The sequence below is a fragment of the Colossoma macropomum genome, unplaced genomic scaffold (assembly GCF_904425465.1).
Source record: "Colossoma macropomum unplaced genomic scaffold, Colossoma_macropomum, whole genome shotgun sequence".
Lineage (NCBI taxonomy): Eukaryota > Metazoa > Chordata > Actinopteri > Characiformes > Serrasalmidae > Colossoma > Colossoma macropomum.
Genome location: NW_023494792.1, coordinates 37,878,042 through 37,939,032, shown reverse-complemented (window position 1 = coordinate 37,939,032; position 60,991 = coordinate 37,878,042). Strand labels below are relative to the sequence as shown.

At 37.9% G+C, this 60,991-nt stretch overlaps 5 protein-coding genes across 10 annotated transcripts in view; 1 reads left to right on the top strand and 4 right to left on the bottom strand.

Moving 5' to 3' along the window:
• Positions 1-3,562: 3,562 nt before the first annotated feature.
• Positions 3,563-9,073, bottom strand: atp23 (ATP23 metallopeptidase and ATP synthase assembly factor homolog). The gene is made up of 6 exons (XM_036577091.1): positions 8,726-9,073; positions 7,100-7,145; positions 6,912-6,993; positions 6,512-6,649; positions 6,323-6,406; positions 3,563-4,522 (listed from the first exon to the last, which is right to left on the bottom strand). The coding sequence occupies exons 1-6, from the start codon at positions 8,874-8,876 to the stop codon at positions 4,319-4,321; spliced, it is 705 nt and encodes a 234-aa protein (XP_036432984.1). The 5' UTR covers positions 8,877-9,073; the 3' UTR covers positions 3,563-4,318.
• Positions 9,074-10,382: 1,309 nt separating this feature from the next.
• Positions 10,383-22,562, top strand: rpap3 (RNA polymerase II associated protein 3). Of its 3 annotated transcripts, none has more exons than XM_036577087.1 (17): positions 10,383-10,500; positions 12,466-12,638; positions 12,736-12,879; positions 12,987-13,094; positions 14,053-14,180; positions 15,246-15,367; positions 15,587-15,657; positions 15,766-15,903; positions 16,413-16,540; positions 17,836-17,957; positions 18,212-18,282; positions 18,605-18,694; positions 19,456-19,682; positions 19,923-20,127; positions 20,257-20,354; positions 20,555-20,655; positions 22,045-22,562. In XM_036577087.1, exons 2-17 carry the CDS (start codon positions 12,486-12,488, stop codon positions 22,128-22,130), a joined length of 1,992 nt encoding a protein of 663 aa, XP_036432980.1. In that variant the 5' UTR covers positions 10,383-10,500; positions 12,466-12,485; the 3' UTR covers positions 22,131-22,562. The 3 variants fall into 3 exon arrangements, with proteins under 3 accessions (XP_036432980.1, XP_036432979.1, XP_036432981.1); XM_036577086.1 differs by having other exon boundaries at positions 12,736-12,882; XM_036577088.1 differs by lacking the exon at positions 12,736-12,879.
• A 2,311-nt stretch (positions 22,563-24,873) lies between these two features.
• LOC118812251 (carcinoembryonic antigen-related cell adhesion molecule 5-like) lies at positions 24,874-35,738 on the bottom strand. Of its 2 annotated transcripts, none has more exons than XM_036577089.1 (11): positions 35,564-35,738; positions 35,303-35,368; positions 33,550-33,798; positions 33,055-33,309; positions 32,670-32,735; positions 30,580-30,828; positions 30,196-30,459; positions 27,616-27,864; positions 27,242-27,502; positions 25,361-25,485; positions 24,874-24,967 (listed from the first exon to the last, which is right to left on the bottom strand). In XM_036577089.1, the coding sequence occupies exons 1-10, from the start codon at positions 35,616-35,618 to the stop codon at positions 25,391-25,393; spliced, it is 1,809 nt and encodes a 602-aa protein (XP_036432982.1). In that variant the 5' UTR covers positions 35,619-35,738; the 3' UTR covers positions 24,874-24,967; positions 25,361-25,390. The 2 variants fall into 2 exon arrangements, with proteins under 2 accessions (XP_036432982.1, XP_036432983.1); XM_036577090.1 differs by having other exon boundaries at positions 27,248-27,502.
• Positions 35,739-42,679: 6,941 nt separating this feature from the next.
• Positions 42,680-49,383, bottom strand: mapk12b (mitogen-activated protein kinase 12b). Of its 3 annotated transcripts, XM_036577083.1 has the most exons (12): positions 49,165-49,383; positions 47,704-47,833; positions 47,551-47,609; positions 47,346-47,457; positions 47,187-47,216; positions 46,855-46,902; positions 45,246-45,360; positions 44,319-44,390; positions 43,996-44,075; positions 43,345-43,423; positions 43,041-43,214; positions 42,680-42,756 (listed from the first exon to the last, which is right to left on the bottom strand). In XM_036577083.1, exons 1-12 carry the CDS (start codon positions 49,281-49,283, stop codon positions 42,680-42,682), a joined length of 1,095 nt encoding a protein of 364 aa, XP_036432976.1. In that variant the 5' UTR covers positions 49,284-49,383. The 3 variants fall into 3 exon arrangements, with proteins under 3 accessions (XP_036432976.1, XP_036432977.1, XP_036432974.1); XM_036577084.1 differs by lacking the exon at positions 47,187-47,216; XM_036577081.1 differs by having other exon boundaries at positions 42,721-43,214.
• Positions 49,384-55,237: 5,854 nt separating this feature from the next.
• The window catches only part of mapk11 (mitogen-activated protein kinase 11), a 16,926-nt gene continuing 11,172 nt past the window's right edge, over positions 55,238-60,991 (bottom strand). The window contains exons 9-12 of the mRNA XM_036577085.1: positions 59,500-59,579; positions 59,167-59,245; positions 58,324-58,497; positions 55,238-56,257 (exon numbers count right to left, since the gene is read on the bottom strand). Of these exons, the coding sequence (XP_036432978.1) occupies positions 56,184-56,257; positions 58,324-58,497; positions 59,167-59,245; positions 59,500-59,579 (407 nt within the window). The 3' untranslated portion in view covers positions 55,238-56,183. The remainder of the gene's footprint in view (positions 56,258-58,323; positions 58,498-59,166; positions 59,246-59,499; positions 59,580-60,991) is intronic.

Below are 60,991 nucleotides of genomic sequence, written 5' to 3'. Positions count from 1 at the left end.
TACCAGCTTTACATGCTGCAACACCTCTAACAGCAAGTGACCCAGACACAAAGTTCAGGAGGGTGAAAAAGACATCAAGAAGAAAAACAAATGGAATTGGTGGTGAAGTGTTACAGGCCACCACAAATTGTGATCTGTTTTATTTATTTATTTTAAAGACAAATGAAATGAAAAATAAGTTTTCTTTGGGGATGATTTTCCCTTACAATGCCCTGCATGCATCTCTTTGCCATAAATGTATTTTTAATAAAACTTCCTAAAACATTATATCTCAAATGTAAAACATCTCAGGCATTAGGCAACTAATTCGCAACCATTTAAAGTAATAAGTTTCTCTGAAGTAGCTTTTAGAGCCTGGGTCACCATTCTTATCTGCAGAGGGTCGGTGTGGCTGCAGGAGCTCCTCAATATAACTAATCAACTGTTTGAATACTGAGACCTACTGATTAAACAAGTGGAATCAGGTGTGGCTTCTGGTTGATTTGAATGGAAACCTGCAGCCACACTGGCCCTTTGTGAATAAGTCTAGTGGCCCCTGCATTAGAGGTCTGGTTCCTATCGCCACTGCTGTGATCTCAGTAAATTTCTTTAGAACAGCACATTTCACATCAGACCACTCTTAATGACTTTGTTCACATCTTAATGCTTGAATTATGCATGAAGTTTGAAATAATCTATGGAATTGTCCTTTAACATTTGTGACTGTAGGAGTATTTTCACCTTGGGGACTCCAGGAATCAGGACAAAAGTTCTGTGTTTTACTGATCCATATTCACATGATTACAGGGTTCTTTGCACTGGGAAAGTGTTCTTCAGATTGATGGAGAGATATGCTGTAGATGGATAGATGGATATAGCACCAAAAAGGGTTCCTCTATTGTTACAAGCTTGACATCAAACCAATAGAAGAACCCTTTTTGGTGCTATATAGAAGCCTTTTTAAAAAGGTTCTATGTAAAGCCATCTACAGCACATTCTCCATTAAACTGAAGAACTATTTCACAATTCAAAGAACCATTTAACCATGCAAAGGGTTTTTTGTGTATTCATGGTTCTATATAGGACTACTAAAGAACCTTTGAAGAACCATCTTTTTAAAGAGTGTAGAGAACCTTTTTGAAAAGGGTTCTATACAGCACCAAAAATGGTTCTGCTATTGTTATGATCTCAAGCTTGTAACAATAGAAGAAACATATATGGAACCATATACAACACATTCTCCATCAATCTGAAGAACAATTTCACAATGTAAAGAACCTTTTAAGCATGAAAATGGTTCTTTGTGTGTTCATGGTTCTATATTGAACCACCGTCTTTGCTAAAAAAAAAAAATATCTTTAAGCATGTAGGATAGCCTCAAATGCCTCAAAGTTTTCTGTCCCTTATATTGACACAGGCTGTTTTTACATTACTGTTTTTAGCAGAGCGGCTATCAATTTCATAATAAATCAGATGAATTATATGAGCAGGGAGAAAAGTTGGTCAAGGTTACTATGACAGGGGGCTTCATTAACAAACATGCAACTGGCAAACGGAGAACATAGCTCTTCTCCCCCAGGATGAGTCCAGTGCTCACTATGCTAATCGTTTAATTAATACCACACATATCATTAGCAGAGTGAGTATTCACACCATGTCTGAAAATATTAATTACTGTGTTGTGAATGCTGACAATGTTTAATATAATTGAGATGCATGGAAGAACAATGAGCTATGATCTATCATCTTTACAGCATGGTAGGCTGAGCTTTGTTTGACCTTCATGTTGTTTGTTAGAGTGTAAATAGATAATTAATTAATAAATCACTAGGAAGCTGACTGTTCAAATTAGACCTTAAAATGTTTGTTTTACCTGTTGTTACATAGAGTACAATGGCTCATTTTGCAGGCCTACACTCACTGGCCACTTTATTGGAAACGGCTACCTTTTAGGTCCCTTTTGTTTGTGCAGTTTGCATGCACAGTTGTTAGCCATGGTACCAGCACCACACTCACTGCTACGTCAATGTCACTGCTGTGTTGAGAATGTTTTTATTACAAATTATATCAGCACAGCAAGTGGAAAGTAGAATTTTTTTTAATATTTAAATTAATTTTCAGAATTTTTAAGTATTTGATACAGTAGATCCCCCCTTTGCTTTAATGAACATGCACTCTATCTAGCTACTGTATCAAATACTTAAAAATTCTAAAACTAATTTAAATATTAAAAAAATTCTACTTTCCAAAAACCATGGATGAGCAGAACAGACATATGTGAGAGTCGTCTAAACTTGAGCTTCAGTGGAAGAGATAAGACTAAAACAAATCTGACCATTTTGAACAAAGGCCTTTACATGGTGGATGTCACAAATTTGCTAAAACTTGAATAGTGATAGAGAAATCATGCAGAATCTGCAGTATTTCTTCATTTTACTTCTTGTAACTTTTTTAAAATTCTAAAACTTTGTTATTTCCAAGTTTAAATGAAAAAATCCCAGATTTTCAATGTTGTCTCGGACTTTTGAACCCCACTGTAAAGTCAAAAGACATGACATTTTCCTGCAATTTTTAGTGCATAATTTTGGTTTAGTTTAACATATAAAACAGAAAATATAAAATGCACCATAACTTTTGCACAGGCCATATTTTACTGGTTACACACCTTGTTTAGGTTGATAGAACATTCATTTTACAAGTTAGAGCTAAAGAACGCAACAATGCAGGCCTAGCAGGCAAAGGGAAGATATCCATAGATGATGTTGATGCATCTTAGTAATTGTTACAGTCTTTAAACAATCACTTATAATCATCAAATGCCCTAAAACAATTGTAAATATCCAATAATCAGACATTAATTATACAACAACAATAATAATAATAATAATAATAATAAATTTAAAGTCCTTCATTAATAGAGTTTATCCCTAAGAAAAAAAAGTAAATGGTGAAAATCCCTAAACTATTATTTCTAGGTAAGTGCTGCCCCCTCGTGGCTTCCCACAGCGCTACAATTATCTTACTCATTCTAGTCAAGACTTTACAAATCCCTTTAACTTTTACAGACAGGCCAGTTAGTGTTGTAACTAGGATTGTATAGACCATAGTGCAAAAAATGGCCCTCCATTACAAAAATTATTTTGAATGAATAAAAAAAAGACAATATAATTTGCTTGGACACCAAGTCTTAAACAACCCGATGCTCTCAAGGAATGCCACTTAACTCACTAACATTAACCCAAATGTTTATGTTAGACTATGTATTTAAGATTTTAGAATTATACATAATGAACTGATCATGTTGCAGGTCATTAAGAACCTGTTTGAAAATGGTCACCATGGATGAGATGCATCTCGAGATAGACATAAACTAGGGAGGTATGTTGTTAAGTAATTGAATGTTTCTGTGAGTCATTGGTGTACAGATACAGGTGTATCAGTATCTATTTGAGGGGCCCAATAGCGGGGGACCTAGTCGCACCCCCAGCACCATGAGCATCCACGCGATTGTCAACTGTCCCCATCCCTCCAGAAGTAATGTCACTGAGTACAGTGCTGTAGTAGAAAATACACAGAGCACAAGTTTTCATAATAATCAGGTATGTTTTTTCTTTATTCTGGCACAAAACAACACTGTGAAATATTCAGTTATAGTTCAGTCACAGCAGTGGATGCAGTGGTCCACATGGCATTGATCACAGCAGCTGCAAAATCCCTGATAGTCACTCCCACTTCCACTTCCACTTCCCAAGCTTCTCCTTCAGTCTGTCTACTCTGTTCACATCTCTCACACTGGTGTCCGCCCTGGTTCGTCATAGCAAGTGAAGTCAATGAGTATACATGTACTTGCCCTTCGTGAAAACAAAAAGCACGGCAAGTATTTTACGGAATTTTATGAAAAAGGCTGATGTCTTATACTGTTTTCACTCATTAATCAGCCGTAACTTAATACCATATATTTATACCATATTGATGCTTGAAGAATCTAATTAAAATGACTGTGTGAAACACATTCTGGACCATTTCCTTAATAAAAAAACACAACGTTCCATCATACATTGTTATGAAGTTCTCCTTTTTCAGTATAATATAAGAAACAACCACAAAGAAAATACAAATGTGGATCATGAATATTATAACATGGGACGCCTCAGTGGTGTCTTATGAAGATACTGAGCTACCGACGTTCTGTCCCTTTGTTCACACTGGAGGATGACTGTGCCAGCGCTAGTGTCGAGAGATACAGCAACTGCTATGATGGAGCTTATTTTACTGTTTCAGCACCTTTAGGGAAAGCTGAATGCCTTTGTGTACTGTTTCTCGCAGGACGGTTTAACTGTTATAGGTTTGCATAGTATCGATCCCTGTTTTCAAAATCCCTGTAGGCAAACTTGGCGTCCTTCTTGCTGTGCGGGATGCGGCCAAATGGGGTGTGGTCATTGAAGCAGCTGTCAAACACTTCGTCCACGACTTTCTCCGCCTCCTCTCTGCTCACCTTCCGCACGGCGAGGATGGAGCGCAGAGCACGGCCCCGCACACACTCCTGCAGGAGGTAAGGGGAGATGCATGATATTTTGTTGCTCATGTACTACATGGTGGTCATCTATATGAAGAGGGAAAGTGGTCAGCTCGCTCCCTGCTGTTTGCATTCAAAATGTAGATTAACAATGAATTGGAAGTGATGCACAACGTGTCACCACCCCATTAGTCACATTTGATATTATTATTAAAAAATTAACTTATTATACAGTTCTTCTGAACATACAGTCAGGAGGAGTTACAGTAGTGTAAAAAGTGCAAGGCAACTTAAGATAGTGGGGCCTGCAGCAGAATGGCAGATATGTATAATGACAGTACAGTTGCTCCCTTGATGCATTCCACGCTTTGTAATATATTCATAATTTATAACTCATTAATGTTGTTTCTACACAATTTTTACATTTTATTCCAAGCTTATAACTCACTTGTTTAAACATGTATGGAAGCCCATAGAGAGAAAGAGTAGATAAAAAGTTTTCAGATGGAAGATTGTTATCGGTCTCATGTCTCTCTTCATGACCATGTTGCTTACTGCATTTGCGATATTTATGTATAGTTAGAGTCGAGCAACATGATGATGTTTATCATTATCGTGCTAAATTAGGTGACAATACAAAACAATGTACTTTGCTGAGTGTATCGTGGATATCGTCAGTGCTTGTGGAACACTGACCAACGGCAGGATTCATTATAAAGAGAGCATTATTAGTCCTGTTTACTTAGATTTTGTGTAGCATAAAATGAAATAATGAACTTGTACTTAAAGAACACGGACTTACTGCACTTTTATTATAAAGAAAGTACATTAGTCTTATTTACCTAGATTTACTGTAGCCAGTACGCTTTATTAAACCTCAGAAAATCTTAGTATCATATGTATCATTTAGTCCACATAAGGAACAAAAAATTTGTTATTTTCAGTTAATTGAATATACATATTTTTGCATGTATACAGGTCATGGGTAAACTCACACTTGCATAAGCAATGCATTAAAACATCCCATGTCACAGAGGCATCTGAAGGTTAAGCCAGAGGTTTGTTTTGATATGTCTTGTTTTGATATGTCTTGTGTCCCGTATTGTGAAAATCTGAATGTGTAGCTTTTTTTAATACAGTGTTTGTAGTAACATATGGTATATCATCGCTGTCCAAAAAAACAGGTGCAAAATGGTAAGTTTACAGAAGACATTCTTAACTTTTAATGTAAGTTAAAGAAAAGAGCTTTACTCCATGCTACTTTTGAACATTTCTATTAATTCAATCATTATTAAATGTTCATGCAATGTAACAGACAACTGCTCTGCTCAGATGAAATAGAAAAATGAAAAAAAAAATGGAAATACATAGTTTTTTTTTGGACAGTGATGATATAAAGTTAGATAAAAGTCTATAAATCAAAGCAGTAAAATCAGCTTGTTTTGAATTCACCTACAGCAGTTTAGTTCCGCCTATTCATGCTTAAGTGTTAAGGAGTGTTTCAGTCTAGAGTGGTTTTTGGATGAAGCACAATACGGGATTGCAAATCAGAACAGAAGCCATTTACATCAGTCTTAAAGGCAGAGTAACAAAAATAGCCTTTTAATTCTAAGGGATAAAAAGAATTTGGAAAATGGTCATGTAAAAAACTAATGATTACAGTTTTGGGTAAAACAACACAAATGTCGAGTGAACCTTGGGGAAATTAACAAAATAAAAGAAAAACTGAGGATAAGGCTCTCTTTAATGATTTTTGGCCATCCGAAGATATACTAAATCAACTTTATAAGCATTTCAACATAAGTAATTTACATGTAAACACTTTACCTGATGGTGCTGTTTGAGGCCAAAATTAAACCTGGACAGTTCGTTGGTGAAGGAGCAATCTCCACTCAGATTAGCTGCACGAATCTAAAGGAAAACATGATAAGTATTTGGATAAAGTGCCGCTGCAGCTTAAGAGAATGTCTTAGGCAAATGACAGTCAAAGACCATAACTGCAGCATCCCCTCTCACCTCTGAGCAGGCCAAGTGCTTGAAGTTATTGAACCAGTCGACATGTGCACGGCAGTGGTCAAAGGCATGAATGAGCTCATGTGTGACCACTCTGTTCATATGAGCCTGCTGGTGAATGTTGTTTTGACATAACACAATCTGCAAAAGATACCCACAGTTTTTTGCAGGAAACCTCTCTCATTTAACATTATGCAATAATATGCATTATATAATGACACAAATATGCAATATTTCTGGGAGAAATGTAAACATAAACTTATTCACAGTTCTTTATTTATCACTGAGGGCTACTTGCCCTCATGCATGCACATGATCATGACTGAACTAAAGAAAATGACCATAAGTCCACGTTTACAGACACTGAAACTGACATTCACATTAGGCATGACACAACTCCTACCTGAGATGTTGTAGCATCAAAGCCACCACTGACAGTTCCATCACAGTCTTCACAGGAGAAATGCCTGTCTTTGTAGACTGTACTAAGGAGATAAGAATCAAGATATTGTTAGTGACATACCACTCAAAATTCAGATGTCTAATGACAGACGACTGAAGCAGTCAATGAGGGCAATAAGTGTACATTACCAGCCTGAATTCTTCATAGCTCCAAGGAGAAGTTTTGCATATGGACCTAAAAGAGGAAGAAGCAGAAAGACCTGGTTACAGGTTTGCATTTTAGACACGTGATGTTTATTTACCTGGACATTTTTTCATTCAGTCACACCTTGCTGACTGGATTAGAGAATGCTGTAGTGAACCACATTCAGCAACAAGAAGCGTTACGCCATAAGCCCAGTGGTTCTTCACCGTCATGCTGGAAGCCACCTGTCCTGCACATTTAAGTGTTATGTAACAGCCCCTAACAGTTCACACTTGCAGTTGCAGCTGAAAGATCAATCCCATTTTATATTGAAATCAAAATTTGGATTTTCCAAATCATAAGAGCTGCAGTTTTATTTACAGCCTACATGTGGGGAAAATGATCCTAATAACATGGAGCTTGTGAACTGCCTGTAGATGAGTTAGACCCAATCAGAAACAGCCAAACACCCACAACTACCTCACATTATGCCATATTCAATCCTCAAGCCAAAAAATGGATGTGCTGGTCTTCTTGGCCAAACTAAGAGGCCTGGGCCTTACACTTTAATCCACTATCACAATACTGGTCAGTAAATCACAATTATAGGTCTTCTCCAAATTGTTCAGCCCTACTTGCAGGTTTTGGTTTTGTCTAGATGCACACTAAGGTGATGTATTTCTGAGCTTATTAAAAGTGTACAAGCACAACCAAGTGTGAGTTTAATGTGGCCTTACGTACTGTGCTTTTGGACACTTGGTAAGGGTGACACACTTCGACACATTGCACTTGTTAGTTAGCTGATAGGTTGAATCATGAGTCAGAACAGGGAAAAGAGTACAATGTGTAGAACAGGGTGGTACTCCAGGATCTGAGTTCTAGATATTGCAAGTAAAACATCTGTAATGTTATACACTTCCTGGCCTGTCAGAACTTTTAATCAAAAGCCACACTGTAAGGCAGGGAACAGTGACCTGTCCATACGAAACAGCTATTTGTCACCTAATGCTGTTTATGAGTTGGGAGGTTACCACACCGTTTATACAGGAAATACTGCATTTGCTGCATTTTTCAAAAGTGCAGCCACTACTGTTGCTGCCAAAGCGCAACAGCATATCTAAGAACTGATCTCCAGATCATCTGTTTCGCTTTACTGAAAAATAAGTGTGGAAAAAACAATATGTGGATATAGTACCATTCTGTGTCTTAAAAGCATCATCAGTCCTTCTCTGAAAGCTTATGCACAACTGTCTCTAGAGAGAAATTCAATCATTCTTAAAGAACAGATGCAGCATCATTATGACCTCTCTGGAGCTGCAATGTGGGATCGAAGGTCTTTCTGTTCCAGTTTTAACCTTAATGGTTCTAGCTGTACTGTAGGGGTCCAGATCAAAACAGGCCATCAGACTCTTTGTTTATATTAAACGTCAGCGCACTTGATCGTGTGCAGCGTAACTCAAACGCGCTCACGTTACTAAACGAGCACGCATGTTTGTTTGATTCAGTCACGGCGTTAGATCGGGCTGTGTTAGACAGCGCTGAGCTGATCTGACCAACAGGGCTGGTCTCAGGGTCTCAGGGCGCGGTCAGGGACAGTGACTGTGAGCACAGCTCTGAGATAAATAACGTACTTGTCTCGATTGCGAACTGCAGCATGACCTGACATTTGTGGTTGAAAGTGAACAGACTCTCTCCGATGGAGCCTTTCTTGTATTTGCTCTTCTTTCTCTCCGGGAACAGGTTGTAGCCGTAATCCTCGTCTTGTTCTTTAGTCTGATCCATTAATCCATCTGATGTGTCCACACGACGACATGAACTGCTCAGCTCTCAGATATGAGCCTGGACACACATACAGAAGGGGTCATTTTCGGTTCTGTTGGTCATGTGGTTAAAGGTAAAAGGTGATGATCCACGGAGAGGGAGGGGGAGGGGAGGCCACAGAGCCTTAACACGAGAGGTTCAAGTGGTCGCCATTTTTAAAAAAGCCGTGGAGAATGCGGGGGTGAGACCAGAGAACTCGTGCTGAGGAGACCAGCCTGCTGGGCTTCGCCTGATCTGTAGCTCATGGCCTCACTGAATATACAGGCCGAGCCGACCAGCATGTGGATCCACGTGGCTATGTTATCTAGAATAGTCGAGGAACGCGGAACGTAGGGCTGTGAGTCGATCCCTAAAAGAATCGATTCCCCGATTCCATTCGAGAGTCGAGAATCTACTCTAAAGTGTTGGACTCGATTCCACACAGCCACAGGGATGTTTTTCTCTAAAAAAAAACAAAAAAAACAAAACAAAGAAAACTAACCTGTACATTTTTTTTCTACAGCAAACGGGTTTTAGGCAGCAGTTATGAACGTACATGAGGCGCCATGTTTAACTTCTGTAACTCAAGTTCAAAAGCACTCAAGATATAACAACGGTTTTAAAATATTTAATACTGTTCTGTGTTTAGAAAATGAATGTATTATTTTATATTAAACATGTTTAAGCATTTATAAACTATGATTTTGCTCGAATGCTCCATCTTAACCCATTCATTTTGGACTCGCTCGAGCGCGCCCTCTAACGTTGGAGAAACCCGGAAGACATTACAGAGCGGTGATTCTCCTCTACGTGTTAGTCTGCAGCCGCGCGCGCACAGAGTGACATTCTGTAAAATGAACTGTGGTGTGTTGTAGAAAGACGACAGACACGAGAGAAAAACAAGTTAAAATGTACATTTTTTAGCGAAAAATTGGCTCACAATCAGACAGCAGTGTCAGCGCCAAAACCAGCTGTAGGACAGAGGAGGGATCAAGTAAATTTAGGTAGCTTTAGCTCCTCAAATGGCCTCGCTAAGGTTAAATATAATTGAAGATTTATATTCCAAAATGCTCTATATCTATTTGTAGCAATTCTACATTTTTTTAAACAAAAAACAACTGTTGTTAATAGAAAAAAAAACATTTATTTGTCTAATAAAGGTGATATTTATCATAATAGAGTATTTACATCACCCTACAACGTGAAGAAAAAATAAAAGAAAAAAACTGTAAGTGGTCTGAAAGGCATTTATGAACGAAACCCTTCAATTAGTATTGTGCTCTTTTTTTGTCCTTCTCTACGTTTTGGCTTTTGGAATCTAAATCATTCTGTGGAATCGACTCTTAGACGAGGCTCAAGGCTGCGCTCCGATTCGAACTGGTTCTAACTCGGTCCGCCGCTGCCCGTGCGCTGTTAGTTCACCAGAACTCGGTTCGCGCGCTCGGTTGTGCTTCTCGTTCCGCGTCCTCGTTTTTGCATCATCTCGGTGCTTTTCACGAACATCTTTGTTCAGGTTGAAGCGCAAAGGCTGCTGGTACTTGGCTGTCATGGCGCCGAACCCAAACAGATTCCGTCAACACGAGTCCTGAGTTGTGCTGATTAAAGTGTAAGTTAAACATCTGTTTTATTATGTAGCGGCGAGTTTGACAGCAGCGTTACTGCTCTGTTCGTATGTTAGTGTGTTCTTAGTGTTTTACTATTTCGTTTCGTTTTCTCCATCACATGTGAAGAATCGGCTCGTTCACTCCTGAACCGCCGAAACTGCCTAGAGAGCCGCATCGGTTACAAACTATTGATTTAATTATTTGTTTAAGTGAGTAATAATATGTGACTTTGTCGTTATTAGGCCATTTATTTGCTCGGTTTAAGGCTTTCTTTGTTTCTTCATGGTCTCCGCCGCCTGCAGAGAAGCTTCTAGATAACTCAGAGACTCACCCCCCACAGTGTAGAGCAGAAAGAAGAATAAGAGCAGAGCTGAGGCTTTTTGTTTCACATTTATTTATCTTCTGTCGGATACACACACCGACCGGACACTTCGTTAAGTACAACACTGTTTTTACACATTTATCATCTCCCCTTACCGAACAGGAGCACTTTGTAGTTCTACAGTTACAGACTGTTGTCCGTCTGTTCCTCTGTATACTTTGTTAGGCCCTTTTCATCCCGTTCTTCAGTGGTCAGGACCCCACAGGACCACCACAGAGCAGGTATTATCTGAGCACTGTATCATTCTCAGCACTGCAGTGACACTGACATGCTGATGGTGTGTTAGTGTGTGTTGTGCTGGTCTGAGTGGATCAGACACAGCAGTGCTGCTGGAGTTTTTAAACACCACAGAGTCACTGCTGGACTGAGAATAGTCCACCAACCAAAAATATCCAGCCAACAGTATCTTGGCAGCATCCTGTGACCACTGATGAAGGACTGGAGTATGAACAACACAAAACAAAATGTGCAGCAACAAGTAGGCTACTGTTTCTGACTTCACATCTATAAGGTGGACCAGCAAGGTAGGCATGTCTAATAGAGTGGGCAGTGAGTGGACACAGTGTTTAGAAACTTGTAACAGCACAACACACACTGACACACGAACTCCATATCAGTGTCACTGCAGTGCTGAGAATGATCCACCACCCAAATAGTACCTGCTCTGTGGTGGTCCTGATCTCTGAAGAACATAATAAAGTATGTAGAGAAACAGATGGACTACAGTCTGTAATTGTAGAACTATGAAGTGCATCTGTATGATAGCTGGAGCTGATAAAATGGGCAATGAGTGTAGATCCAAGAAGGTACCTAATGATGTGGCTGGTTGGTTTATGTTTATTCATAAATGTTAGTTGTGTACACAAGTAAGTCTTTATAGCCACTCATATTTAAATATTATACTTAACATGCATGTGTATATTAAATAGGGCTGCAGTTAATGAATATTTAAAAACTGATTAATCAGTCCAGTCCAGTCAGTACTATTTTGAAGGTGGCTTGTAACAGAACTTTACAATTTTATTCAAATAATTTCTGCTTTAAAGATAAAACAAATAGTAGCACCGAAACAACGCTGACAACCGTTTAAGTGTAATTTAGCCATGCAGTTTAGACAGTTTAAAATGTAGCTCATCAGAAAACAGTTATTCTAGTTGCTAAACCAAAACAGAGCTAGCTGAAGAGAGTTGGTAATGTAAATTCAGGCAGTGAGCGTTCTCTCAGCATCTGCCAAACCGAGATTCATCTGTCACACTGTCAGATGGTGAATTCATCACTGCGGTGAACGTGTTTCCACTGTTGAGAGCTTCAACACAGTCCCATTCTGTGAGCTTGTGTGGCCTTCTGATTCACAGCTGAGCTGTTGTTACTCTTAGATGTTTCCTCTTCACAGTAACAGTGCCATGTTGAGTTATGGAGATTGCATGACTGTATGCACCTGTTAGCATAGGATGAGACCAATACAACCAAATCCGCTAATTAGAAGGAGTGCCCACATATATTTGGCCATGTAGTTTGTCTTCACATATGTTTTGCTACTAAAGCTTTTTGTGTCATTTGTTCTTTCTGAATTGTCCCGTTTCAGATTAAGAGAAAAACGTGAGCATGTCAGGGGGCAATAAAGCCATTGAACTGCAAATGCAGATGCGTCAGAATGCGGAGGATCTCCAGAACTTCATGAAGGAGCTTGATAGTTGGGAGACAGACATAAAACAGAAAGATGAACAGCTTCGTGCAGGAAACCTGACAGAACCTCTGGTGTGTTACTCATCTTCTTGTGTTCTGCTGTCTAAGGTCTTCTAACACGGTCAAAGTGGTTGGAAGCTTTTTCTGAAGGTTCTTTTATATACCATAGCGAAGTCTCCCACCTGTAAGAAACAAGAATTACAAGAAGAAACGAAGAGTCAAAAGCAAAGTCCCTAACAAGAGTGGCCAAGAGGAGCAGAAGCCAGCACAGAGAATCAAGTCTTATGATTATCAGTCCTGGGACAAATTTGATGTGGTAGTGCTCTTTTCTTTGCAGCTCATTACGCTTCAATCTGAGAACATGGAATTTGGGTTGTTGTTATTGTTGATTTTATGACTGTTTTCTTTGTTCTGATACAGGAGAAGGCCCTTGAGTCAGTGGACAAAGAAGAAAGTCCAGAATCGAATGGCTCTGACTTAGAGGAGGTGCAGGTGGACAGAGACTTAGCCATGAGAGAGAAGGAAAAAGTAAGAATCCTTTGTGATGAATTATTACGTTTTTTGTAAAACCACAGTCAAAGATTTTAAATGATCAGAACAACAGCACCGAATTGTCTAAATTATTAAAGAAAGATGCATGTTAGAGGTCTACATGGGTGTGGCACCTTCAACCACATAACGCACCTACAAAATCTAGTGCCATTCTTGCCCATATGCACCTGCTTAAACCATATATGATACCTGCCCACACTCACCCTGCTTGCTCTATAGTCTTTTTCGCTTCACTGGTGTAGATTGGCTACACCAAGGCTCTCAACCTTTTCCACCTCAAGGTCTAATTGTTTATCACTAGAAAGCATGAAGGCCTACAGGAAACCTTGGAAACTTTGGGAAATTGTCAACACAGCAACAATTTCTTCTTGTTATATTTCTTCATTTAAGTAATATCAAGTATCATGTAATAATTATTAACCTATTTTCTGTGTGACACACTTTTATTTGTTTATTTGTTACCCACCTATCCGCTTCCACAAGCAGCCAATCCAAGCAACCTCTTGGCTGTTTGCTGGTTATGACTGCAAGGTCACAAAAGTAAATCCCCCCTGCAAATTATTTTGCAGATCACGTGAGATCCATCTGGGTAAACCTGACTTGTTCAGACCTCTAGTGCAGTTTCTTTCCTAAAATTCACAAATAGCACTCACAAGAACCTGTATTCTTTCTTATTGCGAAAGCAAAAAAAAGTTATATTACAGACTTGAACATTCTCTCCTGAGAGATCAAGAAGTTACATAGTACAGTGTTCAATGCTTTACTGCTGTTGTTTATACACTATATGGCCAAAGATGAGGACACTTGTACGTCGCACCCGTATGGGTGTGTCTGAAACACCTGAACTCGATAATTAGGAGAGGTATTTGGCTATATAGTGTATGTTGATTACTGTAATCTATATTTAGAGTGGCTGTTTCCTCTGATATTTCAGGGTAACCAGTTCTTTAAAGATGGAAAGTATGACGATGCCATTGAATGCTATACCAGAGGAATGAGTGCTGACCCGTACAACCCCATTCTGCCCACAAACCGAGCAGCCTGCTTCTTTAGACTTAAGAAGTAAGACCCTCTTCAAATTCTCCATAACGATTCACAAAATTCAGTATTCAGGTCGATACGATGCAGTTGTGTCTCGATTCAGTACACTTTTTTGATACTGCACAAATAAGGAATAGCTAAAATGTGTCTTACATTAATATGTTAATGTTGCCATTTTAAGTTTATTAGAGTATTCAACCTTATAAAATTACTGTATTTACTAGTATGCCTTTGACGTACTAAACAAATTACAAGGTAATAAAAATACACTATTATTATTAATAAAATCTCTGTTCAATAGGACAAACCTGAGCTGATAATTTAAAAAGTTTAGGTAAACATACTAAAATAATAACAGTATGTAGACTACAGAGGGTGCCTTTTCGGCACATCGACAGATCATTGTGCTGCGGGGTCTTTCCCCCTTCTCTTGTTCGACAGTATTCTTTTTATCGAGCGGAATGTTGTGTTTTCAGGTATTAAACAAGTTCTTGGTTATTTTACCCTTTCTTGATACGTGACATGAACGTTGATTATAAATTGCTTGTCCAACATCTTTCATAGAAATCATGCAATATTTCCACACAACTGAGATTTTTCACTGTTTGTCTTATGCTCCTCAAGCTATTTGAACGAGTCTGCACTGATCAAAGAAGGAAGAAGTAAAACTGTGGTTTTTATCACTGTTCCTTGATTTCGTGATCATTCAATTAATGTACTAAATTTAAAATTTTGACTCTACATTGCAGTCCTATTTAATCCTTTATTTATTTATTTATTTTTTTTGTTTTGGGCAAAATCTTCAGCCTACTTGCCCTTTTGCTTGAAAGTATCACTTTTGACAATTTTTGGCCAAAATGTTTTGGTGGGCGAAATTTTGATGCATCCCTAAAAGCTTTGCTTTATAGTGTGCTGATCTATCACAACACAGTGATACAAAACAACATGATATGCTGTGATATAGTACAATACAATGCATTTCATCCCTGCTATATTCTTTGTGTAATATTGGTTGATTTGTCTTGATTTGCTGATGCTTCCTGCATATATTTCTCTCAGTAAGCTACACTGATGTGCATATTGTAGGTATGCTGTTGCGGAGTCTGACTGCAACCTGGCTATAGCACTGGACAGCAAATACATTAAAGCTTATGCTCGAAGAGGAGCTGCTCGTTTTGCCCTTAAAAACCATCAAGGTGCTCTAGAAGGTAAAGTCCTTTAGCTATGACCATCAGTTTGAACTGAACTAAAGTGTCCTTTTCTTGTCGTAAGTGTGGCACACTGAATCATACTGAATCATACACTGAATCATACATTGATTCAAGAGGCTTTTTGTGCTGCATTAAATTGTAAGTTGAAAAACAGTCTCCTTCCTGATTCATTCAATTTTAATCTTCTATTTTACCTCTTTGCACTTTTTCTTCAAGATTATGAAATGGTTTTGAAGTTGGACCCTGAAAACCTGGATGCTCAAAATGAGATAAAGAAGCTGAACCAGGTTGGTAAATTCCTTCCTCATGTTGCTTCTTCTTGTATTTTTGCCATTAATGGTTTGGATAAAGATTACTGACTGAGCTGTTACTCTGTTCTGTGCTCTTCCTGTCAGGCTTTAGCATCCCAAAGGCAGACTGAAGATAAGGTGGAGAAGAATCTGGCAGAAGTCAGGCCTGCTGAGGAAGCAAAATCAAAGCAGATTGAGGAGGAACAGCAGAGAAGGCAGGAGGCTGTAGTGCAGAAAGACAGGGTGAGTTCATCCTTGGTTTCACCTGCACATGCAGAAAGCTTCAGTCACTAATCTCTACAAATGGTAGGCCTGGTTTTGATACTGCATTGATAAACTGTATTTGCAAAAACATACCCATATCAAACTCTCTGTTAGCAAACACGGAGCTGTGGCCTGTCTCACAAAGCAGGGTTACTTGCTTAGCCAGCTAACTTAAAGCTTAGTTTGATCTAACTCTAGATTTTCTCTCTTAATATGGTGGATCACTTTGTATTGGGCTACATTACCATAGCAGCTTCAGCTGTTCACCTGACCTGTTTCAGGGCAAGTTAGGGATTTTTGCTCTTGGAAAAGTCAGGGCTAGGCTTCTGACCTATCAGCAACAGCCTTCTAAAAAAATCCTGTTTTTATCTTATTTTTAAAATTACTCCAATACACAGCATTGCTGCTTTTCATAAATTGAGCTGTGCCTCATACGTCACCCTGGTGTTGGTCAAATGTGGATTTGTGCTGTTGTTTGTCTTTTGTAGGGAAACGCTTACTTCAAAGAGGGAAAGTATGAGGCAGCTGTGGAGTGCTACACTAAAGGAATGGAGGCAGACACCACAAATGCTTTGCTTGCTGCTAACAGAGCGATGGCTTATCTCAAACTTGAGAGGTTCGTTGTCATCTCCTTTAGCCATCTGGACAGTGCACAGCATTGCTGGGAATTGTGTACCAAGGTTTTTCAAACTTTGTAATCGTAGGGAAAGTATGTGTTTGTACACTAACACAGCTTTACATTTGAATTACACATTTTAGAAATATGGTTCTTCAGGGGGTTCTTTAGTAAAGGCAGTGGTTCTGTGATACAGGAGCATAAAGTCCAGAACCAGCCGGTTCTGAGACAGTTTCTTCCCCTGGGCCATCAGGCTGCTGAACAGCCAGTAGTGCTGGTGTATCGGTCTATAGGCCTGTCACTGCGCCGTTGAGTCATCATCTCAATGGACAATCTACACCTCATCCACATCTCATTAGACTCACTCTGATCCTCTGCACCTTCAATCTAGCAAATCTGTACTTACGCACATAGACTGACATCTTGTACATCTTCTATCCATATCTTGTATAATCTGGAAGATTTCTATATCAATATTCTATCCCCTGAGTTTTACATAGCACCCAAAAGGGTTATTCTATTGTTACAAGCTTGACATCTTAATAATAGAAGAACCTTTTTGGTGCGATATAGAACCATTTTCAAAAGTGTTCACCTTATTTATTTTTATGTTTACTCTGAATTCACATGATTTTTATGAAAGCTTTTTTATTTGACATACAGTAGCTGTAAGAAAGAGTAGTGCGCTCTCATCCATAATATAGCAAGAACTCCACCTATTTTTAAATTTGCTACATAATTAAATGGTTAAGATGTAAATTGTCATTCAAAATGTTTTAACGTGAAATGCTCCATTATAGAGAAACTTATTATTATTCACAGTGGTGCTGATAGAAATGCTTAATGCCTCTTAAAGCTCCCTCACAGTTATCACATTAAATAGTTACGAATATATTGCCCAATTGTTTTATAACAATGATGTAACATAATAATCTTATGGTGAGAAGGCACATGCAAGGTGTTCTAAGACAAACTAGTCCCCAAAGAAAACACAAAACTTTTGAGATTTACCACTACTTTGCCATTAGGTTGGCTGACTTTTGGTTAATAAATAAAATGGCTATATTAGTGTTGACATTATGACCCCTGGTTCCTATCACCACCACTGTAAAGAAAACTGACTCAATACATTTTTGCCAGTGAGCCATCTCACAACAGTCCCCTCTAAATGACTTTGTTTACATCTCGACAATTGAATTGTGTAAAATTCAGAAGAGTTATCTTTTGAAAGTGCTGTGCTCCACTCTCATAGTCAGGGTGTTTTCTGACTCATCTGTGGTGTGAATGTTCGGCAGGTATGCTGAAGCAGAAGAGGACTGCACTAAGGCCATTGCTCTGGACGGCACCTACACGAAAGCTTTCGCCAGACGGGGCACAGCCAGAGCTGCTCTGGGCAGGCTTTCTGAAGCCAAGGAAGGTCTGGTTTCCATCTGTCTGTCTGTTATACTGTAGATCAGCCAAACATTGTTAAGATAAATGGGTAATTACAGCAAGCATTTGAGCAATTTATACATCTCAAACATTAATGCTGTGAAAACAAATGTTACACCTTTTCTGCAAAATGCTTATATTTGTACTGCTTGTGGTACAAATCGGGTCAACATCAGTCAAATCCAGTACTGTTATGGTAGTTGATGTACTGCATGTCACATTGTTGTTGTTCATGTTTAGATTTTGAGCAGGTTCTGAAACTTGAACCAGGAAACAAACAGGCGATGAACGAGCTGAAAAAGCTCAACATGGTAACCTTTCATCATTTTGTCATCCTTTTTGTCTTTAACTCTATTGTAGCAATGCATAATGCTGACAAAAACAGTGGTTGTGTTTATTTTGAAGCAGTATTTTGAAATGACTTGCAGTTATTTATTGTAGATGAAGGGGACTTTTTGCATAATTAAATAGTTAAGATGTAAACACAGTAAATGTGAATGTAAAATGGTGTATTGCAGAGTTAAATGCCTCTAAAAGCTTCCTCACATTAGATTATTACACACAATGAGATCATGATTTTTCAAAAATAAATAAATACAATTAGTTCTGTGATCTTGGTGTGTCTGTAATTAGGAGATGACAGCTAGTGGGCTACAGGAGGCAGATGGCACTCAAAGAAGAGCAATTCAACCAATCAGCAAGCCAGAACATCTCAGATCTACTGTGAGTCAATCCTAATTAATCACAAACTTTTTTCCCCCCACTAATTCAGCTTTTTTCATCATTCAGTAGCTTTTGTAGATTTTCTAGAACTCTGTTATTACCTTGTGAGACTTTGGTCATGTTAAGAATTTTGTTTTCTGTAGTCTTTGATCAGAGTGTAGTGACTTTTGTCCTCTTCTAAATGCCTTTGGTTCCGTCAGGGAAAAATTCTACAAACCAATAATATCTTGTATAGCATATAGCATGCCACCTAACCCCCCCCACCACCCTCCATTACCTTGACCTGTCATTGAGCACACATACTGTGAACGTGTTCAAACTCCTAAAGAAGCAGGATGGATCTGCACACTGTGTTTGCACGCATGCACAGAAACCGTCACTCTCACCAAACAAATGTGAAGTTTCGGGCCGGGCTCGAGCCGCACACGAGTCACGTTTGCCTGGCTAGAGTGAACAAAATTATATGACTAAGTGCATTGTGCTTTTAGCCAACTGCTTTGTTCAACCTCAACATGTTCTTACCTTTCCTCTCACTGTGGAAGTGAAGGCAGTACTGTTTCACTCCTGCGTTTCTCACAAACACTGAAAAGCATGTTTGATTGGATTTGCTTGATGCTTGGTCCACATTACTACCAATCCAGAAGCATAGTGGGTGGGACATAGAGACTACAGACTAGTCACAAGTTCAGAAGTTCTAATCTATTGATCACAGTTTTGTCCTGCAAGTCTGAACCTGTTCTGTCTCTGCTGTGGTACTGCAGAAGCCACTGAGGAGAATGGAGATAGAGGAAGTTGGTGGAGAGCTCACAGCTTTAATGGAACCACAGAGATCCAATAGAAGCTCTGCAAGCCCTGGGCCAGTGCCCACGTCAGCTTCTTTTTCAGAGAGAGCAGCACAGGGTGAGGCTTCACCACTCTCATCTTCCCCCTCTGCCAAGATCCAGAAGATAGAGGAGCTATCAGACTGTCCTTCAGAACCACCAGCCAAGTAAGGGCCTGGTCCATTGAATCACTTTAAGTATGCCAAAAAGCCTTGCCATTTCCAGATCTGATTTTAAAGGTTGTACATTGTTCCAGCAATATATTTAAATGTGCTGACATGTACCATTTTCAAGTTTTAAATGCATATGAAAGGGAAAGCTGTAAAGTAGGGTTGCTTGATCAATCGTTGCCATTTCCGCATTAGACACATTGTTATTCAACTTGGTTATTATTTGCTGCATTTCAGAGGTCCTGACGGGGATTCCTTGGGAGAACAGAAAGTATTGCAGAAAGAGGAAAAAGTAACCAGTAGAATGGAGCAAACTTTATCTACATTCTCTTCTTCAATCCAACCTGAAGTAATTCCTCCACCGCCCACGAACAGCTTTCAGCTGGAAGCAGACCTGAGGAAGATTGGGGATCACCTTGAGGTCAGCTACAAGTATTTAAAGGTGGGTGCTACACTTTACAATTATGAAGTCTTCTTGCTGGTTGTTGATCACATGATTTAGAAAAATGCTACAAATCTTCTCTGCAAATTTGGTAAAATATGATAGTGGTCTTTGCATGTTTTATTTCAGCAAATTCAGCCGGAGGCCTACGAAAAGATTTTCCAAAACTCTTTGGAGCCTGACATTCTTAACAAGATTTTGAAAGTACTTCAAAGCTTTTACATCAAGTAAGTGTGGTGCATGTCTGAAGTTTGATCCAAACTCACATGGAGAAATATTGTAGTCTTGCATATATATGTCTCTGTTATCTATGTGAGTTTGCTTGAGCTGTGTATGTAAATTCTTCTAATATTCAAAGTCTTCTGTGATCATTGCTTTTCAAATGTCTAAATATTTCTTAATATTTTCCTTGATCACCTGTCTGCAGAAACGAGGAGCCGTCAGTCATACTGGCTGTCCTGAAAAGCTTGTCGAATGTGAGAAGGTTTGACATGGCTGTCATGTTTATGTCATCCGCTGAAAAGAAAGGTATGCTCTCTCTGTATGTTTATTATTTCTTAATTTTGCACTGCAAAAGTGGTATCTTGGCAAGTGAAATGATCTTTAGTCAGTATATGTAATATTTTTCATGTTGATATTGTTGTAAGCTTATCATATAGCTGATTTGTTTCTAGATGTTTTTGTTGTTTTAATAAATTGTACTGTTACATTATCTCTCTCTCTCTCTCTCTCTCTCTATATATATATATATATATATATATATATATATATATATATATATATATATATATATATATATATATATAAGAAATAATATAAATAAATATAAGATTTAATTATGTTAAAAGAACAAGCCAATATAGTGAGATAATTTTACTTAATAAGATTACTTATAACAAAAAATGAAACATTTCTACAAGTTACAACATAAGTTTTTAATTTATATTTTATTTTCTTTATAGTAGCTTACAGTTTTCTTTGTTTAATCATTATGTCCTGTAATATTCTGACAGTCCCTCACACCAAAGGTTAGCCTTTTGCCTTTTTCTCTGAAGTTATTTCACCAGAGGAGTCTGAAAACTAGATGCTGTGATGTGAGAATGTGCTAAAATATGGTTTTCCATTGAGGCTGCTTTCTGTACAGGCATGCCTGCAGCACTGAGAGTGTTTAACCAGTATAGCTGTGTTTCTAGAACAATCTATGTTATGAACAATAATCTTGGGTACAGTAAATATGGTATTAATGTATGGTATCACATCATCCAACGTTTAAAAGTTTGTGTGGGAATACTGCTGGTTTGCTATGATTTGCACAAAATAAATAAATAAATCAACAATTTTTAATTTTTTTTTTTCTGGAGCTACATCAGTATTTACCCTCACTGGAGGCTGTTACTGCAGGGACTCGATTACCTGTCACTGGGCACAGGCCTACATCTGATCAGTTGTTTGCAGACTGGGACCATCTGATTAAACAAGTAGAATCATCACTCATGCTTTGTTGAAATGAAAACCTGGCTGCGTCGGCCCTTTGTGGGACATCCCAGGCTTTTTCTGACTTAACATTTGTGGCCCTTTTTGAACAATTTCATCTCTGCCAATGAAACGTTGAATTGAAAAAGGCAAATCTAATCTAAATCTAATGTTATTCTCAAGCACTAGGCCTCCACAGTAGTCTCTAGGCTGGCCTCTAAACAGTTATTCTTTATTTTGCTCCTCAGGGTAATTACTTCACTCTTATTCACACGAATTGTCTGATCATCAGTGACTTGGTACATGCATGGCATGATTCTGTGTTCTATGATGATGTTAAGGTTTTTACCTACACAGTGTAGTGTTTTACCTACATCACTGGATTAACATTTTGTATATTATTTCAGTGAGAAAGAGGAAACTGAATCTTGTTTTTTTTTCCAGTATTACAGGAGCTATTTGAATGTATTTCACACGCGGGACTGGAGGATGACTCAGTACGAGTTCTAAAGAAGAAATATGGAGTATAACCTCTGTCTTCAGGAGTACTGGACTCACCTCTGTATTAGTGGTCAGTTTCTCAAAAAAGCAGAGACTCTGTTCCCAGACACACCAGCTAATTCAATAGTATCTGCTGTTCAGGACCTGACGCCCCGACATCTCCAAACTAGTGCTGGGTTGGTGACTTTGAGCAGGTGTTTAACAGCAAATCAAAAGCAGGTTGTTCCTGGCTTTATTTTGATTAATGAAAAATGTTGAAATGTAGTCTTTGAATGGGTTGGAGAGTGGTTAAATGTGTACAGTATCTCATAAGAGTGTGTTGCTGCCATAATTTCACAAGTCTCACAAATAAGAACACAGAATAAGTAAATTAGTGATTCTTTAAACAATAAATTGGACACTGACTATTTTATTTTTATTTTTTTTTATGAAGGAACTGTCATTAAAAAATTTCAGCTACAGTATGCGTCTGAGTTAGTCATGAATAATCGCAGTGCTCTCTAGTCAGATTACTGACTTTTAGCATCTTACTGTGATAGTAGTGGGTAGGAGAGTAATTGTGTGTTAAATAATGCATCATTTGAGCACCTCTTAACACATTTTTTCTTTTGCCTTTGGAAGTGTCTTAGGTTTTCCACTGAAACTTTGTACTTTTTAATGTGATCCTTTACAATACAAAAAATGTTCCATGAATATAATAATATTCTTAACTGCAAGTAAATATGAACATTTTAGTTATTTATAGACAGAATCCTTGTTATGTTGCCTGATTCTAACAGATTATGCATGACTGTAATCTTTTCTGGACCAGGAAAATCTGGATATATAGGGATAGAACAGATAGGAATCTCAGAGAGCAAATATATGGTTCAGTTTGGGAGTTGGTGCAGTTGATCAAACTAGATCACTTCACAAAAATTTGGAAATCCCTGCTGTATAAGATCAAAGGCATGCTGACAGCAGAAACATTTTGTATTGTTCCAGAATAACGAATAAAGTGTTTGGGATGATTCATTGCTAGTCTGACAGGCCAAATAGTTAGACTTTCTGTCAACAGATCATGCAAGAATGGCATAAAACCTCTTTCTGAGAAATGTTACTTATTCCCACTGAGGTCTCTAAAGGCTTTATCTATGTAGACTACAACTTCCACAATGCAATGCACCTATCTACTACTTAGACACGACCACATGTAACACCTCAACACACTAAAAGGGAGTGTTTATCTCTGAGTGAAGGAGTTGGACAACAAGACACTGAAAAAGCCGCATGAGAGTCCTTTGTGATGGCAAAATGAAGCTTTCTGAAGCAGTGCAGGGCTACTAGTGCAGTGCTACTGATTCAGTTTCCAAAGCACTTGTGTTGATAACGTGTGATTTTGGAAAATGAACCAAGCATCGCTACAGTGCTTCAAAATGAAGTGTGTTGGTTTTTTGACACTTGCTCCTGAGCGTCAGTATCAAGGCTAACATCACTAACAGTCCTAGATAATTAATGTACCTTTAAAGAAAAGAACGCTGACCGTTTTTTGCTGGAGTGCATAAATTACAAGAAAGTTTTTGTTTACCATGACATGTTGAACAGTCCAGGCAATTCAAACGCTAAAACTATGAATATGACCTACAAGCAGAGTTAACTGGTTGTCTGCCAAGACATGAACTGAAAGAATGTGGTATACCGCTGTTGTTTTCTGAACATGAAAGATAGGAGGATGAAGTCTCCCCATCTGCATTTAATTATTGGCATATCTTGCTGTAGTAGGCTAATTTGCTGAACAAACAGGCAAGTAAATGTGTGCGTGGTCCTTCATTTGTCTTTCAGTTTACTTTTGGCAACAATTTTACTGTCAGATTTTATTCATGTCAAAAAATAACGGACAGATTTAATTATGTAAAAAGAAAAACGAAGGCATCACTTTGTCATTTTAATGCAGTAACACTGTTATTTCTTTTCTCTAGCAGTGTTCCACCCCAATAAAAGCTCATTGCAAAAGTTGCCCACCCCATTGCAAAAGTTCTAGTTCTGCCCCTTGCCTTAAAATCATGATTGTTCAGTCAAATGTTCCTCTGGTGACATCGACATGGATTTCAACGTGCAACTGGGCAAACTGTCCCTTTGAGTGTTCTAATGTCTCACCATCCTGGCAACTTTTGCACCACCTTAACAGCTGCAGGTATTGTCTGTTTATGTGTAGTATTGTCTTGAATTTGCTGTATGACTTGGAAACGCTTTCAAAAGATTGAGATTCATTGGTGTCAAAATCATGAGACACATTCCAAGCACAAACCAAGGAGTTACTATTATACACAAGTAAGGTTCTCATTGCCTTCTTTTAGACGTGATCTACCTCTTATGTCAGTAGAACAGACCCCTGGTTTTGCTGTTTTGTAGTCGTCGACCCAAATAAGGAACTCTGGGTCTCTAAAATGTTCCAAAGCCGAAATGTTTTTTCTACAGGAACGTTTTTTTTTTTCAGCAGACATTTCTGAATAATCTCAATTATGAACTGAATTACAGATATTGCTACCTACAAGCTAACACTGCTGTGCATTGACTTGACATCATAACACTGTTCAGTGAAAAACATGAAACTTTTTAATCAATGTAGTTTAAAGTTGAACTGTTTTTAAATGAACACATCAGATTAGGACTAAGACGTTACCGTATTACGACAGCAGGAATACACAATTCTCAATGTGGCAAAGTTACACAGTATTGTACAATGTTAAGTAGATGGAATGCAGTAATGTATCAAATGATAGTTTAATAAAATAAAGGAAAATGTACATTTTATTTGTATTTTCAAGTCATTCTTCTTACAGGCAATATAATGAAATATTCCATCCTTTGCATCCAAATAATTGATCTGTAAGATTAAATAAAAGAGTTAAAATAAACATCACATATAAAAGGCAAACCATATAAAGTTTATAATGTGAAAATAGGAGAAGTGCCCATCACAGCAAGGACAATGCTCAGAAACTATTGTATGCAGACATTTCAATGGTATGTATGTACTACTGGTACAGTATTGGTATATAAACAAAATATGTATTATGTACTGAAATGCTTCAAATCTTGTTGAACAATTCTAGATGAGTTTTGCAGAAAGTATCATGTATTGTGAACACTTTATTTCTCAGATGGTCTTTTGCTTTCGAGTCATTTATCCTAGTTTGTTCATCAGAGTTGTTTTTTTTAGTCTAGTTATGTCCGTAATGACAGTAATGAGGCACATTCAAAGAGAAATGTAACTCACCATAGTTCAGTATTGATACTCTCTACTGGTTCATGGTGGAATTACTACTAGTAAAACTGACATGAATGCAAACAGTAGTTTTGGCAGCAGCTCTGCGCCTTCCGCTAAGGACCTGCTATGGCTTCCTGTAAGGAGAAAAAAAAAAATACGAACTACTTTTTAAAAGTCAATAATAAATCTTAACACACTGTGCCTGAATACAAACAAAATAGTTTGAAATGGTGCATTCCATCCAAAATCTGACTAGTAATTAAGTAAAATATTAAAAATGTTTGTATGATACTAAACTTGTGTTATATTAAACATCATGCAACGCTTGAATGAAAAATATAAGATAGGAATTTGATAAAACACAGATAGAAAAACGCTCATCAGCCCTATCTGAGGACTGTGTAGGTGTGGCCTAATGATGAGCAGCTTGATTGGCATCATAATCCAGCGTTTATGTGACGGTCACTGGACAAAAAAAGTCATGGACGAACAGACGGACAAACAAAGCAACATGTGAAGAAAGAAACAGACAAGCGAACAATGTTCCTGTGTGGATAAATGAATGAACGACATGGAGTTACAGACAGGTGTTCTAACTCGCTAGATTTTGGTTGCGCTGGGTTAGCTTTAGCTCACTCTCTGACTCTGAAACTGTTTTGTGTGGGCAGGGCAAGAGATGTCAGCCTTATGACTGATGAGGGCAGTGCTGACAGAAGCGTCGCCCAAGATTAGGACCACCCAGCTTACATCGAGAGGAGATAAATATGGTGAAATGTTCATTTATTGGTCATCAGAATTATTTCAAAGCGTTTACTTAGAACTTTTACTGTTCGCCTGCAAGAACAAAATTAACCTAATTAGAAGGAAACTTTAATGTACATTAATGTATTAAAATATGTATTACACCTAAACTTTGTCTCAAAACTATAATTTATGTAATAACTTTCTGTGAGGGAGCTTTTAGAGGCATTAAACACTTAAAATGTCTGGTTCCTATCACCGCCACTGTGAACAATTCTGACTCTGCAAGTTTCTCTAGAATGAAGCATTTCACACCAAACCACTCTGAATGACATTGTTTACATCTCGATTTAATTACACAGAATGTTTAATAGTTGGTGGAATTTCCCTTTGAGACTGTGCTCTTTGCAAGGCAATTTAGTGACACTGCCTGTATTCTACACAGCATACTGTGTGATGTAAACTGCACATTGTACCAGTGTATATACTGTATACTACATGCGACTCCTCATAGTAGTACACAGTGTAGTATTCAGGATGCAACAAATATCATCACGTACCATCATGTTTGAACAGATCCATTAAGTTACCTTCACAGCAGCCATGAAATGCAATTTCTGCCGGTTTTGGAGGTCCCTCAAAACTATGCTTTTTTAATTAATGTTAATGGAGTATAGTTCAATGGGTGGTGGATGATCTACAAGACTGGAAGTGAACTAGATTTCCATCCTCGCAGGTGAGCAAGCAAGCCAAAATTTATTAAACATTTTTTATTATGGCGGCACACAGTTTTTCTTCATCAAGAAAGCTGCAGCTGTGCCATCCGTTTTATCTCAGCACAGCTGTCTCTGTATAGAGGTGTGAGCTGTTTTCACAGCAGGAGGATCTCATTCCTCCCCTTTCACTCCTCATTGCTCGCTAGCAGCTCAACACAGAGTCACAAACTTCTGCACACAGAGAGCCAACAGGGTCCTAGTTAATCTGATAAGAAAGTAAATACTATTTTGATAATATTAATCAAAAATAGGCAGAGTGTCCTCTAGGGGCCTGCAGAAAGTAGCTACTCTGATTTTTACCTAAGAATCCAAAAATAACACAGCTTGTTATCCACAATGCAATTCTTTCTACTGCAAAAACGTTGACGCTTACTTGTACTTGAAACAGCTAGTTTTCGCACTGCTGTAGCAAACAATCCAGACACGCTGTTTGTGGCCTTGCAGATCAGGGTTGCTGAGGTGGCCTCTGTAGATATTCTGATGACCAGCTCATCTCCAGAGCCAGCATCTGGCACTCCATCCAAAATCCAGCTGTAGTTACAGGAGGGCCTGCAGGTGGCAGTGCACAGGAACCGCTCAGTTTCATCTGAAGTGAGGTTGTGTGGGCCGCTGATGGAGACGTTTGCTGGCCCCTCTGGAAAGAGCAAAGAGACAGCAGTTACTTGTGGACTGATGGATGTTTATTTTACATCTTGCATGGAGAAGTGAGTGGATCCGTCTGCTATGACGACCACAATGACTTCATACCCAAAATCTGAAATGTCTTGGTGATACTGGAGGAACGTCCAGAAGCAGGGTTTTTAGCGGTGCAGGTCACTCTTTTGGAGCTCTCCCACTGCTTTAAAGTGAAGGCTAGCTCATTGCCCTCTCCACTCTGACCATCAATACCGATTGTATAATTGCATTCAGGTGAGCACTGAGCCGAGCACACAAAGCTACAGGGCACGCCCACTGTGACAGCATCTGGACCATAAATGGTGAGACTCACTGGTCCATCTGAAACAGATGATCAGAAGTTACAATTACATTACTGTATATATTAAAAATCCCCCCAACCCATAACACAACTCCTGAGAAATGATTTCTTAGGAGATTCTTGGAAGATCTGTCCTGATCTATATTTAATGTTGTAATAGCATAATTGTTCCACATGTACACCACACTGTTACTGGGGTGTTTGTACTATACTGCGTCAGTTATTCGTCAGGAATTTGTCAAACAGCCTCCCCTGTTTCTTTCCTTTGGATGATGATTCCATAGTGCAGCTTTGTTTTGCTCTGTAGGACCCTTCCTGCACTTACAGCCAGTGGTAAGACCATACTATGTGCATAGTAGTGTTGTAGTGAAGGCCAAGACCTGGACACATTGAGTCCGACTCAAGACCAAGACTTTGTAGTAGTCGAGTCTGAGTCAAGACCGAGACCAGATTCAGACTTTTTCACAACATAAAAATAACTGAGATTTGTTTGTTGTTAATTGTACCTTCATTATCATTCATTATACATGATATATATTTTTTAAATGAGATAGATAATATATTTGGTAAAATGCAGCATTAATAATTTATAGCCTAAAAATATTTATATTATAGTATTAGTCCAATGTTGCATTGTAACTTTTGGAAGCAGATGATGGTGACGTTATTCTCTGTCTCCTCTTCTCTAAAACTTACCTAAAGTAGGGCTGAAAGATTAATATCACCATTTAAAAGTGAAATTTTCAAATCGCAAGAGCTGCAATTTCTTAAAATTATAGCCTACATTGTGAATAATATTGTTTTAGGTTTTAAGAGGGGACACTTAACCTAATAACACTTGTAGTTGAATTGTATACCACCTGTAGAGTTCGACCAATCAGAGGCAACCAAACTTTTGACATCACAGCCACAACTTACTGGCTTCTGGCACACTACATTAAGGGGTCAAGCCTCAAGCCAGAAAAAGTGGATATTCTGGTCTTCTTGGTTAAAAAACAGGTCTGAACTTAAACTTGTAGAAAATAATTGCAATTTAAATCGCAGTCTCAATATTAGTCAGAAAAATTGTAATTAGATATTTCCCCAATTCGTTCAGCCACAACCTGAAGTTATCTGATTATAAACCAAATAGTATACATCCATTTTTATTATTAAATGAAAATATAGCAATAATAACTTTCTGATCTGCCTATAAAAGATGTTTGAATTTCAGAAGCAATGAACATCAACAAGCAAATTTAAGCCAGTTAAGCATCGTGGAACAGATCGTTTAAATTCTCAACCACCAGCGAACAGATTTTATTTAAACATGTAGAGAAAGGAGTGTTTTATTCTCTTTGAAGGTTTTGTTGATATCAAGTGATAATAGATAAAAAGTTCAGTTTCCAGTCACTTCAGTCGGGGCACTGCACTTGGCTGGTCTCGAGAATAATTTCAGAGTCCACCTGACCAAGACAAGACTGAGTCCAAATGATGTTGAGGCTAAGGCTAGACCAATACTGTTCATTTATGCTCTCAAGGCCAGACTCAAGGCTAGTGCATAGTGTAGAGTAAATTAGTGGATTTCCAGGTCTTGTAACCTCACCTAAAGAGTTTTAGATGGAACACAGCAAAACCCACAAAAAATAATATATAGATAAATAATGATACAGATTCTATAAGTGATAAGAATAGTATAGGCACATGAATAACATATAATACTTGCCTGTAACACTTTAGTGTATGACTGTGCTTCATCAAGAAGTATTTCATCATATTTTTCCTTAACTAATGTATCCAAATAGCACAGTGAAAAGATATAAGCGGAAATTTAAGGGAAATTTATACATTAAAACGTATTTTTGTGAACAATGCATGTTTTTATATTATTTGTTTTGAATCCCTGCTCTGTGGTGGTCCTCTGGAGGTCCTGACCATTGAGTAAAAGGGGGCTAACAAAGTATGCAGAGAAACAGATTAATTGTAATTGTAGAACTACAAAGTGCACCTATATGGTAAGGGGAGCTGATAAAATGCTTGATGAGTATAGAAGGAGGAGGCGGTTTTAATTAAGTGGCTTGTCGATGTATAGTCTAAAAATATTACACTTCACATTTAGTTTGTATTCAGAACCCAGAGCTTAGCTAATACTGAGTCAATATCATGAGTGTTGCATGTTACTATGCTGTAAACATTAGAATTGTTCCCTTATGAAGTGTTACGGTGATAAATACAAACACGTGGCAATGAAGCCCTGCCACAAATAACATTTGAATATGACATCTGGCTATTAAAACCTATGAATCCAAAAATAATACGATTTGTTATCCAAAATGCATCTCTCACTGCTGGAAAAAAAAGATAGCACTTACTGAGTCCACTTGAAGCACCTAGCATTCGTACTGCTGTAGCAAACAATCCAGACATGCTGTTTGTAGCCTTGCAGATTAAGATTGCTGAGGTGGCCTCTGTAGATGGTCTGATGACCACCTCATCTCCAGAGCCATCAACTGGCTCTCCATCAATAATCCAGGTGTAGTTACAGGAGGGCCTGCAGGTGGCAGTGCACAGAAACCGCTCAGTTTCATTTGAAGTGAGGTTGTGTGGGCCGCTGATGGAGACGTTTGCTGGCCCCTCTGGAAAGAGCAAAGAGACAGCAGTTACTTGTGGACCTAGAATTGATGCATATTTGTTTTCCATCTTGCATGGAGAAGTGAGTGGATCCGTCTGCTATGACGACCACAATGACGTCATACCCAGAATTTGAAGTGTCTTGCTGATACTGGAGGAACGTCCAGTGACAGAGTTTTTAGCAGTGCAGGTCACTGTTTTAGAGCTCTCCCACTGCTTTAAAGTGAAGGCTAGCTCATTGCCCTCTCCACTCTGACCATCAGCACCGATTGTATAATTGCATTCAGGTGAGCACTGAGCCAAGCACACAAAGCTACAGGGCACGCCCACTGTGACAGCATCTGGACCATAAATGGTGAGACTCACTGGTCCGTCTGAAACAGACAGAAGTCATAATTTATTTCTATAAAAGTGACAATAGCACTACTGTATATTTTAATTAGGTGTGTATCCTTGTCATAAAGCACATCTGAGAAATGCTTTCCAGGAAACATCTGAGTTCCCAAGAAAGATCTGTCCCCATTTATATTTGGAGTTCTAATCTCTTCTGAGAATGTGCCACATTGTTGCTTGGGTGTTTGTCATACACTGCAGCAGATACAGTCATATGTAAAAGTTTAGGCGCCCCGATCAAAATACGTTTCATTCACTTTCTAAGTGAAAATAACGCATCCTATATGGAGAACACGCTTATGCACAATTTAATGCACATTTAATTGCTGAATTTTTGAGGAAAAAAATTAAACATAAAATGTGGCCTGTGCAAAAGTTTTGGCATATTTTATATTTAGTTTTTTTGTCCAATATGTTAAACTCAGCAAATAAATAGAAGCTGTGCAATGAAATGAATGCCATACTCAGGTGTGTTCCTCAGAGGATGTGTTGACTTATATTCACTTAGAAAATCAACAAAGTATGTAATTTGACCAGGGGTGTTCAAACACAGGAATTGGTTCAACAGTTTCCCTCATGCGCTTTCCTACGGAGCCCCGCTGGTGACATCCTGTATAAATAAAAATAATGCGTGGCCATGACTTAGTAAGGCGTGGGAATGAGATGATTAAGTCGTGGCCACGACTTAGTAAGCCGTGATCTCGTTCCCACGCTTTACTAAGTTGTGGCCACGACTTAATCATCTCATTTCCACACCTTACTAAGTCATGGCCACGCATTAGGATTTTGTTCCCACGCATTAATAAGGTGTGGCGACGCATTATTTTTATTTATACAGGATGTCACCAGCGGGGCTCCGTACTTTCCTTTAAACGATGACTCTACTCTTGCTGTTGGTTTTACTGAAGAATCCTTGCTGCACTTACAGCTACAGATGTACTGCACATATGGAAAGTACTCCAAATCTGTTAATGAACATTTTAATTCACAAGCTATTGATAAAACAATGTAAATTCTACAGAGAAAAATAACATAAGCCTGAGGTATTCTATTCATAAAAGCACCTAAACACATTAATAAGTACATTGGGACCCAAAAGTCTGAGATCAAACTGTACATCTTGTATTTTTGCCATGTGCACCTGGAAATAAACAACAGAAAGTTTTAGAATCTTGAAAAATTCAAAACAAGTAAGTAACATGAAGATGAAATAGTTTAATTAAGACCTGTGTAAAAATTATTATTTTTTAGTATAATTCCTTCCATTGAAGCACATGTTCAGATGACTCTCAGGTGAATTTGATCTACTGATCAAATACTAAGAAATTCTGAAATTCATATTAACTTTCAAAGATTCTATTTTTTTGTTCAAGTTGTTATGCTGGTAATATCATTTGTAATGAAAAGGTTTGTATTAAAATAAAAAAGAAATGCAAAATAGAAGCCTTTTCACCAGTGGTCCCAGACTTTTGGACGCTATATTCAAAAAGCACAGTAATGTAGATGTGAAATGTATATAATGTTTTATCAACTATCCTGTTACACAAGCTAATGTGAATTAACAGAAAATGTTAAAATGCTAGAATTGGCCATGATATATATTTATCCTTGATTTACTTTGATTGGATAATATAGCTCATATTTCAATGAATACACATTGTTTTATGACAAATGTAAACGTGATAGAAAGCAATTGTGAAATGCCCCAATTTTAAAACCATGTAAAAGCCTAATATGCATAAAAGCCTTAACCTTACTGTTTACAATGACTAACATAAAGTTCACATCATTGTCCTCGTTGTATACATTTTCTTGTACTCACATGGTTGGTCAGCAGTAGTCTGGTAGGTAGTAAGAATTTCCTTTTCTGCCATATCTGTGCTTTGAGCTGTAGGTGAAATGGGCATAAAATAAATCGTGCAGGGTGCAGCGTTAAATGGCTGTCGTCAATATAATAAACAAAAGATACCTGTCCAGTGTGAACTACAGAAGGATAACATTTGATTCCCATGTCAGCTACTGTAAAAGCTTATAGAACTCTAAGAGTTTGTTTCAATGTAACTGTACAGTTGTGCTTTACTGGTGAACAGCAACAAAAGTGAAAAGAGATTTGTGTGACATCTATAGTGAACCATGTCTTGCAAATATTCCTGTGAAGTGTGGGAACCTTTGGTTTTGAGAACTCGTGTCTTGATGGTTTGACTTACATGGGACTCTTAGTTTTAGAATTGCAGTAGCAAACAATCCAGACACGCTGTTTGTAGCCTTGCATATGAGGGTTCCTGAGGTGGCCTCTGAGGGTGGCCTAATGACCACCTCATCTCCAGAGCCGGCAATCGAATCTCCATCAACAACCCAGGTGTACGTACAGAAAGGCCTGCAGTGGGCAATGCACAGGAACCGCTGAGTCTCACCTGGAGTGAGAGTGTGTGGGCCGCTGATGGAAACGTTTACTGGCCCCTCTGGAAAGAAAACAGTGCACAATATAGCAACAGTTAGCGTTACAAAACTCTGAACCCATTTACTGAATAACAATAGGCCACTTTCCCAGACTCAGGTTAAGCCTAAGCCTAGAATAAAAGAAATTTCCAATAATGATTTGCAATGAGCCTTGCAGTTTAGTCCAAAACTAAGCTTAATGTATATCCACGAGACAAGCCCAGTGGAACAGTCACTGTCTGATGACTCTAATGACATCATACCCAAAATGTACAGAGTTTTCCTGACTGTGGAGGAACTTCCAGTGGCAGCGTTTTTAGCGGTGCAGGTCACTGTTTTTGAACTCTCCCACTGCTTTAAAGTAAAGGCCAGCTCTTTGTGCTCTATGCTGTGGTCATCAATGCTGACTGTGTAACTGCATTCAGGTGAGCACTGAGCCAAGCACACAAAGCTACAGGGCACTCCCACCGTGACAGCATCTGGACCATGAATGGTATGACTCGCTGGTCCATCTGAAACAGAAGAACACTCATCAGTCATTACTGTATTAACAAATCTCTTCACTCTGAAAATGTTAACTTGGTTTTCAGGATCTTATCTGCATAATATATTACTTTCAAGATTTAAGAGTGTATTAATATGCAGAGAAGAGAAACAGACTGTACGTTGAAATTCTTATTCTGCTCCATCTCCTGCACAAATTAGTAAACAAACACATATAAAAACCAACCACAAAAACTAGAAAAATGAATATATATTAAGAACATTTACAATATATGTATCATACACTATACAGTCTGGGTGTGTTTGTAGCTCACAGACTATATAGTATATAGTATATACTGTATATTTTCTTCATTTATATGTGTATTTCCTACTTACATGCACAATCCTATCTAAAAACATCTGGGAAAAAATGTTATTTCTGCAAAATATGTGCTGCACATTAAAGCTGCACTATGTAAGTGTTGGGATTTGGATGCTGATGGAAATGTGCAATTGCGTGCAGAATAGCAGTTTATAATGCCACTTATAAGGCCCCTTCCCCAAGTGGATGAATTTGATGAAAGTGAGCATGTTGAAAGAATATTCAAACTCAGTCAAACTTGGTGAATGATGTGTCATTTGAGGATGCAAGTGAGTTATCTTCTATAGTCATCATAGCTTCATCAGTTTAATGTTGATTTTGTATTTGAGACCTAAACATCGAGATGGACCTTCTTTTTGATCCCGATGTACAATGTTGACCTAAGAACTCCCGCAAAATCCAACCCATCACCTATGACTTTTAATTTATTTCAGGCTTTATGGGTAATATGCACATACACAGCATATGTTAGCCTGTTCTTTTTGCTCCTTTGCTTAGTAATGCTACTTCTTTCAATTTTAACAAACATTAATCCTGCACTTTTACATAGTGTAGCATTAGGAGATGCTCTGTATAACATTAATTAATGTGTTCTCACTCCTAAACTTTGTTACGTCTCTAATTCTTATGCATTTGTAGTAGTATATTTAGTAGTGTAATCATGAAGGGAGTATAATCGAAAATTTGTGTATTTATTGGCAAAAAGTGGCTGGTAAAATCTAGGCACCCTCCAGACACTCGGGGCAGATTATTTAAGTGTTAATTTGTAGTGACTAATAATGATGAACAGCTCATTTGATTATGATATTATATTGTGAAATATTTGTGAAATATGTATTTGTAATATATACTAAATCAGAATGTCACACCCAGTTAATATTTAAACTGAAAATACTGGTTAACACAAAAAATTAAAGTACTTGTATAACATATTACTGTGTAGATTTTGTTCTCTTATCGGGAAACACGTTGCTTGGTGATAAATGCGCACCCATTGCAACCTTTCACTCAAATCCCATCTAATGATTTAATTTCCTAATCAAATATAGGTCTAACAAGCCATTTGGTGTATTAACACAACATGAACGCTCATTTATTAAAGCATTTCACCTTTTCTGATCACGCTGTGTATATTTGCTATTACTTACAGGGCTGTTGTTCGTTGGCCATGGTGAATGTTGAAACGTCTTTTCCAGCCACATTTGTGCCATGATCTTATAATGAAACCAACACACAAAAGAGCTTAAATTATAATATTATGGTATGCATAATACTTCTTAACTGTTTAATTGGAGTAGTTTCCTGTTGCTTAAATGACTATACATACCTAACATGTATTTTACAAAGCAAATGAGTTCAGCCACAGCACATTTTCGAAACAGGAATGGTTTATAAGTTGGTAAACGTACCTGTAAAGTGGAGGAGGTGTAGAAGCAGGCAAAGTGAATTGTGCATGTAGTCCATGGTTGGAAAACAGTAGCGAATGTGAAATGCAGGGAATTCTGAGATAGCAGTGGCTGTTTACCACAGTGCATGGGTAATAAAGCAAACACTCCTTATCAGAGAAACCAACCAACAAGCCATTCTCTTCCTCTCTTCTACTCTTTTTCCCTCCCTGCTCCTACCTCTCAGACTTTCTGTCTCCCACAGTCTTACATAGACTGTAGTATTTTGTCACTTTACAAAAACAGTCACATTTTGTTAATATTTTGTGGTGAATGGACCAACAGCAATGCTCCAAAATTACTTGGAATAAAACCTTTTTACATTCACTTGCATTCAGAACATTTTGCCTTCTCCAGTAAAGTTGACATGTTTGACATGTCCACTGTGTTTCACCCGAAATTGTGTCAGTCATTTGTGTATTCTTCAGTTCATTTTTTGTCCTTATATGAATACAAATACAAAAACAACATAATGAATAGAGCTGAAAGATAAACCTTATGTTGAAATCGCAGTTTGAAAGAGTGCAATTTTCAAATTGTAAGGGCGGCAACTTTTATTATGGAACGCATTATCAACAATGTTGGCTTAGCAAGGAAATTTAACCTAATAGCCCTGGACTTCAGTCACCAACCAATCTTAAGAAGAAATTAATTCTTAAAACCCAATTATACAGTTTTCACAAAGATTCTGACATTCACCAATGTTTTCTTTTTAGAGATTTGTTCTTAGATAAGGACAGAATTTACACACACTCAAGAGCACCACGGTGTGAACAGTTCTGTGCTTTAAGAACACGTTATGAATGTGACATAAAAAAAATTTTCTCAAGAACAAATTCAAGAAAAAAATAAGGAAGATATTGGTGAAGGCCCACAGGCCCACAGACATTATGAACTGGCTGTAGATGAAGCAACAAAACACCCATGTAGATGTGACATCACAACCATCACAACTAAGTGGTAGCCTGACGCCCTCAGCATTCAGGCTTCATGCCAGAAAAAGATGTTATGTTATGTGAAGTGTTAGAAGTGTTAAAACATGCTAAATATACTACTGTTCAAAAATTTGACTTTATTAAATCACCATTTAAAGATTTGGAGTCACTGTTTTTAATAATATTAAAACAGTGTTGTTGCAGGTACCTGCATAAAATGATTCTGATGCTAATAATCCATATGTTTAAAGGTTTCAACTAGTTTGTAGAAAGCTGAAATGAAATTTTACATGCATCTAAAATGGTCAGAGCTGTGGATGATTCTAAAGCTATTTAACATTGGAAATGGAGTTCATATCCAGAATGCCTTGTATTTCAAAAGTGATCAAATCCCAAGGCAGTAAATAGATAATCACAGTGTCTTATTCATCATGTAATAACTTCTTGTGCTCCTCCCCCAAAAAACTTGAAATATTGCACAAACCATCTTAAATACCCTTCTCTCTCCTGCTTATAAAATATCAATTGACATTGTTTATCATGGACTTGTAGTCTTTGCATATATTATTAGCACTTCGCCTCTTACATACATGGAGCTTTAACACGTACATTTATGTACTGCACTGTGAGAGTCACTCCTGAAACCTAAAGACATTTACCAACTAAATCTTTGACACTCTCTGGTAAAAAGTACACATTCTCTTCTAGACACACCTCAGATAGATTACATTTGCACATTTAGGTGTGGCGTGTGAGTGAGCTCATATTAATAGGATTTGTGTGCACATTAAGGTGTGGTGTGTGAGAGTTGAACATGTGTGGCGACACTTCTTTTATTGGAAGAGTTTGTTCAATTAAGCAAATCGGATTTCCAGTAAATCTGCCTTTTGTAAAGTTAGGCACATTACTGATATTACATATACACTAAACTCATGCTCACCAATGTTGCACCAAACCAACTCTGTCTAGCCTCAAATAAGTTAAAAAATAGTTATAGCTATGTATAAAATATGTATTAAATGTGTTACATCATAGTAGTTATTGTGCACCAATAAAGTAAAGGCCCATGCTACTGAACTGACTTCCAAAATTTTAAAACTGGTCAACATGGTCAGAACACTGAATTCAAATGGCTTTGTGCCAAGTCTCTTAAACTTAAATTAAAAGTGCTGTTAAACTGGTATGCGAGAGATTATGGTGTTAATCTGAAGTAATACCCGATGGCATTCTTGGTATTGGTAGTGATATTTTCTTAGTGGCAATACATTTAGAAAAGAAAACATTTACCTTTTAATTTCCAGTTCATAAACATAACTATGCATTTACAAAATCCTATACTTTATTGTTTGACAAATGCATTACCAGGCATTGTCATAACTTTACTTTCTAGCAATGAGTCAATACTACTAGAGACTAGTCTGAGTCAAGGCCAAGACATGGGCAGCCCTTTTCATTGCTAAAACAACAATTTTACAAGATGTTAATCAATACTTTTTTGTATAGCAGCAGCATTTGCCAGAATGAGCATCGAACTCCCATGTCTCATTTGTCCAGGGGGATGAGCGTTGCAGTCACTGGAATGGATGAACACATTAGTTTTATTTGTCCTGATGGTACAGTTAATCTACGAGGGATGGGTTGGTAGCAGAGCATGGGTGAACTTCATCATGGTAAAATCACCTTTAGTTTGGGTCCTACTAGCTAACTTTGCTAGATAACGCATTAGCTAATAGTAACAATAATTGAGACATTTAAACAGATGGTGCATTTACATTGAGAGGATATTGTTCATCATTTTATCTTTTATCTACAGGGGTAGGACTATGTATATATTAATATTATTATGATCAGTGAGTCACTCTTATCTTAAAAATTCTGAGAGCCACAAGATAAATAAGCTAAATGTCTGAATAGCTTTATGATAATGAGAAGGGTGTGTATGTGTGTGGGCAGACCTGGATCATTACATGGCTTTTATGGACACTCAGGAACATGCTTAGGGTCAAACAGGGCCTACATGAGCAAATATGTCAAAATGGTACAAAACGTTGCCTTTTTAGCTTAAAGCCCGATTCATAGACAGTTACAAAAACACTCATTTTATTTGACAGAAAATAAAGTGTCTCTGTAGTTACTAGTGTCATCAGGACAACGGGCCTCTAAGCTGTAAACTGCTTAATCTCAGAAATTATTCATAACTTTAGCTTAATGCAAAAATTTTATATTCATATTTAACATCCCAGACGTTTTCAGACAGACAATAATTTGGCACTACTGGATTCAGAGTTATGAGACTTGAAATCTAACTGTGTTTTCCAGTTGCAGCATTTGGAAGCTGTGCAGTTTGGAGACATGTGACATCACTTAACTGAAGCAAAATATAAAAAGTAACGATGCATGTCAGCCATATTTACACAGTTTATTAGTTATTTTAATTCATTTATCCAGCTTCATCCTCATCTTCCTGCCTTTATGTTCAGCTCCACCTGCGTGTTGAGACGATCTGGAGCTGCAGAGCGTTCTGTTATGGACAAAATAAACTAGTAGATGAAATATAGATCTCACCAATGTACAGTTTATACAGACATTTCTAAATGAGCAGAGCTTCTCACCTTCTTATTCAACCACCTCTCCAGATACACAGGTGAGTCTCTGAGCCCAGCCTGCCTGTCTGATACAAACACAGGAAAACGTCTACAGTGCTCAAACTGTCTCACTCTGTTTAACTGAAAGCTAAACTAATAGAAAAGCAGCTTAATAATTATTTAACATTTCACTTTAAGTTTTTATTTTTGAGCCATTAGATGAACTGCTTACCCATACAGAGCTGAGAAGGGACCTCCTGGTAAGCAGTGGCTGACACTGCACTGGATCAGGCCTAAGGACATTGTCAGTCTTTGTCTGAGATGACCGTCGAGCACTCTGAGGGATTGATGTCAGGTGCACAGCGGTCAGTACAGCAGTCTTCCTCTGGTGGTCAGGCTGGGCGACCCCAAGCTCACTGGATCATGACCCTGTGAGTCTGAGTGGGGTTTTGGGTCAGGGGTTTAAAAGGAGGGGGGCGCGGCAGGTCCAGGGTGATGAGTTTCCTGCCACCTAAGCCACATCTTCCTCCATCATTCCTTTGCTGCCCTCTCAAATATGACGTCAGCTCGTCTGGTTCCGGCCCCTTGGGGATGATGGGGACTGCAGGCAGCCTCTTAACCCTGGCGAGCAGTTCTGACACTCTTGCTGTGTTTCTTGATGTTTCCATTAGAAAGACAGACCAGAGGCACTTTCTCCTGACTGAGCTGTGGCAGCAGATTAGGAAGCAGTTTAGCAGCAGGAACAGTTTTGGGTTCAGCCTGCATTGCTGCCCTCCTGGTAAGCAGTGGCTGTCGGTGCACTAGATCAGGCCTAAGGCCAGTTTTAGTGATGGTCTGAGGTGACAGTGGAGCAGTCTGAGGGACTGGTGTCAGGCTCTCCAAATCCTGATAGAAAACCTCACCCTCCACACCTGCTTTCTCACACAACCAAGAGTAGTTCTTCACCCCATCAGTCCTCTTCTCTCTAGAGCTGTTCTCCAGTGCTTCTGGTGTGTTTCCAGATGTTGGATTCACTGGAACAGACTCAAGAGGACATGCAGTCTTCTCAGCTTCAGCAGAGATTAGCAGATGCAGTCTGCGATTGGTCCAGCCTTTCTTTGATGTTTTTGGTTTGCTGGTGGGGGGCTCTGGCTTTCTGATAGAAGATTGTTGCTGCTTGTGTGTCTTTTGGAATCCATCACCCCTCTCTTCTCTCGTCTCAGTGGTTCCAAGCAGCCCAGAGACGTGTTTAGGGAGGTTCTGAGGTTCTGTGATCCTCCGGGAGGCTCCAGGAATTGCTGGAAAGCGGACTCTGCATTCAGGTATCCGCTCAGGCATTGCCTTTGACTCTCGGTCACTGAGCTTACTGACTCGTCGCCTGCCAACAAGAGGGTTAGAGGGACGTTCTGGAATGTTCCTCAGTTCAGGAACGAGCTCTTCTTTGTAGAGTTTCCACCTCTCTTCATGATGACACTCTGCAAAATAAATAGAATGAATAAATAGAATCATGAGAAAAATTATTATCTATATTACTTATATATGTATTATATAGTTGTACACAAAAGTTTAAACACACCTCGTCAAATTGAATATTTAGTTGATATTCTAAGTTAAAATAAGTTAACACATCCTCTACAGACAACAATCAATGTGGCATTTTTGTATATATTTTAGACTGAAATTTCTTTTTTTCTGAGTTTAACATGTTGAAAAAATATCAAATATAAAATGTTTCATAGGGTTTTTGCACAGGCCACATTTTATGCTTCATTTTTTCCCAATAAATTGCACATTACAATATTCAGAAGTGTGTTCTCTGTACATAAAGTTATTTTCACTCAAAAATCAACAAAACGTGTAACCTGACCAGGGGTGCACAAACCTTTGAATACAGGTTTATGTACAGGTAGGTTACATATATAGATTTCCTATGTTGGGACTCTAGTATTTTATAGGTTTTAACCAATTAGCATAATTTTCTTCTGTAAATGTGCTGATTTTAAAACTTTAAATCTTTATAAATATAGTACATTTGTGGAATATATACACGTATTCTATAAATAAGGTTTTAGCACATTGAGAAAAAAATAAAACATACAGTGTAAAATGTGCCACCTTTGGTCAAATTTACAAAGAAATAAGTTACAAAAATGTAAATACACACGTAAATATGCACTAATTAAAATTCATAACAACAAACTAATTTTGAGCTTGAAATTTGGTTAAAAGAGCTGTTTATGCTCACCGTTTGTATCTCGGTGTGAAAGTTCCTGATTTCTGCTTTTCGTCTGCTTTATACCAACTTCTATTTCAATTATGACGTCACACGTCAATTGTGACGGGAGCGCCAGTGGGCGGGGTCAGCTGGCGGGGTACCTGTCAATCATTTTCGACTAAATCAAAGCCAGATTTGTGTTGTAAATCACTTTTATGAAGCCTCTCACTGGCCGGAGTTTCACTCGCCGTAACTCTCCTGAGCTGCTCCTCTAAAAGTAGGCGGTACTTGCGCTGCTATTGGTCGAAAGCACAGCGTTGATTCATGACTCGTCTATAAAGGATCTCGAGGAATCATTTCCTCTGATACCTCTAATCCTCTCATACCTCTAATACAGAGGTATAAAAGACTCACTGTGACTGTATGTGGACTCTCTGTATGTGGATATCAGTGAGCACCATCAACAGCCTACTGTCCCATCATCAGTGTAAGAAAACAATGTTTAGGTTCACAAAGCCAAAAGTAGTGTAAACTTTTAACCCACCAACATTTAATTTAGTGAGTTTATATGATAAGGAATGTACTTTTGGCTCTTTGAAAGGAAATAATATGCATAATCAATGATCCAACTCTATTATATTGTTATCATTGTTTTCATATTTAATATTTTTAAATGTAAGCGATTAAATTTCTCTTTTATAAGACAACCAACAATGCACATTCTGCTGTCAATAATACTGTTATAAACATTTCTCTCTCTCTCTCTCTCTCTCTCTATATATATATTTATATATATATATATGTGTATATACTGATTAGTTTGGGCAGTTATATTTGGATGCTATATTTGGATGTGGTCGATTATTATTAATAATAACTCAAATTATTTTCTGAACAATTGTGTATTTGATCATATTTCATGTTGGCCGCCATTTTATAAAAGCAATAAGCCACTTGAGACCACGTGTTACTGCAATTTTATCACAGGGAACAGAATTCAGAACACCCTGTGATAAAATCACAGTAACCCACGGCCTCACGTGGCTTTTTGCTTTAATATATTCCTCTGAGTAACTCTGAGATTCAGTAATTATTCTTCCCAATACTGTGTACAGTGTTCAATGTAGCAACAAATTTAAAGAGAGCAGCAATATTTCAACATCTTTATTCACATTAAATATCAGCCAACATCCTGATTCTGTACATTTTATTCAGAAACTGTTTCATGTCTTTCTAAAGTATTTAATAAAGATATACAACCTACACAAAGAACAAAAACAAGCAGTAAACTGAACTGTTCCAGAGTGATTCTTCTGTTTTAATGACATATGAAACATGACGAAATATGACAAAAAGCCTTGCCCACTCAGAGAGAAGTCTCTTTGGAGTCTCTGAGCTCTATGAATGGAGGCTGGAAGGAGAGGATCTCTGTAAAGGTGTGACCTGTAGAGGGAGACAGAGAAGAGGGGAAAATGTGAAAAGGAGTGAAATGTGGCACTTTGTTCCACAGTTGCCATCAGTTAATCATTTAATTCTCTTTAATTCACTCTCTCTTCCTCCATCTGGCACTCTTTTTATCACCCTTCTACGTTCTCACTCATTCGCTCTCTCTTTACCCATCTCAGCTTTCTTTTTCCATTCATTTTCTTCCCTCTCTCTTTGTTTTTTGCTTTTTCTAATTCTTTTGCTTCCTTCATTTCTCCCCCCACCCCCTCCCCGCGCCTTACGTTTCCACTGCTCCAGAGGCAGGTCTGTGTTGTCCATGGAGTGGTCATAGGGTAGTGCCTCTGTCTCCTCCTCTGGCTCTCTGAACTCTGAGAACATCGGGAGCTCCAGAGCCTCAGCAGCACTCACACGCCCGTCAGGGTCCAACACCAGCATCCGCTCCATGGCACTTACCACTGACAGATATACAGATATATAGATATATATAGATAGACAGACAGATAGATAGATAGATAGATAGATAGATAGATAGATAGATAGATAGATAGATGAAGTTATCAAATAGCAAAGATGTGTTGTACTTACCATCTGAGCTGGCTTTAAAGAAAATGGTGTGCAAGTCTTTCTTTGGCACTTTGGGCAGACTTCTAATGTAATTCTTTGCCTAATGACACAAGAGATAAATGTGAGAACTATCGCCATATATTACACTGAGATGTCAGTTTATCAAGTACACCTACCTAGTATCTCACTCACTGGCCATTTTATCAGTTACACCATATGTAGGTAATCTTTACAAGGTTACAATTACTGACTGTAGACAACTGTTGCTGCAACAGTTTATCCCCTACTCTGCACCATTCATTTTTGGAAAATGACCACCATATGAATTATGGTGAACTCTGAATATGAAGGCATGTATTTGTCCCCTGAACAGGAATTGTGGCTGCATTATGGCCCCACCTTAAAAGAAATCCAGGAGTCATTACTCCTGCTGTGCTACCAATGGTCCACCACCCAAATAACATCTGGTTAGTAGTAGCCATATGGTGGTCCCTTTCATCTAATGGATGGGGTAGAGTGGATCTAACATATTATGGGCTTATATAAATAGATAGATTGCAGTCAGTACCTGTAAACCTGCAATTGTACACCTGTATTCCTATATGAATTGTATACTTGATTAAATGTCTACTCAGTGTATATATGCTATGAATGTGTCTCCCCACCACTTACATCCTGACTCTGTAGCTTTATGATGAAGTCCGGTGCTGGCGTTCCTGTGATTTTCATGATTTCTCTCAGCTGGTCCAGATCTAGAGCTCAGGGTCAAAGAATAAACTGCACAGAACCAAAGAACACAGACTACACTAAAAAATGAACCAAGCAAGATGGCGAACCAGGACTTTTAGTTCATGGATGCACTATAGTAGTAATAAGTGTTCATGCATCTTTTGTTTTGTTTTGCAGGAATTATTTAGAAAGAGACAATAATAACACTGCAAGCCTATGCAAGGCTGGATTTCATTGGCTGGTGTATCAGGCTACGCAAAGGATACGATCATTTCCTTTGAAGAGCGGCCTCCCAAGAAGCATCTCTGCCATAATGCAACCAACTGACCAGATGTCAACTAAAAGACAGAATGGGGTTCAGTATGTAACAAGAACACAAACACAGATTTAATACTGATAATAATTGTGATAGTGACTCCTTGTGGTTAAAAACTGAAATAAAATTAATCTTTGATATTAAGTATACAACGTATTGTACAACATACAATTATGTTATCATTATTTTTAAGACTTTTGGGGCAATAGGTTGTGTCCTTAAGATAAGTCTATAGCTGTGTTCCAAAAGTCAGGCTGCAGTCCAGGTGGGCTGCATTTCCAGACCGAACTGCTGTTCCAATCAGAAGGATCCTTCACATACAGCAGCCCACACTGCAGCCTACGTTCTGACAATTTTTGAGGACACTAACCAGAATATCCTCCATCCACCTCTGTCACTTTTAACCCTTTGTGCACACAAAACCTGAAACCTAGGCTTGCTCAGAGACATTATAAAATCCTCCTATACTGTATCTGTACTAGCCCATTGGACTACCAATTCTAACAGTGAAAGTGCTACAAAACGTTTTCTACACTGTGTTTAAAGATGCCAGTAAAATGTACAGTAAAAATATACTTTCAGAAAGGTTTTTCTCATTATGTTATTATTGTAAATTAACAAGCATTATTAATTTAACAAGTAATTTTTTTCAACAGTAGTGTATAGTACAGTCCGGTATCCACTTACGTCTTTTATGAATGAGTTTCGAATGAACAGGTTTTCTGTTCTTTTCACACTACTAGGAAATGTGTAGAGATGATTATTCAGTGGTACAATACTGAGGCAGCACATAGCAATCAGGCTGAAAATCCAAGAGAACCTCTTGAGTCATAGCAATATACTATAACATTATTATTTATGTGAGTGTGTGTGTCACCTGTTTGTGAGTAGCGCATCCAGTTAAGAATGACCTCAGGTGCTCTGTACCACCGAGTCACCACATAACCTGTCATCTCTGAGTCCGCCTGCCTGGCCAGCCCAAAATCCAGAATCTGCACACAGCACAACACTAACCTCAATATCAAAACTCAGTAATGCCACAGGGTTCGGGTGTAAAAGAGTTTATTTATGCTGAGGCAAAACAGCAGTGAACATCTTCATAAGAGTAGCAGCCTCACTATACTAGAAATCAGTCTTCACATGTTCATATATGAGAGGCAAGCACAAGTCCCAAACAGTTCGCTTGTGGTCCTGCAGTCCTCATTTGTGCATGTACCCAAGGACCACGAGGCTGTAGGGTCTCCCATTTCTCAGTTTGCTGTACAAAGGGGTTTATAAAAGTGCCCTCTGTGAGTGAGGTGAGGAGCTTACAGCTGTCTGGCCAACATGGCAGAAAAGAATATATTCAGATGTGAGTAAAAATGCATTTGCTTATTTGTCACTGAGCTGCTATATGCTTGTAATCCTAATTAAGATACTGTTGATCAGCACATTAGCTCATTTAGAACAAAGAGTATGATTGACACTCTGAGGGTGGCACATGTAAAGCCTGCGTTGTGCATGAGTCTGCCCCAAGTGCATGCTTTAAACCTAGAGCCCTCGAGTTTTCTTGTCCTCTAGGTCTGTACGTTGTTGATGTCACCAAAGTGTGGACTTTGAGGAGGACAGCAGGGGTTAAGGCACCATTTGGAACTGAGCTACAGTGACAGGAATCCCAGATCCTTTTCATCGAACCACAGACGTTACCATTCAAAGTCATTTTAATAACTAGGGCTGGGTAATATGGTAATGATATATCATTATTTTGATAAATTATGTCACAATACCATGCGTTTTTCTGAACATATGGTGGATATAATCAGTACTTGTAAAGAGCAAAATTGTCTCATTTAACTGTATTTAGTGCAACACAGTATCCAAATACTGAATACACGTTATTGTGTTCACAGTTTTTGATTAAAATGCAATGTCTATATATATTTTTCAAATTTAACACTGTTTTTTCTCTGTTCTAACTGATCAGATGTCTGAAAAAATAAATAGCGTGACACTGTAAAAATTTCTGAAAGTATTACGATATTATATTTTTGCCATACTGCCCACCTCTAACAATAATATAGAATAATATAGATTTAAATATTACTTACAAGTCACCAAAAAAAATTTATGTGTCTTGTGTTTTCAGATCACCTAATCGCACAGATTATTTATTTATAGTAATTTTTTGTTGCATATTGTCAGGTTCTTCCCTTTTTTTCACAGCAGATTCGTAGATTCTGGATTGCATCAATTCCAAGCTTTAAAACTGTAGTGTTTACACATTTTAGTCGAAGGCAACAGAAGGAACTAAATACTGAATGTAATCATCTAATCTGCTTGCAGCTACTAGTATATTTTGATGTCATTAAAGATCTGAAGATATCCTTCTGAAGTGGGTGCTTAAAACTGAAGTGTGTAGAAAAAAGTACTTTAGATATATTTAATCTGCTTTTTGATTTCCATTTTGTGAAGATTATGGGTATAATAAGAATATCTTATATGAGTACCTTCAGCTCACAGTTCTGGTTGACAGCCAGGTTTCCTGGTTTTAGATCCTGTTGAAGAGCAACCAAAGAAGACATCTTGCAGTGACACATATGAACTCATGCTTTTTCACCCACACACAAAATCATGTACTGTTGAGTGTCTCAATCACTACATGCACAGAAATTTTAATTCTCTTTAAACATTTTTGTTCAAACAAATATAAGAGCTGAAGACTATTTTAAAAGAGAGAAGAGCTGTGGAGAGAGGATGAATGGGTGTGGGTGTTGAATGGAGTGGCCATCCTACTGCCCAGCCCCCCACGCATATAATTAACATGTCAGGGGTCACATACTCGGTGAATGATCCCAGCAGAATGAATATACTGCGGAGGAGAAAAGGCAGAGAGTTAGCATGAAGACTGAAATTGTGAAAGGAAATTCCACAGAGGCACATTCCTTAATCTACCTTCATAAAAGTTGCTGGAGTGCATTCAAATTAGTGTGCATCTAACCTTTAGCCCCCTCAGCATTTGATACACCAGAAACTGCACCCTGTCTTCAGACAATCTTTCCATTTTCATCAGCTTCCCAAGGTCAGTACCCATGAATGGCATCACCAAGTAACTGCCAGAAAGAGGAAAAAGAGGGAGCTCAGAAAGCGGCAGTAGATTAGCAACACTGCCTGCATGATTACTAAATGAGGAAAAAGCAACTCACAAATCCTGGAACCTGTCCAGTGATATTTCGGAAGTGAAGACATCCAACAGCCCAATCACCTGTTTCAGCCAATAAGCGTTTGGTCACTGAAAGCTATGATGTGAGATTCCTTGCTGAGTAAAGCTGAGCAAACACTGAGTGCTGTTAACTTACGTTCTCGTGCTTCATGTGTTTGAGCAGTCTCAGTTCTCTGTAAGCTCGCTTGGCGAAGAGTCTGGACTGGAATGGACGATGGAGTTTCTTGATAGCCACCCGCACACCTGTCTTCCGGTCAATGGCAGAACTGTGAAGAAAAGCAGAGGATAAACCAGGAGTGGCCAAATATACAACATATCTCTTGGATGACCATGGCCATTCATTAAGAAAATATAGCAACGACTGATGTTAGATGATGCTTCTATTAAGCAGGCAATGCACAGGACACTCAACATCCTACTTCATTAATACTAACAACAACCAGATCTATAAACTATAACTTATTCTATAAACTCTTAAAAATAAACTCCATAAACTATTAAAATGAACTCTAATCTATAGACTAATTTACAAACTCATTAAAAAAGAACTCATCAAAGAATCGTTGCTAACACTTTACTGTGGGTGATGTTCATAAGGTTACACAGCACCTTTCATGACAACTGACATAAACCTACACAGGCATTCATAAAGGTGTACTCCCATAAGTGTTTATGACAACTGCTGTTTGTTGGAGTAAGTCTCTATTAACCTTTATGTCTGTGGTTAGTGAGTGAAGGCATGACCGTAGGAGTCATGTAGCCTTATTGGCCCTCAGTAAAGCGTTACTGAAGCACTTTTGTAATGAGATGTGTGAGTGTGAAGAACCTTTCTAAAGTGTGAAGACCCTCCACATGATGTAAAGGTCCAATACCAATTCAGTTTCTCCTACATCCACACAGCCTGGCTGAGACTCATTTAAGACCCTTTATTTTTCACACCTTTATGAATGTTCATATGTAGGAAGACTAACTCTTAGTCAGCCACTGTTTTAAAGAAAGAGAGGCCATTCGAGGGGCGAACCCCCCCAAAACTAACACAGCCATTCAGATGCTCACTGGCCTGTTAGGACCTTTAAATGGGAGATTAACGACTTTATTCAGACAGTCGGAGTGACCACTAACAAAAGTTCGCACCAAAACCCAAATACATGATTAGAAAAGGCAAGTCTGAACTTGCAGGGAAAAAAAGGCGAGCTGAGAAAGAGTTCACTCTGAAACGGGTCTTCATTTAATTCAGCTGCTTCTGCTTGTTAAACACAAACAATGCCATCGACGGGGCTCTTTGTTACTGACACAGTGGTCGGCAAATGTAGACAAAACCCGCACAGAACACTTCGAAGGGGAACTGGAACTGAAACTCAAACGGGTCTAAAACCGAACAGACGCGCACTGAAAACATGTTGAAGCGACTTCTGAAGAGCAGCTGGAGCTTCAGCGCTGCGGTCAGCCAGGCGCTCTGTGCGTAATGACGCTAAGACCAGCGCTGGCGAGTCTCTTGAGGAAACGGAAAGGTCAGCTGTTTCTGTTAAAAAAGCTAAATGTTCACTGAAAGGCAGGCTAGTGCTTAGGTTCCTTTACGGAACAGCGGTTTACTCACCAGACGGTTCCGTACGCCCCTGTGCCCACCTGCAGCAGATCTCGGTACCTCTCCGGAACATCCCACACTGTTTTGTTCACCTCTTGGCGGTAAAATCCTGCCCTGATGCGAAGTGACATTCTGACCTGTGATAAAGTCCGTTTCTCCAGCTTTGTGCTCTATCATGAGGTCATGCAGTCCGTTTTTGTCCTCCACTCTCTCCACTCCAGACACCCAAACACTGCCTTACTGATCACTTAGGGTGGTGGGGGAGGTGGTGTTGGGACTATTGGGGGCGTTTCACTTCCTCTGGACTTCACGTGCTGAGGAATCTCCCAGTGAGGCATGCCAACACATCCCTTGCAAAACACTCTCAGATAAGACGTTATAATGAGGTGATAAAGATTATAATATTATTTTGGTTATTATTCCATTATCTTACCTCATGCATGTGTTTGGAGCAAGGTTGATGGCAGTAATGCTCTCTTTACTGAGCTTCCCAAGAAAACGTGTGGCACTTTCAGTAAGTTCATTTTATGCCCCGAAAATCTTTTTTTTTTTTAAATTACATTTTCTTTGCTGTTTTTAACAAAGTATTAATCAGTATTACTTAAAAGTAAGTGCTTAACCTTCAGAAAATGTTATTGTCCAATCTCAAGCTGTCAAATGTGACAATATACAAGCTATTTTCACCATAAATGACTGCATAACACGGTTGAACGTAGAGATCATATTCCCCGTTTAGTTGATATTAATGCAGTAAAAAGCCATATAAAGTATACAGCATAGAGTAAAAGGAAAGCTGAACAACATTTTCATTAAAATATTTATTTCAAGCCATTTTAATTTTATTTTCATTTAAAATAACTGAATGCTGAAAATGGCTAACAGGGTTGAGAGTAACAAGTAAACAAACTTAGCCTAGCATTCAGGAGTGGTTAGCTGATTAGCTGATTCACTTGACAGGGTGCACATGTTGCATGCTAACTACTAATAACCATGTAGTCTACATAAATTTAAAAAATAAATATATATTCTTTTTCTAACAATAATTTTGGGTTGAATTATCAAACTTTAGCCAGGCAGCCAAATCATTTTTTTTTGTGTGTCAACTGAGAAAATAAAATGAGAAGATAATTAAATACATTATTATGGAAAAAAACATTCTTTTAGCATTACATTGCTTGGAACTTAACCAAATAACATTGTAAGTATGGTGTTACTGTAAGATTTTAATGAACATATTTCATAGAGAAGTTCAATGTCAGTGAGGTGGGGCAACCTAAAACCATCATATTAAAGGTAAATAAAGATATTTGAAGTGTATTTATGATCATTTAAATGCTAATTTTAATATTTTTTAAAATTAAAATTTAAAAACATTTTACAGAAGTAAAAAAAGCAATAACAGTCACTTTATCACTTTTGAAAAGGCAATAGGACGTTAATTGAACTCATGGAAAAAAATCATATCCTCTACAACCCATACAAATTGCATCAGCAAAAAAAATAGAGCTTGTATCACCCCTGTTTTTGAAGAACTGTATCTTTCAGGATAAGTTCTGCTCATAGTTTTAAGGCTCTAAATGACCTTAAAGCACGTGCTTACCTCACACACAGTCTGTTTATGTTCCAACACAGATATTGGCCTTCTACAGAAACGCTCAGTAAAATACAGAAAACATGGAGAGGCCTATGCTGCAAAAACAGTCTCTTTTGAATTCATTGTTTCCATAATATCAGGAGAATCGAATCACTTACATATATCCACCTATTCAGTCTATGGCAGTTTAGCCCCGTCCATTCACACTGAAGATATAAGGTGTGTTTCAGCTCTGAGTGCGTTTTGAATGAGGCACAATACAGGGCAGCCAATCAGAACAAAGCTCATTTACATTTATCAGTCTAAACAAAAACAGTCTGTTCAATTTTAAGGGATAACGAGAGGTTGGAAAACACATTTAGAAGAAGTTTAAAGGACCTCAGTGTAATTCAGATGTTCTATACCAATTAAATGTTTTTTTTTTTCCTTGAGCCATACATCCAAGCCAAGAATCATTTAGGAACATTTATGTTTAGACTGTATGTTGGTGCCATTCCCAGAACTAATAAGATGTAAAACTTCACCTCACTTATTGAAAGAAGTTAATTTGACTACTCTAGAACTCGCCTACTCAAGGCAGGTCCAAGCCGTGGTCTAAAAGACCACCTTTTTCTTGATCTTGATTTAATCTAGTTGAAGATTCTTAACCCACTCACTTTACTGCCGCTAGAGAACTCTTGACTTTTCTGAGGGGGAGGGTGGGATAGGACACAAGTGAATAGGGCTGGCTGGAGCAGTAACAAAGGCAAGCAATTCCTCTTGTCCTGAAGGAACGCCTCGGGGACAATTGTTTTAAAGGCATGCTGAGAGACCTAGAGGAGGGAAATGCGTCAATAAAGATACATTTTGGTTGCTTTTGACTTGCATTTTGCATTTTGTAAATCAAAACCGTTGCAATGTTACCATGACTGCATCAAAGAAGAAAATAATCAAACATAAACAAAAGCTCAATATTCTTTCCAGCTACTGATCTACACAATCTTTTAGAGGTACATTAATTCAATTAAACTCTACTAGGTTCATCAACACAACTTCTTTTACTGTTGCTTTCGGCAATGCATGTAGTAAATCTAAACTACTCAGTTAAAAGTGGGGACGAAGAGGAAGAGGTACCAAAAAGAAACAAAACAAACAAACAAAAAAAAAACAAAAACAAAAAGAATGACATAGAAATGAAAATGTCCAGCACTGTTTGCTGCCATCTACATATTCTGAAGATACATTCATTTAAAGATCCTACACCTACATATCTACAGTGCTGTGAGAAAGTATTTGCCCCTTCCCAGTTTCTCCTATTTTTGCAAAAAAAATCTATTTTTTTAAATTTTGCTTCAGATCATGAAACTACTTTTGATATTAGACATAGATAACCAAAGTAAACACAAAATGCTGTTTTTAAATAATTTTATCTGTTGAAGGAAAAATGCTGTTCAGAACTACTTGACTCTATGTCAAAAAGTAATTGCCCCCTTAGCTACTGAATCAACCAGTTCATAACAGAAACTGTTTGGCAATGTGAAGCAGACTAGAAGGTCTCAAAACCAGCACACGATGCCATGTTCTAAAGAGATTCAAATGCAGATGCAAAACAAAATCACTTGAATCTACCAGTCTAGGAGGGATTACAAAGCCATTGCTGAGGCTCTGGAACTCCAGCGAACCACTGTGAGAGCCACTATCCACAAATGGAGAAAATCTGGAACAGCAGTGAATCTTTTCCTTTCCAGCAGTGGCCAGCCTACCAAAATTTCACCAAGAGCACATCAAGAGCACACACTCATCCAAGAGGTCACAAAATACCCACATGACTATCTAAAGAATTGCAGGCCTCACTTGCCTCAGTTAAAATCAATCAAAGAACATGATTCCACAATAAGAAAGTCACTGGGCAAAAATGGCATCCATGGGAGAGTTGCAAGGCACAAACCACTGCTTTGCTTCACAAAGGTTTGTCTCTCATTTGCCAAAAACTTGTAGATGACCCCCAAGACTTTTGGGATCAAATTTTGTGGACTGATGAGTCAAAGGTGGGACGTTTTGAAAGATATGGGTCCCATTACACCTGGTGTAAACATTGCATTCCACCATAAGAATATTATACCAACAGTCAAACATGGTGGCAGTAGTGTGATGGTCTGGGGCTGGTTTGCTTCTGCAGGACCTGAACAACTGCTCTTTATCAGAAAATCTTGAAGGAAATGTCTGCCTGTCAGTTCAAGACTTAAAACTCAAGCGCAGTTGGGTTATGCAGCAGGTTTTGGAGTGGCCGAGTCAAAGTCCTTACCTGAATCCCAGTGAGATGCTGTGGCATGACCTTAAACGGACAGTTTATGCTTAAAAACCCTCCAATGTAGCCGAATTGAAACAATTCTGCAGAGAGCGGGCTAAAATTCTTCCACAGTGATGTAAAAGACTCATCGCAAGTTTAAGCAAACATTTCTTTGCAGTTATTACTGCCAAGGGTGGCAGAACCAGTTAATAGGTTTAGAGGGGCAACTACGTTTTCACATGGATGATATGGGTTTCGAATAAATCTATATCTTCAATGAATGGGACGATCATTTAAAAGCTACATTTTGTGTTTACTTGTGTTGTCTTTATCTTAGATTAAAATTAGTTTGATGATCTGAAACATTTAAATGTAGCAAAGAAATTGGGTGAGTGGCAAATACTTTTTCACGACACTTATCTACTCTGTGTCCCCCTTCTTTCATCAAGCATAGTTCAAGGTAAATGTCAATGAAGTGTGATTCTTTGTATCAGATATGGCTAAAGGTCTTATTTAATCCACAGTCGCAGGGCACAAATCCAGTCAAAATGTGAAGAACATAATGAACAATAAAAATACAAATAGCACTACAGAAACCAACAGATCCTAAATCCAGAGAAAAATAATAAATCCAGTCATGAAATATAAAACGTACTTCACAAACATCAAAGACATTCAGTGTAGATCAGATACCTTTCGAGGTAAAACATTCTTCATATTCAGTAGAGAATAGAAACACCGGACAAACAATTACAACATTTAAAAAGAAGTTGGAGTGTAAAATTCCCTCTTCAGTATCGGCTCTACCATCGTTTAAAAAAAGTAATGTCAAAACTGACTAAAGGTAGCAAATCTTTCATTTTTATGCTAATTGGGTTAAGATGATTGGCTGTTTTTAGTTGTTACTAAGCCTGGATTACTGCAGTGTAAACCAACTATAGATATTTGTGCATCCTGTTTCATCCAAATGTCATTAACAAGAAAACAGTGGTATTTCATTCTGAACAGGGGCCTTTGACCTCCTGTTCATTTGATCAATGGAAGAACATTTTCTTTCGACAACATACAACACATGATACAAAACAAAGTCAGTTTCAAAGTCAGATCATTCATGTTTAAATGAACACAAAGTGTCTGAGGTATGTAAGATCTCTATAATGCACCTAAGAGATATTATGATGAATAAAAGATTGATTGTTTTGAATATTGAGATACTACATTTCATATTTAGACATGCTGAATGTATTATATACGTGAACTTTTCAAAAATGGAAATGAAGTAGGTGGACAAAATAATGGAAACACAGAGAAATATACCGTCACTGTCAGAACAAAAACTCGTACCTTCAACTTTACAGGAGAAGGACAAAAGGTTAACTTGTAATAGAAGTTAATGTAAAATGTTTCTTTTGGTACATTCATCATGAAATTTTAACACAATGCAAAAGGTATCATTCTGTCTTCAGAGACTCAAACCTGGAGGACTACTATCATATGTGATAAATACAATTTCTATTAGCAAATCAACCCATTCTTCAAGAAGAATCAATCCATTATCAGTTAAGAGCAGGCAGAAATGGTTTATGGATGTAAAAAAACAGTAAAAAAACAACTCTTGTCATATTACTTGTGTCCATTGCTGGAAGACAGTAACATTACACCATGTTATGTCTTAAGTTACCAAACTGAGTGATGTCATACATTGTTACAAGAGGTTACATGTAGTTTAACAAGTTGTTTCCCCATCATGAATATCAACTTTGTTAAGCTAATGATGCACAGTTTTGACTGAGACAGTCAAGCAGGTTTTAAAAAACATTCTAGTGTCTTTGTATAGACAACATGTCTATCACTGTTGAGTGAGCTTCAACATACAGACACTGCTACTCCTTCTTGAGGCCACTTTAAAGAAGAATACCAGTGATTTTTCAAAATGTCTCCATAATGCAATCATTTAGGGCTGGGTTTCCCCGACAGTATATTAGAACAAAGATGTTTACATGATCTTAACACTACGATGCTTTTGAGAAGGTGGGCCCAGATCATTAACAAAGTCATTCAGAGTGGTTCTACAGAAACTCACTGAGTCAGAATTATTCACATTGGTGGTGATAAGTACCAGACATCGGAAGACTTTAATGTCTCTAAAAGCTCCCTCACAGAAAGCTGTTAAATAAATTGGTTACAAATACACTGCCTAATACCTGAGACATTGTTTTACAATAATTTAGAGATCAGCTTTTAGGCTATGATGTATAATGCATTTGACCATCATCAACATTACACATACAGCTCAGAAGACAATGTGAAGGTTCACTGATCATTTCGATAGTAAATAAAACTGCTTTGTAAACAATGCAACCCCTGGTTCCTATCACCACCACTGTAAAAAAAGTCAGTTTCTCTACAATGAACCATTTCACATCAAAACAGTATTTACATCTCAACAATTAAACTATGCAGAAACTTTGAAAAATCAGTGGAATTACCCTTTGAAATGTGACAATGAGATGCCATTAAAACATTTACCTGTTTTTAACCATAAGCTGGGCATTCCAGTCTTTTGTCCTCCTTCATAATTTGTAATGTATCTTATTTCACACTGCCTTTAGTATTATTTTTAGCAAAACATACTGTAAATTGTATATTTTGATCCACTATTTACTTGTGTATGGTGTTTCCATTACTTTGTCCATCTGCTGTACGTCCCAGTCATTCCTATTCCGTAAACATGTGACTCTAGACTGACCCTCTCCTGTTTGCTTTGATTGACACCCGTATCCTGTTGCATCTTCCTTTTATCTCCCTCAAAATAAAAAAAAACATTGTACAATGAATATACACAACAGCATGCTCCCTGTAATAGTAATATACTGGTTGTGCATACAATGTGTCTATAATGTGTTCTCCAAACTAGACACATGCTACTCTCCAGCATTCAGGAAAACAAGCAGGTACAAACTCGCACATACACACACACACACACACACACACACACACACACACACCTATACACTCAAGAAAGGCATCATGCCTAGGGAATGCATCATTATTGTTCTGATTGGCTCACAGTCATCCATCAAGTCCTTAGATCCTCAGTGCTAAGTCTACTAACAGACACTTTCATAGGTAGTAGACTCAGTGTTGGAGGGATGAATATTGTGTCTTTTACTGTTCAGCCTGGAGGCTGTCTGATTTGCTGACAGGCGCTTTGAAACTGTTTACTTCCTCAAACACCAGCTCTGTGGAAAGAGTACAGGGAGTGAAGGGTAAAAGAACAATTACTTTACGCAGAGAGCAGTGAAAAAACATTATGCATTTAAGTCTAAGAATTATTGTGCCTACCTCAACACTGACAAGCCCATGAGCCAAGCTACTGAAAACCATGTAAGATTCATTGCATCATGTGACATTGAGTGCATCTGCATGTACAAAGTAATCTGGCTGTGTTCCAATCAGTGAGAAATGGTCCATTCCAATTCAACATTTTCAAAGTGAAAGTCATCAGAAACAAATACTTACAAAAACATAAAAAAAATAAATAAATAATTGAATAATAATATTCAGCTTTATCTTTCAATTTCATTTGATTTCAAGCATTACAAATAACTGTTACTAAATATTCAACTCAATCGCAAAATATAAATGACTTCAAGAGTACGTATTTTGGCTCTAAGGAAAACATTAAGGGCTGCCTTGCTGTCTACTAGAGTTTTAGCACTCGGCATAGACCCAACAGGAGAAAAAATCTAATTTTGGGCACCAAAACTCTACATTTGCAGGTCAAAGACACTCTGGTCTAACAGTTTCTCAAAAATTATTTGATATTATTTGATATTATTAAATTATATAGTAACTTTTTTGATAATCAGTACATGTAAAAAAAAAGACACCAATTTTTTTTATAAAAAAATGTCCAAATTCATAAAAAGTTCAAACTTCTCTTAGCATTTATCTGTCAAATAATGATATATCTGAGTAGCCTTGGGTCTCCTGAAAGTAACAAAATACGGCACGTTACATTGCTAACTGTAAAGCCAATTGACCAAAATGCAATATTACCCTGGAGTCCCAAAGCCTAAGAAATGGCTTTATAACCTTTTCCAGACTGACAGATCTCAATTACTTTGTTTCTCATTTGTTCCTGAATTTCTTTGGATCACAGCGTGATGTCTAGCTTTTCAGGATTTTTTGGTCTACTTCACTTTGTCAGGCAGGTGCTATTTAAGTGATTTCTTGATTGAGAACAGGTGTGGCAGTAATCAGGCCTGGGTGTGGCTAGGGAAATTGAACTTAGCTTTCCAAAGAAGTGATAAACCACAGTTAATTTTATGTTTTAATGGGGGGCAATCACTTTTTCACACAGGGCCCTGTAGGTTTGGATTTCTTTTTCCCTTAATAATAAAGACCTTCATTTATTAACTGCATTTTGTGTTTACTTGTGTTATCTTTGTCTAATATTTAAATTTGTTTGGTGATCTGAAACATTTAAGTGAGACAAACTTGCAAAAGAATAAGAAATCAGGAAGGGGGCAAACACTTTTTCACACCACTGTATATACAAAAAAGTACGTATTCATAAGCATGAATAAAGATATGTTTAAAAACAAAATTGAAAGGGAATAAAGTATTCAAAGCTAATTACTTCTTACTGTAGACAGAAGGCATAACTGCCGCTGTATGGCTTTGCAACAAAGTACTAACGTTATTCATTTGTAATGTCTGAAAACTTTTTTCTCTATCAATTTCATTTTTAAACAAATCTTTGCTTTGACTTATGACTACATACTTTTTGTTGATATCTATTTTTAATTAAGTACAAGGTCAAAAGAACATTATGTGTGTAAATCTAAAGTGAATATATGCTCTGGAAATACATTCAGTAGCAAAAACAAAAGTGTCTGAATACATTTTTCCTCTAACTAGTCATATAATTATCAGGTTTCTTTCTAAAATATGATGTATGCAACTCTACTGTTGCTTTGCAACATGCCATTAATCCCGCTGCAGAAAGTGAATGTGACAACTTGGAGCAGATGTAGTTTCAAATGTAATATAAAATAGAAACATGTTAGTTGTGTTAATGTGACAGTTAGTATTAAAATAGAAAATATCTAAAATCTTTGAACTTGTTGAAATTTGATAACAGCTTTAATTCAATACACTGTTTACAAGACCAGTGGAATAGTCTGGTCACTGCTGAAATCAGATAATGATCATATTACTAACATGCAAATGCACTCAAGGTAAAGCATTTTCTGAATGTATACTTAATTTTATTCAACATTAAAATCATTCTCTCTCTGACCTTTCCACTCTTCCAGGGTGCGGTCCTTGCTCTCTGGGGTTTGGTCATACAGTGGTGCCTCTGGCTCATCGTCAGGATCGTGGTACTGGGAGAAATACGGGTGGCACAGAGCATCACTGGCAGAGATCCGCCGGTCACAGTCCAACACCAGCATTCTCTTTAACAGATCCACCGCTGAGAGAGAGACAGAAAACAAAGTTTAGCACTCATTTTTTAAAATAAAATTAGGTGCCAGCTTGCAGTACTTATTAATGAATAGAATAAACTAGAATAGAAATGAATAGAGGAGAGGAAATTGTCATATATTGAGTCAATATGGGTATTAGATTTGAAACCTTTACAAAAACGTTTGGACGGCCCTATTTAAATGACGTGTTTTGTTGAGTTTGTTAAGTTAAATTAAGTTAACTCCTTAAATGGCCAGGGCCCAATGGCAGGCCCAAAGTTTTTACACACTTATATAATCCAAGAATACCTTAGTCAGTTTGCACTTAAGTCCCTGTAGTTACTGAATTATAAGCCTTAGTATGCAATGAGCCTGGGATTTTAAAGGGATAAAAGTGGGAGAACCCACTTCTGCACATTTTAATACACAATTACTGTTTACTTACTGAATTTAACATATTGGAAAATTAAATAAAACATGAAATGTGTACAAAAGTAATGCCACATTTTACATTTTAAGTTTGTTTTTTTCCAACATGTTAAATTTAATAAATAAATAGAAACTGTGCAACAATATCTAAGTCTGTTCCCTGTAGATAAATTCTTTTCACTTAGAAAATCAACAAAACTTATTACACTGAAAGTGACTATATGTGTAAGGGAGCCATTAAGTCTCACCCAATGGATTGGCTCCTCTGAATATCTTCCCCAGATCCTGCTGGGGCATGTAGGGAAGGGACTGGATGTATTTCTGAGCCTGGACAAGAAAATAAATAAATCTATGCATACAATGTGAAAAATGTGATTTAATTATCCACAATTATGAGTTTGCTATGGTTTAAGAAGTGTGGAAGCGATCCATGCACACATCAACCCAATCCTATGAAGAATACCTAGACAATAATGAGCAATAACGAATAATGATGTCATTATATACGAGGAGTAAATTCTTATGGATGCACAAACACGAGAATGCTTTGAATCCATCCAAGCACAGTCAGTCAGTCTCACATGCTCTGAAGAGATCTTCTTCAGTAGGTCAGGAGTCGGAGTGCCAACTACTTCCATGATTCTCTTGAGCTGATCTATATCTGAAGAAGTATTGTTAAAGAGTACATATATACACAGTTTCTGCTGGTGTGGTGGTAAGGTTGGAGGGGTATTTAGCAACGGTTTAAATTAGCCCTACAAAATAGGCAAACCTTTTTCATATATAAGTATAGTCCAAATGGAACATCATGACAGTTTCAGTTCATATGTATATATATGTACATAACACCTGAGAGCAGGTGTTATTTGGGTGACGGATCATTCTCAGCACTGCAGTGACACTGACATGGTAGTGCTGTGTCAGTGTGTGGTGCTGGTATAAGTAGATCAGTGGATTTGGTAGGTGGCATGAGTCAAACTGATGCCCACATGAAGGCTTGGACCCAGGGCTTTCCAGCTGAACATTGCCCAGAGTATCACTCCCTCTACTAGTTTTTCTTTTTCCCACAGTGCATCCTGGTGCCATCACTACCCCGAAGTAAATGGCACAGGCGTACCTGGCCGACCATGTGATGTAAAAGGAAACAGGACTTATCGAAACAGGCGACCTTCTTCCATTTCTCCAAGGACCAGTTCCGATGCTTGCATGCTCATTATATGCACTTTCGACGGTGGACAGGGGTTACCATGGGTGTGCAGCACTGTGTGTTGTGACTTAATCAGTTGGGCACCCAACACCCTGAAACCTTTTTGTGGTTTGTCCCTCCTTGGTAGGTACTCACCCTTGCTGACTGGCAGAACCCCAAAAGCCCTGCCAATACTGAGATGCTCTAACTCAGTCATCTGGCCATAAAAATATGGCCCTTGTCAAAGTGGCTCAGGTCTTCACGCCTGCTAGTTTCTCCCGCATCAACACATTAACTACAAGAACCAGTTGTATCCCAGACTTTGACATTCACTGTTGTTATGACAAAATCAACATTATCAACTTCATCTGTAAGTGAACATAAAATATTGGCTCACTGTTATATATATATATATATATATATATATATATATATATATATATATATATATATATATATATATATATATACATACATACATATGTTCTATAGTGTTGGGGCAAGAGTATATACACTTAAACAGTTTTCTTTTAAACTGCTACAATCAGCTACCAATAAAAAAAAAATCAATTGATCTAAAAGTCTTACACCAGCTAGTAAACTAGCATAACTCTTTATCTAATAGATCAATTTTGAATAATAGAAAATCTAATAAAAATGTAAAAAACGCCAGAAAAATGCAGGTAAGAAAATGTAGGTGGTGGCATCTTTACAACACAGATTTGAAGAGAGCTGGCTAGATAAAGGGCTCTCTGTGTTCATACTTTGCTTAGAGCAAAGCACCTGCTTCCACGGTTGGGGGCATCAACATTTGGAAGGGTGCTGCCCACTTACATTCTAACAGAGGACCAAATAGACTATATATAGATATAATATGGGTACTGTTG

What these genes read in the sequence shown, in the direction of transcription:
- atp23 (XM_036577091.1), bottom strand. Translation starts at nt 8,876, where the DNA reads ATGGATCAGACTAAAGAACAAGACGAGGATTACGGCTACAACCTGTTC. An exon ending in GCAGTTCGCAATCGAGACAA is followed by an intron (nt 7,146 to 8,725) that starts GTACGTTATTTA and finishes TTCCTCTTTTAG; the next exon opens with GTCCATATGCAAAACTTCTC. An exon ending in GCTATGAAGAATTCAGGCTG is followed by an intron (nt 6,994 to 7,099) that starts GTAATGTACACT and finishes TTATCTCCTTAG; the next exon opens with TACAGTCTACAAAGACAGGC.
- rpap3 (XM_036577086.1), top strand. Translation starts at nt 12,486, where the DNA reads ATGTCAGGGGGCAATAAAGCCATTGAACTGCAAATGCAGATGCGTCAG. An exon ending in GCTTTCTGAAGCCAAGGAAG is followed by an intron (nt 17,958 to 18,211) that starts GTCTGGTTTCCA and finishes GTTCATGTTTAG; the next exon opens with ATTTTGAGCAGGTTCTGAAA. An exon ending in CCTTCAGAACCACCAGCCAA is followed by an intron (nt 19,683 to 19,922) that starts GTAAGGGCCTGG and finishes GCTGCATTTCAG; the next exon opens with AGGTCCTGACGGGGATTCCT.
- LOC118812251 (XM_036577089.1), bottom strand. Translation starts at nt 35,618, where the DNA reads ATGGACTACATGCACAATTCACTTTGCCTGCTTCTACACCTCCTCCAC. An exon ending in ACACCTCCTCCACTTTACAG is followed by an intron (nt 35,369 to 35,563) that starts GTACGTTTACCA and finishes TTTCATTATAAG; the next exon opens with ATCATGGCACAAATGTGGCT. An exon ending in AGGTGCTTCAAGTGGACTCA is followed by an intron (nt 27,865 to 30,195) that starts GTAAGTGCTATC and finishes CATCTGTTTCAG; the next exon opens with ATGGACCAGTGAGTCTCACC.
- mapk12b (XM_036577081.1), bottom strand. Translation starts at nt 49,283, where the DNA reads ATGTCACTTCGCATCAGGGCAGGATTTTACCGCCAAGAGGTGAACAAA. An exon ending in GGGGCGTACGGAACCGTCTG is followed by an intron (nt 47,834 to 49,164) that starts GTGAGTAAACCG and finishes TTTTCTTCACAG; the next exon opens with TTCTGCCATTGACCGGAAGA. An exon ending in GCTCTTCAAAGGAAATGATC is followed by an intron (nt 44,076 to 44,318) that starts GTATCCTTTGCG and finishes CCTGAGCTCTAG; the next exon opens with ATCTGGACCAGCTGAGAGAA.